Source organism: Chroicocephalus ridibundus, chromosome 1 (assembly GCF_963924245.1).
Source record: "Chroicocephalus ridibundus chromosome 1, bChrRid1.1, whole genome shotgun sequence".
Classification (NCBI taxonomy): Eukaryota; Metazoa; Chordata; class Aves; order Charadriiformes; family Laridae; genus Chroicocephalus; species Chroicocephalus ridibundus.
This window is the reverse complement of record NC_086284.1, coordinates 61,648,167-61,720,255: the sequence shown is the minus strand read 5'-3', so window position 1 is coordinate 61,720,255 and position 72,089 is coordinate 61,648,167. Positions and strand designations below refer to the sequence as shown.

The window sequence follows — 72,089 nt, the reverse complement described above, 5'->3', positions numbered from 1 at the left end:
CTACTAAACTAAAAGCTTAACAAGACAGAAGAAAAAATGGATGCAGTCCTAAGAATACAGTTACTGTGCAAGTAAGTGTTTTGCTTTGCTGCCCAGCCACAACCCTGTTCTGCTGTTACACCAACAAGCGCTATCCTGCTGCAGAAGATCTTCAGCTGGGTCTCACAATACAAATCCAATCCTCCAAAATCACGTTCTGAGAGCCACAAAACTTCCACTCTCTCACAATGAAGCAGCTTAAAATCTCTAACGTAAAATGCCAAAGTCACAAAAACTGCAGTGTACTATATGAATACAACAGAAAAGAACAGCAGCATGGCCAATGCTCAAAAATAACAATGAAGTTATCAGGAGATGGTTAAAAAGCTGCACTTATTCCCCTCCAAGCAGGTTTCCAGAGACATTTTCAGCAGTCATTACAGTCCCTCACTCCTATATACATATGTATATATAAATGTACGTGTCTGTGTATAAATATGTCTACACACATAAATACATTTACATACACTTCATCTGCTGTCACGTACTTTACCCATTTGGTACCTTGTTCTGCTGTAAATTACACACCTGAAGTACTGTCCCCCTCTAATAAACTATGCCTTCTCCCCTTCTTCTCAGCTTTGTGAAAGCACTACAGGTAGAGATTACTCTGTTTGTGTCATACATTAATAAAGCTCTACACCAATAAAATAATTGATTTTTTTCAGACTTATTTTTATGTATATAATCTTTGCTGATTTGGGTTTTTGCTCGACTAGCATGGGGCTGAACTCAGAACAATAAACCCAATGCAGAAAACAGCAAGCTGAATTCAGAAACAGGAACATTGTTTTCATGATCAGTTGCTTTTTCTTCCCTGTAGTCCTGAAAAATAAAATCCAAGAGGCTCTTTCAAACAACCCTTCCAGCAGTGAGTTTATGGGGAAAAAAAAAAAGTAATTGTCACCCTGCTGTATAGCACACTCCAAAGAGAAAGGTAATTAACTTTAGGGGATACAAGAATGCTGGTAAATCTGCATTTAAATGGCATTTTTAAATACTACTTAAATCTCCAAAATTTGAGCATGGATTCCTTATCCATCCTTATTCACACTGATAAGGATTTCTTCAAGTATTCCGATTGACCTTGGTAGTCTTTCTCCAGTGAGTACGCACCATCACCAGCTTAAGTGGCCCTTGGGGACCTCCTAAGAGAACACTTTTCTTGCCAAGATATAACTTGATTATTACTAGCAACACACACTGTCAAACAATACTGAATGCGTTCACAGTGATTAGGCTTTTGCATGTTTAAAAAACCCCAATAATATATAATTCACTGCAGTTTTTAGCAGGCAAGACAAGGTCTTCTACTTCCAAAACCTGAGGATCATCAATGGCAAAGCTGAAGCTGGTGTATGCGTTTAAAGCAGGCAATTTTGACGCTCTAAATCTCCCTTGAACCAAAACTTGTGTGAAGTGACAGCGACGCACCCTTGGGAAGAGCCTAGAATGCCTAAATGGAACATACATCTGCCTACAAGATCTAGAGTTACCTGCAGAAAGCAGCTTCTCAACTAGCTGTTTTTGTAACAAACTGTTGCTGTTGCTCCTGTGTTTAAAGATTTAGAAAATAACTTGGAACAATTTTATTCATATGTTTTAAATTGTTTTCTTTGCTGTTTGTAAGAGGTATAAGAGGTATAAGAACTATTAAAGTACAATTTATATGGTAGTTTGTGTATTTGGGTAGTTAAATTATCTAAGCCAAAGGTTAAAAAATTTTAAATTTCAGGGAAGACAAAAACAATCGGGTCTTGATAATTCCACAAATTATATAAATAGAAATATTTTTGCATAAACAGAACAACAACCAAATGGTCTGCACACTGAACTTACTCCAGGTTGGCCTGTCTTCGCTGAAATTTTTAGCATGAAAATTAGAGACAGGCTGGTGGAAATATTAAACTTTGCCAAATGAAACATGTCCATCCAAGCTCTTAGTCCTGTTTTTCTATCAGATTGAAGGTGAGTGCCAGGTCTTTCAAGAGATGAGTGCACGGAGAGCAACTTATCTAGCATCAGCGTATTTTGGCTGAGGGCTGTTACCTTGTTCCAAAATAAGCCATCCCACAATTTCAATATAGTAAGGAAACAAGAAAAAGGAGTAATATTATTACTACCAATGATATAATGCCATAGATGTGACAACACACAGAAAAGATCCTTTCTGTGAGAAACATATCTTTTGAATTAGATGGATGGTTTAATGTGAGATCTCAACATACCTTCAAGAGCAAAACAAACCAAAACAAAGGTGATGATAAAAGTGGATGGCCTAGAGGGGTGTTATTTGCGTGGGATTCAGAAAATGAGTTTTGATTTTTGTGGTGGAGTTCATAGAGGCCTAATAAGGTTTGTCTCATTAGTCTCTGCTTGTAGCCAGTGGAGCCACACAGGGGAATTTGGAGCAAGAGGAAAGTTAGCCACTGGGAAAACCTCCCTTCTCTGCCTGTTCCTTTTTCTTTCCTCATTAGACAATCAAGACCATAAGCAGGAAGGGGTAACGCTGCACTGATAAAAATCAAGCTGAAACTAGGGAGTTTATTGCTCATCTCTCAGCTTTAAGATGGATGCAATGATGTGTGAAGGTAGTGCACGTGATTGGTGCCAGCAGCTTCACTGTTCAGGAAGCTGAAATCCCTTTTCCAAAACTATTGATTGTAAAACAGTATGGGAAGCCACTGGTATAACTATACCAATATGTTTTGACCCTATACAATCTTAACAAATCCTTTTCTATCTACCATTCAGAAGAAGCCTGCAGCCTTTTAATAACTATTTCAGAAACTCTTTCTCAAAGTTGCTGGATTTTTTTATTTCCAAGATGGATAAATACTTAAAATAAATTTTATCATGTATGAACCAGCTTTACCTTACTACTTAAAGGATTTGATACAGATTACGATGTATCATTCCAGAATGAGACTTGGTGAACCTAAACATAAAATAATGATTCCTGAAGGAATTATAAAATCAATGGCATGAGGACAAGTGAGTTGCACAAAATTTTTTTGTTATTATTTCAGTCAACAGCTATTAATCTTTTGCCACATATTTAGGGGACCACAACTGCATGAAAGCAAATGTTTAAAAATTCATGTTATAGAACTTTCTGGGACAATATAATTGGAATTATTGCCTGCTATAATTATTGCCTGGGGTCTTCATTTTTTTCTCCTTACCTTCTTCTTTTTCCCTTCTCTCTCATTCTGCTACATAAAGGAGATATAAGTCTTATTCGTGTTTCAGTATACCATTTGTTGACTACTGCCCAGTATTTCAGCCAATGTGATATGTTAATAAAACACACAAAGTAACCTACTTTAAAATACATTTTCAGAGTATAGAGTTCCAGTATCAGTTCTCATGAAATCCAGAATTTAAGAGTAGTAATACAGCTAAACCCCTGTACTATCATTTTGCCTCAAATGGGTTTAGTGGTCTTGTATTAGGCTCTTTGTCTGCATTTATTTCTGTTGTTAGTGAGCACCATGATAGTCTTGCAGGAACAGACAACTTCTCCTTTTGGATTAATTTGCTCCTTCAGAAATGTTCCTTCATTAAAGCTACACAAGCATATTTTCTGACATCTCTCTATAGTGTTGTACCAAGAGATTATTTAGCCAAGTGAGTACAGGACTGCATCCTTGCGACACACCAGACTGTTGGCATTTGAGCTCAGGGACATGGCGTTACCAAGGCTTGATCCTGTGAAACAGAACAAACTTGCTCAGAGACAGCTGATATCTTGCAAAATGGTTTCCAAACTAATTGCATTCGGAAAATGAAGCTTTAGAAGATAATGTGAATGCCTGTAGATAGTAGCTAGGGCTACAGTTCTGCCTGGTTCCCATCTTCCTCACCGAAGTGCTGATCCGCTTTTATACAACTACTGCCACTGAAGTCAACACACACAAGAGCACCTGGCACTTTTCAGAACTGGGTCCTCAAGCAGATACAGAAAAAACATATAAATGCTTTAAATGCATGTGGGTTGTCGAGAGCTCTTTAAAGCCACAGATACCTTTCTTAAAAATAACCAATGCCTGGACTATGTTAGATCATTTCCTAGCATGCATTCCACTGCATCTGTGGAAGAATTTCTTGAAGTTTCTGGCTTGGAAGGGAATAAATGCAAAAGTAAGACACAAGAGTGGAAATGTCCTTCCACCAAGATGCAGTCAAGAAATGTCCTTCCACCAAGATGCAGTCAAGAAATCTCTTATGTCTTTGGATTCTGCCTGAAGGTTTCTACAGAAAGTTCAAAGAGACAAACTTGCTGAAAGTTCTCCATATATTTGCCTCAGGGAGTGGGACTGGAGTGCATTGTTAATATTTTTACTTCCAGCTTGCAGACTGGAGCCATTTCTTGTTCTTTTTGTCTTTTTTTGACATTAATTAACCTTTTTTTTATGTGTTAAAAAAAAGCCAGGAAAAAAGGCAGCAAGATTGTCTTTCTTTATCTGTCTCAGTAAATCAAACTGAGTAATTGCAAGAGATGTACTGAGCCATCTATCTTTTGCTGTGGGTACAAGACCAACCTGCTATGGGTAAGCCAACATATGATCCTGTGGGGCATCAACTCTTTTGCAGTCACTGCCTGCATACACGTTGCTACTCTGACATACCCTGGGGTAGATGCAAGCAAGTTTACCCTTCAGTGAAGTTATTTTTCCTTTATTATCCTGTTGCAGAATCTATCACAGCCCAACAATTCCACAATTGATTTGCTGGCAGCTGAGCCCTGGGGCTTGGAATGTAAATAAGACTCGGAATGAAAGTGATGTGCACTGCAGCAGCCGACACTGAGTGCAGGTACTTCATCAATTGACCTGATTTCTGGAAAATCCGCTTGCAACCTTGAAACTTGCTTGCAATTACAATCTTTGCAATAAAATATTAGTCTCCATGGTAATGAGAAGTGCTTTCCTAACTTATTTAGAATAAAAATGTGAGGAGATGACAATATCTCTGAGAAAATGAAATTTTCAGTATCATTTCACAGTTGGACAGCTTCCTGCAGACTTGTCAACAGATTAGTAGCATTCTGCCCATTTTATTCATGGAAAAACTGAGTAATTAATAGCCCTCAGGCCTTCCTTGCAAAAGGGAGATTTAATGAGCTCTGTAGCAGTATCAGAACAGAAGAGCACATAAATAGTCTGTCTGCCTGTGTCCATGCAAAAGAACACCACCAATGGAAGGACGCCCCTGCCTTACTCCTTACAAGAGCTACTAAATGTTATTAAACAAAAGCTGCTTTACCCATTTGAGTGTTGCAAAATTGTGGGGCACAAATGATCTCTTTGGGGCAGGAATTCTGTCTTTCCTCTGTTTCTGTATAGTATCCATCACAATGGGAGTCAGACCCATAGGCCCTAACTTACCAGGGGAAAAAAAAATTAATTAGGGCCTAGTAGTCAACAGAAAAATAAGAAAAATGCAACAGGCTCTGTACAAAGCCAGGTGTTCAACAGACAAAATATTATTCAGACCAACTTCTGAATAAGGGGCTGTTTTAGGAGCCACATGAACAGAGTTCTAAAGCTGGTTGTGAAATTTTTCTGAATAATTTCCTCACAGGAAACAATCAAAATGATGGACAAAAATCTTCAAGGCAGGGAACCACAGAGCTGAAGTCAGGGTGGGAAGAGAGAAAAGAACCACCTTTTCTCTCTCTAGTTAGAGAGCCAGAGTGTGCCACAGAATTCAAACTATGGCAGCCTGCCTAGCGGTGTGCTGTTAACTCTACTTTCCAGAGGACAAAAAGCCTTCCAGAAGACAAACAGTTAGCTGAAAAATTCAGTCTTGTTTCTCCTGAGATGGAGCTCTCTTGGATGGGCAGGAGAAGGAGAGGGCAGTTTGTGACCTATGAAAATGTTGGGGTTTTACCTTTCTTCTATCAGCTCAGCAACAGTTTTTCCAAAACCTCAGAATTCCTCATAGGAAGGAAAACGCCATGTTATAACCAGCTCTGTTGGGTTCTGTTTCTTGTTCTTGCCACTGAATTGTTGTGCAATCATGGATAAGCGACTTCATATTCCTTCAGGTTTTCCACTTCTAAAACAAGATGCTTTCCTTTGCCAAGCACTCTAGATGAAAAAAAAAAGATAAACTATTCCTTCTTAAATTTCTTATACAGCCATAATTACCCTTGAGCAAGAAGGGAAAGAAATATGTTATTTACAAATCACAGCTGGAAATTATCTAAAAGCAGCCATTCTAACTACATTCCACAGTAACTCACATGTCTTAAATTTCTCAGTGCTTTCTTGGGTAGACACTAAAATGCATGCAGCACTGTATGATCCCATGCTTACAGCCACACCTGTCTATGAAATAAAATTATTTTAGTAAGAATAACAATTTAATTTCACAAATACCAGTAACAAAAAAAGTTTAAAATAATTTCTGCATTTTATGGCAGTTTTACTGTCTGATGTCCTGGCCTGCAGTTGGATGTTGTCTAATGTCTACCTGACGCGTCACGCTGCTCACCAGCTTTGCCTCAAACACTGATACAGTTTTAAGATCTTTCAATAAAGATTTTCATCTATGAGGTATAAACTGGGTTCATATGAATCATGCACTACTAGCTTCTCTCTTTTTTTCATTATATTATAGAGTGTTTCATTGAATGTATTTCCCCGGAGTTCTCTTCTCTTATCGCTTTAGGGTTATCTTCAAAGACCCTTTTTTCCTCCTACTTTTAAATATAGGTCTTGGTCATGGAGTTTTTTACATGCGGATGAACTTTCAGGATTTCATGAAACCTGAAGCTATGTAAGTAGGTCTGTGAAAATGGAATAAAAGACAAGGTTAGACATGTAGCCGAAAAACTAAAAATAGCTGGAGAGGGAACCTTTATACAGAATAAGGCACAGGCCCCAATTCATTGTTTCTTGTACCTCACATCATCATTTTATATTACTCAGTACAAAATGACAACGTTTGACTGACTTACCATAGTCACAATTATATTTCACTTAGGCGAATGACTATGTGAGTGCAAAACGAAGGTCCAATTTGCTAACATTACATAATACAGGGAAAGGACAAATAATTTTTCTGGTTCTCTGACTCCTGTTGCAAATGCATTTCAAGAAAAGCTACTTTAGATGCTGTTGGATTTTCCAGTAAATTATAATTTCCCTAATCTTCCAACGTGTTGCCCAATACAATTTTATATAGTGTGCAATAAAGTTCCGACCAACTTAGCCCTAAAACAGATACAGCATCCTTTAAATGTGACTATTTATATTTATATTTGTATGTGTTTGTGTGTAGATAAAAGACTATTAAACTGGAGAACCAAAATAATGAATTACAAATTGATTCTGACAGCAGAGATGCTTGCATAGCCTTTTGATTAGGACAATACAACTTTTAAATGTACAACTCAAAAACAGTCTTAGATCATATAGTGTTAGCACATGCGATCAGTCTGACTATGTCTCCAATCTTTTCCTCATAGAGCTTGAAATAATTTTAGGACAGAAATTTGAGTATCTTTGAAAATGATTTAAGAGTTCCACTTTCCATTTAAATTTTCCGTTTTTATCTTCTGCTTCTTTGTGTCAAGCACAGGTAGTTATTTTCATTTCAATGTCTGGCAAAGGCAGGATGGAGTGGAAAAACCACAGTTAAGTGAAAACTTTGTATTTTCTCTAATGTAACAAAAGCTAGGGAGATGGCAGAGACTGAAGTAGTTCAGGTTTAATGCTGAACTTTTAATGAGCTGGCATAACTACTTTGGTACTTTCCCTGAAAGGCTTAGGTTGATTATTGATAGACAGTTCTCTATTTTCCCTAGAAAAGCTAAAGTATGTCTTGCACTATGTCTAAAGAACTCTAGTGAAGAGCAGTGATGATGATTCTTATGGTTCAGAGAACAACAGAATAGCAGAATCTTTGTTATTGTGTTTGACATGCTACAACATTTTCATTTTAGATTGACAAAAACACATTTCACAACCCCCTTAGAGCATAATTCTCATTTTCAGAATTAACTACTATTTTTAAAAAATATTTCTTAGCTACCTATTTGGGGAAAGGAGAGTGTATGATTAAATATATACTTTGACATCATTTAAGTCTATGAGCCATTATCATTCAAATCTACCCTAAACATTATACGGAGTATCAACAAGTTTTCAATGGATCTTTCTCAACCAGCGAGCAAGGAGATGCCTACAGTAGCAGGGCTGAAGGATCCAATACTTGACTGAAAGCCTTCATTATAAAGAAAATTAAAATTGTGGGGTCTGTCTGCCTAGTAAGTTATGTCCCACTTAATCCAGAGTTATCAAAGTACTGGGGCCTCAAGAATGTTCAATTCCTACACGTTTCATAAAAATCATAATGGCTGTGTAAATCACAGCAACCCTACGGGACACTTTCACAGAGAGCTCCAGCTATCGCTAATTCTCTGTGGTGGATAGCTAGCCAAGAAGCCTGGGCAGGCTTCACCAAAGGAACACACTCATAGCCCTGGTCAGTCATAGAAAAAAGTGAATCTGGAAGAGATGGCAAGACAAAAAGCAAAGTGAGGAATATAGAGGGATTTTAATGAAGATGATTTACGTGGGTCACGGGAGGAACTGCAGTTACTAAAGCAAGGAGATGTGGGAATATGAGACAGAAAAAAAATGGAAAAGAAGGCCCCATTCATCCCGCTCCTCTTGCAACAATCTTGTTTAACTTCTGTTTCATTTGTATTTTGTTTTTATGACTTATTGTTGATCAAGACTGCAACTGTAACAGGCATATCAGTTTGCTTTTGTAAACATACATATGTATGTGTACACATACACACACCTGTACAAAACAAACAAGCTACCTAAGACCTTCTGCTACTTAAAATACCTTGTACCAGAATAAATACTTGGGACACAAGTTATCTAGAGGAAGAGACCATCAAAGTACTATTAATAATAGCAGTGCAAATATGCATATTATATCTGCAAATATTTGCATATATAATGCTTGTGCATGCCCCAAGCGTGCAACAGGTAGTGCCCAGCTGATTACCTATAGTTGCAAGCAGTGGTGCTCTGTGGCCACATATACATTTATGGTGGCAAAATCTAGGCCATTGAGAAGATGCAGCTGTTTCAAAAACAATTACGGTAAAGACTGACAGTCTTTTTCAGCTTCTGAAAAATTTTGGTTGAATCCCTCATTACCATAGTCCCTGACATTTTATTCTCTTGTCTGCAAAGTCACCGCAATACTCAGAGATGCTGATGCCTTGACGTACGACGTCTTTTGCACACTCCTTTCTTACAAAAGAAAGATTGGCCTTTGTGCAGATCCGCAATGGCAGGCTGCTAAAAATAAGGATGCAATAGCCACTTAGATAGATCAATTTAGCATGCTGAGAAAACTACAGAGCAGGGAGATACTCACTTCATACACACACTCTCCAGGAAATTGCAGATTAAAAAAAAAAAAAAAAAAAAAGTGTTGCATTTAGGAACTGTTTTAAATTGAAGCGATATAATAACCCTCCGAAGAAGCAGACTGGAGATAAATTATGCAACTGTAGCTGATTTGCATCAGATTTTGAGCGAACCAGGGAACTCTCCAGAACAGGTATTTGCTCTGCAGTTCTTCAAATTAAAACAGAATAGAAGGTCATTGTAAAAGCTCCCATATTATAAAATGCAAAATAATAAAAATCTAAGAAATAGTCTTATTTCAAAAATGGAAAATAATGAGAAGGAGGAACTTCTGTATATGTTGTCTAGTTCATAAGGAAATGTTAATCAATATTGCTGTATTGACATAAGTGGTGATGAGGTGATTTATACCATCTGTGCATCTGGCTGTGTGGATATATATAAATTTGACCAGAACTGATGATATCAGCAGACTCACACTGAACAAATGAAATTCCGGTTATAAAACATAGATCAAGGATGTGCAGATGTGTAAGAACTGTGAGCAAAGGAGCTACCAAGACGACTATCTGATATGAATGGGCCATTAGTAGAAATAACTACATCAGCAAACGCAACGAAGTTAAACCCTCTACAGAACAAAATGTAACACAGAAATGTGAAATGAGTTAACTAGTGTAAGTCTGGCGATCGTCACAGTCTGGTGAGGCAAACCTCCACCTTGATTCACAGAACCTTACATATATTTACATGCACTTAAATTAAAATCAGTTCTTACATATGTACGAATTTAAGCATGAACTGGAATTTCTTTTACTTCGTTGGCATTTATAGAAGTTCACGTGACAGAGTGCCTTTCCTAACTAAGGAAATATTTTTTTCCTAAATTGGGCCCCTCTCTTCTGAATTGGGGCCCTTCTATTAGTAAACACAAATATGTAAAATGTCTATAAATATTGTGATCTCAGGAAGATTGTTGGATTTGGAAAGACTGCAAAGATCGTTTACAAGAATTTGACTTGATAATACTTACTTGGGGTAGTTTGGGGAGTTGTAAGTTGAAACAGTAAGGAAATGTCACAGCCAGTACTTCCTTATCGTGAACTAATGTGGCAAACCAGACATTTTTAGGAAGTGCTATAAATCTCAAGTGATATAAATCTCAAAGGAGTAGAAAACCTAGAAAGCGTGCTGTTACAGATTATCTCATATTTTACCTTGCATTTATAAGGCAGTGTGACCAGAAAGTCATAAAGACATCTTTCACCTCTACCATTTTATGATTGTAAATTGTAAGATACAAAGGTTACTGATTATGCCCACCTGTACCACTAAGTCAGAGACAAGGGCAGAACAGACAAGATCATTTTAAAGTACAAGGGACAATTTACTGGTTTGAAGGTCACAGTCTTCGTGTACTTATTTTATCTCGTGTAACACATGTAACCAGAAGTTTCCGAGCAGCGATTAGAGCTTTGCGTGCTTGGTGACAGCTGGCTGCCAGCTTTCTACTGCTTCCCAATCCAGAAGCGCCTCAGATGCTTTGTGGTAGCTGTTGAACAAGCCTAAGTTATAGACTAGCATCTTAAAAGCAGAAGCTTCATATATACTTGAATAATATACCAGCCTGGAAATTGTGCTGGTTCAGCTGCTGCCTCACAAACAGCTGAGCTGTCCATGTCGAAGCAGCAGATGCTTCAAAGCAGGTGTCAACTACACAATTAAGGGTAGCAACCACTGGAGCCCTCCCAAAGTAGCATTTCCACTTGAGAGTTAAAGCCTCGAAGGAGCTATAAAATAACCTTGTTAATTTGACACTTGGTAACGCAAACATCTCAAAAATCCCACTCCAAATTACACGTCTCTGCCTGGCTCACGGCCAGGATTTCTCATCCAATTTCAGTATATTAAGATTTTATTGTTTTCAGGGAAGCTTCTGCCGAACATTTGGTAGTACAGTTCTGCATTTAATCACGCCTTCTTACAAGAAAATGGCAATGACGAAACACGCAAACAAAGTACACCCGATAAAGCCCCTTTCTTGGTTCCTTACGGTATCTGTCCAACGGGGAGCACCCCGCCACAAGCCCGGCAGGACCAGGGCCTCCGTAGGAAAGGCAGCAGCGCTCTGCTACCGTGCCCTAGAGCTCGCCCCGGAAGGTAGCCCAAGGCGGCGAACTCCTCCCCTCGCCACCACCTCGCTGGCTTCGTAACATCTTTTTTTCAGGGGGAATCTTCCCTTCGCGTACGCCCGCCGCCGCAGGAACCTCGCCCCCGAGGGGAGAGCGGGGGGTGCTCAGGGCAGGGGAACACCCGCGCCCGCCAGGTTCCCCGGGGCCAGGCGAGCCCCCCGCGCTGGGGAGCCTCCCTCACGCGCAGCGTCAACCGCCGGTAACGGTCACGCTAACGGTCGCGACGGGGCGCGAGCCCCCTCCAGCCGCGCCGCGCCCCACCCCCCGCCCCCAGCCAGGTGCGCGGGACAACGATAGCCACGCAGGGGGCAGCGCCAGCCGGACAAACAGGAAGGCACCGCTCCGGGAACGCGGCGCAGGGGGCGGTGGGGGGAAAGCCGCCCGGCTCCCGCCTTTGTAGGAGGCAGAGGGCTGCGAAGTTCGGGGCAGCTGTAGAGAGAAGCGACCCGCACCGGCCGCCCTACCACCGCAAGTGATCTCCTCGCTCCGCTTACCTCGGCCCGGCCTGCCACGCGTCACCGCCGCCGCCGCCAATGGGCGCGCCGGGCTGTCCCGGGGGGGCGGGGAGAAGGAGGGGTGGGGCGGCTGGGCAGCCAATGGGCTTTGAGGATGTTTCCCGGAGGCGAAACCGCGGCCGCGGCCCCTCCGGCCGGGGGCTTGCCGGGCAGGAGAGTTTCGCAGCCGGGTGGGAGATGCCGCGCCGGCTCCTTCTCCTCGCAGGTAATGCTGCGCCGCGGCCCCCCCACCCCCGGCGCTGGGAGGGGGCCTTGCTCTTGTCCCGCGTGCTGGCAGGAGCGCTGGCGGAACTGGAGCGGGCGGCGGGGGGGTGCGGCGGCGGCGCTGAGGGCCGGGGAGGAACGGAACGGGACACACACACCCCCCCCGTCAGCGGGGCCGCTGCCGCCGCCAGGACAAAAGGGGAGCGGCGAGTGGGGCAGGGCCGCCGCGAAACTCCCGGCGAGGCTCGTCCGCCCGCCCGCCCCGCAGCCTCGCCCCTACCCGGCCGGCGCTGCCTTCCTGGGGCGGGCTCCTTCCCCGGGACAGGCCCCCGCCGGGCGCTCGGGACGGCCTGCAAGTTTGAGGGGCTCCGCCGGCGGCCGTTGGTGCCAGGCTCCACGCGGCGCCCGCTCTCTCCGTTGGGACGCGGGGCGCCGGAGCCGTGACTCCATTCCCCGCGGGGAGTCGGTGCGCTCCGCCGGATCGGGCCGGGGTGTGCTCGGGGTCGCCTTTCCCTGAGAGGGGAGTGCGGGGGTCGCGGTCCCTCGTGGGTGCTGAGCCCGCCTGGTCGATTAACGCGTTGGCCGGGTAAGGGAGCCCCCAGGGACCGGCCTGCCGGTCTGGAGCGCGGGGAGGGGGATGGCAGCAGATGTCCATCAGATAAATAGAACAGGCTTGATGCGGGGGGACGACACTTTCTGGGCAAAATTAGAGTAGGTTAAATATTTGGATTCGGTACTGGACACTAGTGCTGTGTCTGGGCTGTTACGAGCAATGCAGTGCGCTTCCCTCGGATTAACAGTCTTGCTTTTAGTCTTTTGTTTTCGTCAAACTCAGAGCACAAAGGTGAATTACCTTGAGAAAAGGTTTTGCTCTTCAAGTGGCTGATCTGCTTTGCTCTGCTAAGGAGCTCCATTCTCTCTGCACTGCTCCATGTTACCGACTTTACCTGAATTTGGGAGCGCTGCTATATAGTCCCCAAAGCAAGAAGGGACACTGCGTGTATAGAGATTGCAAATCTGTGGAGACTGGAATTTAGCGTTGCAAACAGAAAGCTACAAAACAATTGCCTTAGCAGCTCTAATGGTCAAGTCTGTTCAAGAAGCTGAATGACTAGAGCTTTTTCCTAGATTGCATAAAGACATTAAATGCAGTATTTTCAGGGTTGCAACAGTTGATTTAAAAAGCCAATAAATAAGAAGAAAGCATGAAGCTGGGCTACTATATGTGCCTATAATTCTTGAGGCATACAGATAAAAACTTTGCATTATGTCCTGCTTTTACTGTAGTTTTCCATTCATAACCTCCTCCCTCTGCGATTTATAGAAGCACTTGATAACAAGACCACTCACAATACTGTCAGAGCACCAGAGATGCAGAGGCAGAATAGCTGTGCAGCTGGAAGCATCAGAAGAGACCCTTCCAAGTGGAGGTGGCTCAGGAGTAAACCTCCAGCCTTAGTACCTCCACACTAATATATCACTCAGTGCTGTTGGATTGCATGGTCTTTTTCATCTACCTCAACAACCTCTTAAGTCCATGAATACAGCAGTGGAATCTAGCCTATACTGTACTTGCTGTGTGCAGAGTGATCTAGTGAGCATTGCTTTGGTGTTAACAGTACAGACGCGTCTTGTTTGAATTCTTGCGATTTAAGGCCTAGTCAATTAACTGCTATCTGTATCTGTCTACCTGTAATGTTTTTATGAGTTCCCTATATAAGCTATGTGTAAGATGAGATCCTTTTTAAGTCAATTAATGAGAGAGAGTTGAGCTTTTTGCAATTGATGATGTTTGTTTTTCACACTTGGAAGGAAATTCTAATGCTTATCATTCTCTTAAGAACTTTATAAATGCTCTATAATCCCCATGGTGCCTCTGTTTGTTGTACTTGAAAAGAATAGCAAGAAACAGAAAAAACAGTGATTTGCTCAAGGTTTTAGAATTTACCTGTGCCAAAGCTTTAACTTAGAATCTAAGAATTTCTTGGTTTTATCTCTGTGCTCTGACCATGAGAAACTGTGCCTTTCTTCCAGATTTGAACTACAAAATTATGTTTAGATATGTTCCAGTAATTATGAAATGCACCAAGAGGAAAATGTTACGTTGTATGAAGCTTCATTTTCCTCTCCCAACCCAGCTCTCCATTTTTAAATTATTTTTAGTGAAATGCAACTATAATTCTACATTTGTATGTGTTTCTTTCAGATTTGCAACCAACATAATGCTGAAGCACCCAACTTGGAACAAGTATTTCACAGAATGGCACAAACAGAACCTAACCTGGACCATGACGTATCATGGTTCCTTCTTCCATCATACTGGGCTAAAATGGTTGTGGCATTAATTTCCTTCCTCTGTTTTGCTAACAGCTATGATGGAGATTTTGTCTTTGATGATTCTGAAGCCATCATCAATAATAAGGTTTGTCTCTCTTTCCCCCTGCATCCTTTGACATAAATGGTAATAGGAAGAGAAATAATGACGACGGTTGATCTAAGTAGGCCCAAAATATTCATCCTAGTAAAGAGCTTCCTTCTGATATTCCTTTTTTTGAACTTCATTTGTCTGTTTTGTATTATTGAGGTTTTTTTAAGTATTATTTGACAAACAAGCTGTGCAGCACTGCTCTACCGAAAAGCTAGAAGCATAAGTACACTTAACAAAATCTTATTCCTAAAGCTATTTTAATAACATGACTTGGGTTCTAATGCATAAACAAAAGACTGAACAAATTAAACAGCTTTTTTTGTTTGTTTTCCTCAGAATGTGTCCCCTTTCATTCTTTTGCAAGTGCGATGCTCTGCTTAACAAGTGTCAATATCTGGTCAATGGGAACGGATCACTTTTTGCCGTACCAAATGGACTTTGCTTGTCATCTGAGAAAGCATCATCAAATTTGGATGTGATGTTTAGTAATGCTTATTCACAGGGTACCTGTACATCAAGACTGCCTATAGATCTAATTTTATGCTTGTTTCTAAGTCAGTGAGAGTATGCAGTAGACTTTTCTAATACCCGTTGATGTTAATAGGAGATTTTTTCATTATCTTCTCAGGGTGACAGATGAATAAGCCCAACGAATAAACTTACCCTGGTTCCAAGATACATAATGCATCGCTAAGCAATTGTAGGGTGCAGGGATTCTTCAGCTGTGATTTACACCATAAAAATGTTACAGGTGCAGAAAAGCTTCCTTTTCTTATGCTCCATCCCCACTTAAAGTTCTCAGTATTTTTTTTTTTAAATAGAGATAAAGTATTCTTGTGCTCTGTTTTAAAATTGATCATACATGCAAAGAACGATCCTTGAAATACTTAGAAATTAACGTGTGATTCAAACAAACCTCTATCTGAGATTCTTTTGACTTTGAGAAGTTGAGTGTCTATGTTTGCTGAGACGCTTCATACAATCACATGTAGCAGTGAGTGAGCCTGTGCTCATGGGTGCGTCTTTGTGTTACACCTCTTATCCTGTTCTGGAAGATCCTTGTTAAATGTTTGGAAAGACAAGCACAGGGTAAAAAGAATCACCCTCATCTGTTGGTTCTGTTTTCCTGAAGCCATGGGGATAGAGGGAGGACAATCCGGAGACTGATACGGCTAGAAGAACACAATTCATGGGTTTTCGCCTTGCAAAAGATTAGGAGGCAACTTATCACAATGTGTCTTTTAGAATCCCACTGAATTACTGTTTCCTTAGACAAATTTGTATTATGCTTGTGTAAGTCATCATACCTTGAGTTATAAATATGTGGGGGAAAAATACACCTGCCAAACTGGAAATAAATCTCAAAGCTTCTAAGAGAATACTATAGACAAATTAAGAACCTACAGTGACTTTTTTTTTTTTTTTTAAGAAACATATTTTAAATTGCACAGCTCCTGGCAATGTTTCATTCTGCAAAGTTTTATTTGGGTCACAATTATAATATTTTAATTTCCTGACAGAATGAACAAAAGACTGATGTGAAACAAGGCAGGTTGTTTTGTTCATGTGCAATTTCCACACTTGTAATCTTTCTCCATTTCTTTCAGTTTTTACTTTCAAAATGTTTCAATTTATCTATGCAACACAACAACCTGCACCAGGATCATAGCCATAGGCAATGCTGAGAAATTCAACCAACTGCTTAAATAGATTAATTCATACCTTGTCTGTATGTTTGAAAAACTGTGAGGCTTATTCTATTTTTCACATCAAAATCCTCTTATTATTCCCTAGAAATTAAATGAGATTTTTGTGACAGTATCATTTTAACACAGGGGTCAGATGAATATGTGGAAATATAATATCCACAGGAAAAATACAGAGATAATCAGTTTACCAGTTTAATGGGGAGGGAGACTATCTAGCAAAGGCACAGTTTTATTAAACAAGGTAGAGCATATTTTATTCCTATTCAACAAGAGAGACAGCAGGTGAAGTAATTTTGTAGATTTATTGAGCATTACTATACCAGTATTTTCTTGGGTACCACACAGTGACCTTTTTGTCAATTTACTAGCTACCACCACCACCACCCCAATCTTTCAGTTATTTTTGTTAGTGAAAGATGCACTGTTAGTTGACCCCACACCTACAGTATCATGGAACATTCTGTTATTAGATTTTGTTGGGGTTCAAGACTGTTTTCCAGATGCTTTCTTGTCACTTTAAGCAGCATTTTAACTGATGCACAGCAGTTGACTTTTGTCTTTATTTATTTACTAGCTTGGCAAGACAAACAGTTGGATTAGGAGGAGCTTCAGACACAATATGGCATTTCCATAAGCCTTTATATAGAAAAACTGACCTTTCTTTAAGTATTGAACTCTGCTGTCTGTAAGCTGCTGCTAATCAAATATTTAGAGATTCTTTGATACCTACTTTCAGTTCTTGTAGAGAAAAGTCATACATAACTTTGAAACAGCTGTGTCTCTTAGAGCAAACCATTCCTATTTTAGTGTAAATCCACTGAGTGGGAAAAATAATGTAAGTAACTTTCTCTCACAGAACTTGGATGCAAGAGCAAGACACATGACTGAAGATTTCTAGGTCATATGGAAGTGTAATCTAATCACTAAGTAATTACATGTATTCAGCTTTTCCTGCATTCTTCCTATGGAAGACAAAAGAAGACTGATTCTAGATGAAAGGGAAACCTAGCCTTGCACATCTCAAATCTATTTCCCATCTCATGTTATTGAAAACCATCTGTAACATAGAAGACATACTTTTAAAATTTCAATACTAAAAAAAAAAAAAATCTCTTCCATTGTCCCTTTCTTTGTCAAATGCACATAAGGAGTAGTGCCATTGGTTGGAAAAACAGTCTGAGGGCCACAACGCCCACTGACGGCTGTCCCCTGCAGAGTACAAAGACTTCAGCATATATTGGTGTACAATCCAGTCCCAACTTGCCCCTGGAAAAGCAGGCTATATTGATTGATTTAGTGGCCTGCTGGTTGAGTGCACTCCTGCTCTGAGAGTCAAATTATGACCTGGGTTTGTGCATACCAGTGAGGAATGGAACAGGAATTTAGGTGCCTAAGGCCAAAACTGCAGTCCTGGGAGAAGAAAGAAATTTGTAGCTATTGTTTGGCAGGAGAAACATCTGTGAGACTGTGAAGAAACTTTGCGCCTCAATGATTCTTAAGCCCAACAAGATCCCCTGTGAATCTTGATTTCTTAAGGTTTTTCCCTGAGGATGCCTTAATTCACAGCTGCAATAGAGGACTTTTCGAAGACTACGGTGTTAGCCCTGCTCTCTTTTCTGCGTATTGATTAGTAACCTATTAGAGAATGCTTCGTTTGACAGTGTGGTAGGATTTTTAGCCTACTTCCTAATTTATTTTTTTTAACAGGTTGTCTAATACTCAACGAACTTGATCAAGTGATAGAAATAAGGCTCTTCCTGGATTTTTTTTTAATTATTATTTTTGTATAGATGGAAGTCAGAATGTGTTAAGAGAGAAACAAGAAATACTGAGTTATTTTAAGTTCAGTTTAGCAGCAGATAGTCAGCATGGCCCAGACATTTGGCTGTACCTTGGGACTAGCAGTGGTATATGTTCTCTCTTGCCTTGTTGTCAGGCCACAAATGCTAGCTAAGAATGAGATGGAAGGTACTGGAGACCACAGAAGGCGCTCAAGATACTGTAGAAGCAAGTGAGATGGTATCAGCATTTGAGAGGAACTGGAGTTAGTGAACCAAGGGTATTGTAATGTGGGAATCCTGTAAGTAGATGGAGATGTAGGAGAACGTGGGAATCCTGTAAGTAGATGGAGATGTAGGAGGAATAAGACGTAGGACACCAGGCTTTGTAAGACATTTCATGGGTTCATCAGTCTGGTTTGTCTGCTTACTTGTGTTTGTATTGGTTTGTTGGTCTCTTGAACAATTTCAGAGGAGAAAGTGGGGGTAGAGTAACTTGTGATTGATTGCAGGTGTAATACCAGCACTCATACAAAAGCTATTCATTTGCTAGTACAATTTTGTTCTTAGGTTCTGTCTTTAACGTAGTGTATTTATCCTGCATGTTTGCCATGGCATAAATCGGTATGTAATTGCCTCAGGGAAGCAGGAGAAGAGGGACAAGTAGAAGAGTATGTTAGTTTGAGCTTCCCATCTTGTCCTCACAGGAAACTGAGGCAGATGCTACCAAGGTCCTTATTTTTTCCTCTCCAAAATGTATGTTTTCCATTCAATAGCCTATGTTATTTGGATTTTTTCATTATCAGCATGACTCTAAGATAAAAGCAAAGAGTAGACTCTTCCTTTGTAGTGGTTTTTTTTAATAGACCCCTACCCCACCCCAAATTAAAATAAATCATTACTTTTCTGTCTTCTGCTCTTAATCTTTTAGAGCAGTATGTAGAGATTTTGATTCTTGGTTTCATATATTAAGGATTAAAAAAAAAAGCTATTTGAATTGTGTCCTGTGCAAAGTAAGTCTTCAAAAAGAGCTTAGTTGTTGTTTTATATCTTTAGTGTTCTTGCTTTCATGTTTTCATTAGTAGTTGTGCTACTGACACTGGCAGAAAAATAGCTATTTGCAGCAATTTGTAGTTGGCCTCCCTCGCAAGATAACCTAGACCTAAAATCAAAGGCTTTTTACAAAACTGTAAGGTAAAGGGTGGGGTTTTTTTGTGTTTCATATCTCAGCTATTGACCAGATTATCAACTGATATGAATACTCATAGTTCTACTAAATTGCATGTACTTACGCCTACTTACAGAATCCGAGCATCTCGGCCTTTATGATGACAGACATCCAAAATGTGACCTTCATTGCAAACTTGGGTACCTTGTCAAATGTCAGTAGTGAGCCAACAAAACACCTGCTATTTCTGTGTTAGCATGACCTAACACAGAAATGACCTAATACAGACCTGTATTAGTTAGAACTTTTTTGTGTTTTAGCTGCTTTGAACAAAACAGAAATATTAAGAATCTGTTAATTTATGATCTTTCATTTCAGGACCTCAGGGCAGAAACCCCACTTGGTGACCTGTGGCATCATGACTTTTGGGGTAGCAAACTCAGCAGCAATACCAGTCATAAGTCATATCGACCACTAACTGTCCTAACTTTCAGGTGAGACTTGTCTTTTTGCTTGAGGTCTGATTTTTTTTTTTAACCTATATTGGCTCAATTGATTATAGGGAGGCAACAGAAGAAGAGAGAGACAAAGTGTCTGGAGGGATACCTTTCCTGAATTGATTTTCCCGTTCACTACCTTAATCTCAAATTGAGTTTTAATTTTCAAATTGTTTCTTTCCCAAAGTATACATTATTTTGACATTCTGTATTTCAATGTACCTTTCAGAGATTGCATCTTATGCTCTTATATACCTTGGTACTGGGGGCAGTGTGGTTCAGTATGTAGGTCACATCATCAAAGAACCAGGAGGTGTACGTTCCCTTCACTTAGCCATGCTGCCACTTATCCTGCTATTGTAGTTTCTGTTCTCTGCTTTCCTTGTGACCTGTCAAATGATTTTTTTATAAATAGCATCAATCTACTGTGGCCTTTTGCCACTAGGTCACTGAATAGTCTTTCCATCTCTTCCCCCCGATATTCTAACTTCAAATCAGTGTGTGAGAAGCCTAGTGAGAGAGATGTCTGCTTATACATGTAACTTGCTGGTTTTCTCAAATAACTAAAGTTTTATGAGGGTTAGCTCACGTTTTTTTGCCCAAAGATTTGAGCAAGCAGTAGACCATGTAGAAATTTGGCACACAAATGCAGAGAATCTTTGAGGACTCAGTCTTAAGTGGCTTTATTTTCCCCATGCAACTCGGTGTTGTGGATGGGGACCTGGCACTGGTTCTGCAGTTGTGTCTGGTCTAAGCCAGGGACTAAGTGGCTGCAGGAGTACTCCCACTCTTAGTCCTCATATTCGAGCAAAAACTTTGACTCTTGAGTGCAGTGTCAGTGTTTTAAGTACTTAGCACTGTGGATTTCACTGTCTGTTGGGGTTTCTTGACGTTTTCATCAAGGAAACTATGCAACTGAATAGAATGTGTCAGAGTCTTAAACCTATTAAATCTTTCAGTGCATTACGCAGCACGTGCTTTCCTTCCTTTTTAGGGTCTCTGTGGTATATTCCATCTGTAGTAACATCCTGATTAGTTTAAAGAGTGAACTGGGATATGGTCATTGCTATATCTGAAAATATAGATGAGCATGTGGAGATGGTCCATAAAATGCTATTTTCACAAGTAAGAAATTGGTTTTCTCAATTTCCCTAAGCTCCAACTTCTATGTGTTTCACATTTATAATAGGTTAGGCTTTTTAAATAGATTTCACTTAAGCCAGATGCAGGCTGACCAAATGAACTATATAAAATCCCCTATCCAAAGTAAGTTTCTGTATATCTTACCTACTGATAAAAGTACACAGATAATAACAAGGTATTTCTCCATTTTTTCTCCCTCTCCATTTTACCACAGAGTTCCTATCTTGAATAGGGTTTGAGACTGCATTTTCACTTACACTTCCTTCTGGTTCTACTACTTGCCTGAAACCTCTCTGTAACCAGTCTCAGAAATTAGTTACTAAGATGTGCTAACTGACTACTTTCTGGTTTGATACTGAATTGTACACAGATGATTTCCATATTATCAGTCCAAATGCTATGACATTTTTCAGCTAGAATGTCAGTGGAAATCATAGTCTCAGTGCATATTAGTTTCCTCACTGTGTGGATTTAATTAAAATTATTTCATCAGGTTGTTTTGGGACGTAGTTTCTCTTAAGACCAAGGGTATTCCCCCACTAGTCTGGGTTGGTTATCTGTAGGAAACTCCTGCGTTGAAACATTGAAGTTACATTGCTCACCAAAAGCCAGTTCTAAGTAGCCACAGGTATGATTAACATAATAGCATTAACATATGTCTTTGACGAGGATAGATATGCTGAATATGGTATCCCATATGAATACCTTTGAGTAAAGATCGGGACATTGTTTCTAGCCTACTGTGGTGGCTAAGTGGTAATACCATGCGTGCTGGGGTTTGCTGATATTTTTCAGCCTTTTTGTGTATGTGTATCTAATATGATCTTGCTGTGGGGTTGTTTAGGTTTTCTGTTTGCATATCTCAAACCACTGACGTAATTCCTAGCCTTAATGTTTTTGTTTTTATATAGAATTAATTACCTTTTTGCTGGAGGCTTCTACCCAGTTGGTTTCCATGTCATCAATATAATACTGCATTGTACCATCTCAGTGTTGATGGTTGATGTCTTCTCGATTTTATTGGGTGGACTGCAATTCAGTAATAAAGGAAGGCGGCTAAACCTGGCTCCAAAGACATCTCTTCTAGCTGCTTTGCTGTTTGCAGTGCATCCAGTGCACACGGAATGTGTAAGTACTGAATAATTAGCTCCAATGATTTATATCTTAGAAGTTCTTGTCTATCTTTACTAATTAATTCTGTCATAGCCCTACACCCTACGCATTGCCTTTATATATTCTTAACGCTTCTCTTGGCACGTGTCTTATGAGAGCAATCAAATATTATGGTTAGGACGTCCAAAAGCTTGTAATTCCATAGGGCTGGACCTTATTAAGGAAGATAAATTAAATCATTTAAGTACAATAACTAAAGAAGGATAGCCCTAAACTACAGAGTTTCCCTAATTACTGGATTAAGAATTCATTACTGGAAACATTAGCTCATGAGCAGCCAAGGAGAATGGAATATAAACTGGATGCAAATGCATAACCACTTTTCATTTCCCTTTGCTTTGATAAAAAAAACCAGGGAGATAGAAAATTGGAGTGGGGCATTATATGAACTCTGTATGTGACTTTACTAGAATACTGCATCCAGTTTTGAACCCATGCTGCAAGGAAGACACTGGGAAAAATGCAGAGGACCCAGAAGAGCCATGAAAATGATTAAAGGACTGGAAATCATCCCATGCCATGAGAGATCAAATTCCACGGGTTTATATTTTTAACATGAAGGAGAGGATTAAAGGATTTACTTTTTTTTATCACAGCCTGTAATTATGTACATGGGGAACGCAAATTTGATAGCAGTGCAGACAAAAGTGTAACAGTGGCTGGAAGCTGAAGCTGTAAAGATGCAGAATAGAAACATGGCACATGTGTAGCAACTGACTGAAATACCTGACCAAAGATCAAAGTCCTTGTGTAGAAATTCTAGTGAAGAGGAGACGGTTTTCTTAAAAAGCACTTTTTCACTCATAGCTAAGAAAATCTTATGGCCTTATACCAGTGGGCTTGCTGGATGTAGTCCCTGATTGCTTGATCTTGTAATAATGAATAAATAAAATATAAAATAATCACAATGCAGGCATCATTTTTTTTTGTTTGGAAGGACTGAGCTACTAAAAAAGTACTAATTTTAACTTTGATCTTTGTGCTAGTAATGAGCACTAAATCCTCTGTGCACATTATTCTATATTTGTGGCACTGATTTTTCGTTTATTCACAATATGCCATGGTTCTGGCTTTTTTTCATTTGCTTTGCACATGATTGATGGGGAAGAGGTTGTTATGGATAGCTATGCCTCTCAGCTGACTGGGGACCCTGCATGTATTGGAAACCTAGAGATGGTACAATGTTATGTATTAGTAATTTGGCACCTTTTTTGGCAGTGTGGCTAAACCATCCCGCCAGTCACTCTGTGGTGTTTGCTTGCCTGCAGAATAGCTTCTTAGTGAGAGCACATTGTCCTAGCGTCAGAAAGGCCCCTGGTATTTGTTTTCCAAAACCAGTTCTAGATGTCAAAGTGAAGTAAAACAAGTCTTCATTGCTTTTGATGTTCTGACATGTAACGAGAAATCTCACTTGTGTCTTAGCTTTGCAATAGACCTATTATTGACTCCTTTATCAATATCCATAATTTTATTCTTCATTCCATTTGACTCTAAAATTATATTTAAATCTGCAGGCAAATGTTAATAAGACCTTGGTCATTTCAAATAAATTACAACTAATGTGGTCTGCTTGCATATGCAAGGTTTGAAGACTTGCATATGCTTTAGGCAAACACTGGAAGAAGAGGAAGAAACTAGCATGCTTACATGCTGTGTCTTTTCTAAAATCCATGAGTGAACAAAGGCCTCTAATCATTTACACAGTGAATAATAAATCTTCCTGCACTGAAGTAGTCATGATATTGCTATGGTTCCAGCATGAGTGTCTGTCAGGCAGCATATCCTCAAAAAGCATTTCTCGTGATTTTAAAGCTGTGAGTTTTAAGTATCATGACATCCTGCTTTTGAAATGAGATGACATATTTTGACATAAAATTGTGACGAATCTGTCTGTTTGCTGCTTTGGATTTTGGTATATACAGCACAAAACAAACTGTCATGTAAAACAGATCTTGAAAAGTTAAATGCTTTCAGTACCTATGTAAGAAAAACATCTGTCATCATTTTTCTGCCTACAAGTAAACACTCTTGTGGTGTAGTTCTGTCTTCTGAAAGATGCTTATTCTTTGTAACACTTGAGTGATGAAATACTGAATGAAACGCAGACATAAGAATATACCTGATAATTTATAACTGTATTTTTTTTGTTTACCTTGTTACCAGAGTCTATGGGCCCGATCCTGCATTTGAGATTACACGGGAGCGTTGGAGTTATCTGAGGCCGTATATGTGTTATTAGCCCCTTAATCTCTTTGTTGTAACAAATTGGCATTTATTTTCAAAATTTTATCTTGTTAGTTGAAAGCAGCTCCTGACACAGAATGACACTTCATTATTTTAACCTTGCAAAGCACTCCACAGCTATTGAGTTAATTCTTGTAATTCCTTTATAAGATAAAGAAGCAGGGAAGTTAGGTGCATGGCTTTGAATAAATCGAGAAGTTTTTCTGAACTGAATTTAGGAGTCCAACTGTTTCTCCTTTTACAGTGCTCAAGTGAACCAGAGGATAAAGTGGGATAGAGTCTCTTCAGTGGATTCAGTCCTACTCTCATGCCTCTACACTTCTTTTTCTCTCTCTGATGTTATTTAGAAATAGGTGTTCTATCATGTCAGACCAACACCAAAAAAAATTCCTTTTTCCTAAGAGAGGGTTAGCAGGTGCCTTTAAACAAAATGAAGATACAATTTATCTTTTTCCTCTTTCTGTTCCACTCACAAAATGGGACAACTGGTGTACTACACAAGAACCAAGGTTTTCTGCTTTTGTCCTTGAACCATCAGCTCAAAAAAATGGATTAAAAAACCCAAACCTGTAGCTGTTCTGCCCTGCTTCAGAAAGACTTCTGTGGACATCTTCTCCTGGAAACATGGAACCCAGCACTCCAGAAAGTAGAGCCAGGCTGAAAACAAAGGGGTGTTTCCATGATCCTTGCTCCGTGTGTATGTTCTAGTGAGGTCCCAACATCAGGGCCTGTACAGTCCCCTGCCACCTCCCTGTGTCATGATTTCCACAAAAAATTCACGTTGTATCCTGACACTTGTGTAATCGAGGAATGAAGATCCAAGAATATGTCAATCTATGTCTCAGCAAGTTATTGTAAATACAGTTTAAGGGCTTGAACCAAAGCTTGTTGGTGGCCCTGAGGGTGCTCTTCATTTAAATAGGTTGTCACAGATCCGGGGTACAGAGGTCCCAGAATGTGCTTCTCGTCTTTTTTTGAATTAGTAGAGCTTCTGTTACAAGATACAGTTAGAGGTAGCTCTAATACAATCAATTAATACTACACAAAAAACTGCCAGAGGGGGAATTATTTTTCTGATTCTGCAGGCTGGAAGCGATTTGTCCATTCTGAGTGTTCAGACTGCAGTTTGAAGGCTGTCTTGACTCTGAAAGTGGACAGTCTGGAGCAGAGCTGCCAATTTTATTGGAGTTCAGGATGTTTGCTAAGAGTTCTACTCAAAGGCAGCCGCATTCAAAAAACAGATGGAATGGGGCAGAGTCTGCATTTTCTTCAGCGAGGTCCTTCTTCACGCCTAAAACCAGCATTTTTTTCATAAGTTAAAGCCAAATTGTTTACCTAGCTCATAGTAAGCAAAACCAAATCAAAATTAGGGTGCACCTTAGAAAACTGTGTATCACTAATCCAGTAAACCAGGTAAAAAAAAAAAAAAGGGTGATACAGCAATATTCTTTTATACATCATTTCACTTTGTATATGTGTCTGTAACTTTATCTCCTGTTTTTTAAGAATAAAATCTGTTAATCTGAAACTTTTTTTTTTTAAGGTTGCTGGGATTGTTGGCAGAGCAGACCTACTGTGTGCCCTGTTCTTTTTGTTGTCATTCCTTGGCTACTGTAAAGCATTTAAAGAAAGTAAGCATTCTGTTTGCCCCTTTAATTTTATATTGTGTATATTTTCTGCATTCATGCTAAAAATGTCAGCTTGATGTGGTTTTAATTTATTAATGTTTATACCCTCCTAAAATATTTTTTAAAAATCTGCTTTAGCAGGTATTTATTGTTAGAAGGGTTGGGACAGCTGGAAGGGTTGCTGTCCCTAATTCCCATTAAACACCAAGAATTTATTTTAAGAAAAGTCTTATTTTGTAATAGGCTTATTTGTTAAATGTTTTATTGTTTATAAGCATAAAGAAACATTTAATTAAGTATTTTAGAAAGAAAACAAACCTACAAATGTATATTCTTAAATATTTTAGTATACTTTATGCCATTATGTTGGGATAGCTTAAATGGGAACGAACTTTAGGAACCTTACTTGTATTTTTAATGAATTGTAAATAATTATTCATATGAGTAACCCCTCTAAATTCCTGCAATATGCAAGTGCTGGCATTTACATGATGAGTATAGTGATATTTATGGTTTTTGTAAGACAGCTGTATTTAACATAAGCAGTTCCTTCGTAGATGTTTTTTCAAGTGAGCTTTTAGATCTTGTGTGTGAATGCAAGTTGGCAGTTCAAATACAGTTTTGGAGAAATTATCTTGGGGCTCCATTAAATAAAAACACAAGAATACATCAATTCACGATTATGAAAAACTATACAGGACATGCAGTCTGGTATCTGTCCCACCAAAGGAAATACAGGAATCATTTGGTGAACTCTTGAAGAGCTGTCTCGTGAAAAGCTTGTATAGTATCAGCTCAATAGGCATGGCCTGTAATGTTTAACCAGAGTTGACAGTGTATTACAGAGGTAGCTGAGCTGGCTTTGAATGATCTAGCTTAACAACATAGTCATAGATGGCATCACAGAGCTTAGTGTACGCTGGGGCGGGTAAGTTAGTCCACAGTGAGCTCTAAGACGCTGTGAATAGTGTTAAGATTGAACTATTTTGCATGGTTCCACAGCTGATATCATAAGTTTAACTTAATCTTCGCCACTTCAAATGATACTTATGGTGATTACTGTTCACTTTGAGACTTTTTTCTCCCCTTTGAGTAGGTTTCATTTCTTTCAACTGAACTAGTAATTTCTTGATGAAAATTGTCCTTGGGATCTTGGTTGCTCATTTATTTTTTCTCACCTATTTTACCGTGTATAATTGTGTTTTAATGTTTCTTTTTTTAGTGCTTTCCAGTTTGTTGGTACAGGTAGACCTATATGTCAGGGTAATATACTTTGCTTGAAGAACTCAAGAGCCAAATTCTTAGGATGACTATTGGAGTCTTTTATATAGGACACTGTAATTTTTTTATTATGGGGCTCATCTTAGGAATGGATAAGAATGGGATGTGTACTCTGGTTAGGGGTTTTCTGAGTGCTTGTACAACTTGCCAAGGCCAGTTTGATAGCTTTTAGAAGTCAGTGTAATTTTAATAGTATTCTTGTACTGAAATTCTTGTCATTGATACAGAAGGAGGGAAATGTTGTGAAGACAAGATACTAAGCAGCACTACGTATTTTTTATTGGACATTGCATCATAATAGTGTCAGCTGTGCCTCGTAATCAGATTTGCCAAGGAAAGCTACGATCTGCCAGCACAGTGGTGCCTTTTGTCTTTCAGATCAATTTTCAATGTTTACTATCACCTTCACTGCCTGCTTTTCCCTTAGTGACTTCTTCAAGAAATTTAGACTTTCTTTGTACTCAAGAATTTGTACCTAAGTTACATGCTTGAGTCCCTCCCAACAGTTTCCTCATTTTAGGTAGCTTGGTGACAGTTTCAGGTTCTTGTAGACACTCTCTGGCATGTCCTAAATGAGAGAATGAAAAGTTATTTCCAGCACTGTGAAGAGCACTAATAAGTTCTTTAGAAGGTCTTGCATGAAGCTTGAAGGGACAAGCCCAAGCTTCAGAGTATTTCTTTCCTCTGAACCTTACATGATTTGTTGCAGGCTGATGAGCAATGTGCCAAAACCCAGACATTTCAGAGTCAAGGTTTCAGGTCAGAATGGTTCTGGTCTGAAAACTGGTTTTGAAAAGCCTAGGTGGGATTCGTTGGTCATTTTGGATGTGTCTTGCTGTGAAAATCATTCATTTGTAGATAGAAAGGTGGGTGAGATAGAACAGAACAGACTATTTCATTTGGAAGGGACCTACAATGATAATTTGGTCAAACAGTCTAGTCCTGACCATCCATCAGGGATGACCAAAAGTTAAAGCATGTTATATTAAGGGCCTTGTCTAAATGCCTCTCAAACACTGACAGGCTTGGGGCTTCAACCACCTCTCTAGGAAGCCTGTTCCAGTGTTACCCTCTCGGTAAAGAAATGCTTCCTAATGTCCAGTCTGAACCTCCCCTGGTGCAGCTTTGAACCATTCCCACATGTCCTATTACTGGATCCCAGTGAGAGGAGATCAGCATCTCCCTCTCCGCTTCCCCTCCTCAGGAAGCTGTAGAGAGCAATGAGGTTGCCCCTCAGCCTCCTGTTCTCCAAACTGGAGAAGTCTTATGAGGTCCTCAGCCTCATAGTACATTCCTTCCAGCCCTTTCACCAGCTTTATTGCCCTCCTCTGGATGCGTTCAGGGACCTTCACATCTTTCTTAAATTGTGGGGCCCAGAACTGCACACAGTACTCAAAGTGAGGTTGCAGCCATGCTGAATACAGCAGGATAATCACCTCTTTTGACTGGCTGGTGATGCTGTGCGTGATGCACCCCAGGATGCGGTTTGCCCTCTTGGCTGCCAGGGCACGCTGCTGGCTCCTTTTGAGACTGCTGTCGCCCAGCACCCCCAGATCCCTTTCTGCAGGGTTGCTCTCCAGCCACTCTTCTCCCAATTTATACTTGTGTCTGGCGCTATTCCATCCTAGGTGCAGAATATGGCATTTCAACTTGTGAAATTTTATCGCATTAATCATAGCCTAATGCTCCAATCTATCTAGACCCCTCTGTAAGGCCTCCTGTCCCTCGAGAGAGTGAACAGCACCTCCCGGTTTGGTATCATCAGCAAACTTCCTAATGATGCATTCAACTCCTGCATCCAGACCATTGATAAAATATGTTGAACAGAACTGGCCCTAGAATCGGACCCTGAGGAACACCACTGGTGACCGGTCACCAGCCAGATGTAGCCCCATTCACTACAACCCTTTGAGCTTTGCCCTTTAGCCAGTTGTTTACTCGGTGCACTATGAACCCCCTCATCCCACAGTTGGACAATTTGTCCTGAAGGATGCCGTGAGGGACAGTATCAAAAGCCTTACTAAAATCCAGAAAAAACTACACCCACCACTTTTCCTTTATCCACTAGATGGGTGACCTTGTCATAGAAGGATATCAAATTAGTTAAACAGGACTTGCCCTTTGTGAATCTGTGTTGACTGTGCCTGATTGCATTGTTCTTTAAATGCCTTGTAACAGTACTCAGTATAATCTTCTCCATAATTTTTCCACGAACTGAGGTTAGACCAATGGGTCTGTAGTTCTCTGGGTCTTCCCTCACACGCTTTTTGTAAATTAGAGTAACATTGACTAGCTTCCAGTCAGCAGGGACCTCCCCAGACTCCCAAGACCTTCAGTGGATGATCAAGAAGGGTCCTACCATGATATCCTCTAGCTCCTTCAGTACTCTGGGATGAATCTCAGGTTGTCTCCACCGCTAGTATCGCTACAAACTTGACCACCAGCCTCATAAGCCAGCTGTGTTTCACATTGTGTCCATTATGTATGTAGTATTCTCAGGCTTTACTGGCTGAACCTTCAGGAGGTTTCCCTACTTTGTCACCTTAAGCATATAACTTGGGCATGCAACTTGAAAACCTCTTCTCCCTGCTCCTTCTGTGTGGGGAAAGAGACAGACTCCTTTTGATAGCCAGTCAGAATAGCTGATCTTAGGCATTTGCAGTCATCTTCTTAGAGGTATCAGAATCTCTTGGTTATGTAGGAGCTTAGGAAGACTAGGCTTGTAACTTAGGGTGCAATTCCATTGTCACTTCAGTTGGGCTGAACTGCAGGTGGCTGCTAAAATGGAGCAATCTAGATTCCTTTTGTCATAGATTATAGAGTGAATTAGGTCAGAAGAAAACTCTGGATATCGTCTCTAGTCCAACAGCTTAAAGCGGAGTTAACTTCATAGATCAGATTGCGTGGGGCTTTAGGCAGGTGAGTTGTGAAAATCTTCAAGGATGCTGGGGGAAGGGGTGCCAAATGACCAGTTCGCCTCAGCCTCTTTTCCTGTCCTATATTCTTCAGCCTCCTAACCATCTTAGTGGTTCTTTACTGGCCTTCCAGGTTGTTGATGTGTTTCTTGTGTTGGACACCACACTGAACACGGTACTCCTGATGTGGCCTCACAAGAGGAACAGTACTCCTGATGTGGCCTTATAAGAGGAACGACCTCTTTCCCTGATCTGCTGAATATGTTGTAGCTACTACAGCCCTGTGTGCATTTAACCTTCTTCATTGCTGCAAAGGCACATTACTGACTTGTCTTCTACTTGTCAACCAGGAACTCCGGATCCTTTTCTGCAGAGCAGCTGTCTAGGCAGTCCCCAGCCTGGACTGTTGCATGGTGCTGTCTTTGATTTTCATGAGGCTTCTGTCAGCCCATTCCTCCAGCTTGCCATTGTCCCTCCAAACAGCAGTCTTGTTCTCCACTGTACTCAGGTATCTTCTAGCTGAACCCCACCAACCACCACAACCAGTTTTACCTTCTGCCTTTGCTGTATTTTTTTTCCTTTTGGGAGTAGAGGTTGGTCCAACCCATCAGGCAGCTATTTGAACATTATTGTCTGTATAGGAAAGGGTAGTGTCCATATTGTAAAGGGCAGCTATAAAGAGAACAGAGGCTCTCTCTTCACAAGGAGCCACAGAGAGAAGACAAGGGGCAATGGGTACTTATTGCAGTGGGAGAGGTTTCACCTTGCTATAAGAAAGAAATTTTTTACAGTGAGAACAATCAGTCACTGGAACAACCTCTCCAAAGACATGTCCCCGTCACTGTAGGTTTTTAAGACGCAATTGGAAAGGGTACTAGGTAATCTCTTGTAGGCTTCCTTTCCCACAAAAGGTTGGACCAGATGATCTTTGGAGGACCCTTCCAACCTTGGCTGTTCTGTGATTCTATGTACGAAAGGCTTTAGGAAAGGGTAACCAGATATGGGGAGGTGGCTGTAGTAGAGTATGACTTTTCAGTGATTTTGTTGTATTAAAGTAAATATGAAGTTTTACCCTTGGATGCCTCCATTTTGGTGGTATGAATTTCCTTTGCTTGTGAGCAGTTCTTCTAGCCATTCACAAATAATAGGATAAGTAAGGAGTAAAGACCTTTTTATCTGAATTTGGCTGAGTTTGATTCTGCACAGATTGAGGGAGTCAAAGACAGCAAAACAGCAAAAACTGTCTTAGTCTGAAATGTAAACTAATACCATTCTGAATATAGGTAAAGAACAAGCATTTTAAAAATATGCACACATAGTTTAAAGAATAGACTTAAACAATGTCTCCTAAGCAGCAAAGAAGAAATACCCTTTCTTCTCGCAGAACGTTTTTCTTCTGCTGGCAAATCCACAAGATCCAGAAGGTCTGCAATACTGCCAGTGCACATCGGTGGTTCCAGTCCAAGTTAAGAGTTGGTATTGTGTCACTTTCTAGGTCAGACCAAGATGGTAATTTATCTTTGTGGAATACTCTTTGTTAGTAAGAGAGAGGGGGAGAAAACAACCAAAAAACCCTCTGTGCATTCCATTGCATCAGGCTTATGTTTCTAGTCAAATATAGCTGCTTTATGATGATCCTGCAGAAAAGTGGGATCTACCAGTATGTTCTAAGATACTATTTCCTTTTGTTCTGATAGGTTTTTATGTATTAAAGGCCGGCATGACCCTAAACCCTAGGTCAACTGCATGCGTTCTTGTTTCTGGATTTGGCTGTCACATGTATATAGCACTTAGGTCACCAGCTTTTTAGAAGTAGCAGGAGAAGAGCTATCAAAGGTGGATTTTTAAAAATTGTTATTAATAGATGCACGGTAGTGTGTTTCTTTTGGAGTATTGAAAAGAGGTACAACTCTAAGCCCTTCAGGATTTGTGGACTGTATTTGTATTGTCTTTCAAATACAGTTACCAAAACATGTTTGATTCTAGTTTGCTTTTAATGATGAACTTTGGGCATCAGCGTAAAACAAATATTGAAAAGCCTGAGTTCATGCTACTGATCTGGTTGTGTCCTTAGTAGCATATACTGTTTTATCACCAGGAGCATCCCAATGCTACTATTGGACACATAGGTTATCTAAGTCTTTCATAAGGAACCTGACTATTGCAGCAAGGCAATGTGAGATTTGTGCGCAGTTGAGTTCCAGAAATCTCTTTTTTTTTCACGAGAGCCAACATAGTTGTTGAACTCTTGTTCTTGAAGTCTTCTCTAACAGAGACAGAAGTCAGAGAAGAGAGACTGGCTAGTGCTTGTTTTCACTTGATGTCTATGTGAATGAATGTAAGAATTGTTTTTTGCTTGGGAGTAAGGACTCATAAAATGTCTGTATAGGATTTGGGGGTACTGTGGGCAACTATATATAATACTGAAAACAGTCAGGAGATCAGAAAAATATCAGTGTCAGACTGGAAAACTTCCAAAGGAAAATGGTGTTTTTTGTAAAGCTCAAGATATACTGCAGCTTGTTTGTCTGATGTGGTTTATTTGTGGTTTTGGTGGATTTTTGTGTAGACAGTTTCTTTTAGCCAGAATCTGTAGCATTAATTTTTTTTAAAAAGTATCAGCATTTAACACGCTGTGTGGGCTATAATGATGTCTTACTGAAGTTCTAAAATTCTGTTACTTTTTCCCAATATACAGTTTTCGATGTTACCATCTTTGATAGGATAACATTTATATTTGCAAGGAACTAATCTGTTGTTCTCATTCTGTCCTGCTGTTTTAAAACACAACTGTGGGAACAAATCCACTGCATAGGCTTTGGAGACAGCAAGAGCTGACAACTGTTTAGGTATGTTCTGAAGGGAATTGTGGGTTATTAACTTTGTTGAATTGCAATGCAGCTTCTGTGGGAATTCATAAGGCATTTTAAAACTGCTATAGTATTCATTTTGCCTTCGTCTTCAGCCTTGACAGTGATCCAGTTGCATGTATTTGCCATCTGCATTGGCAGTCTCTGAGCGATGTAGAATTATGAGTTCATGATATTTGCTTCATGTGAATAATATTGGCCTGGATATTAAATAGGGGATCAACTATTTGCTCATATGCTATGTCTTCTAAAACTGACTTTGTTCTGGTTGTGTTTCTGTTTTGTTCTGTTCTGGGTAGTCGCCCGTTAATCATCTACTAGTTCATTGCTAATTTAATAAAACATGCAAAATAGACCGTAGTGATGAGTTTTGTGACTATTGGAGGTTTATGTTACGGAGGCTTTCCTATAGATTGAAAATGTTTAAGTCTCCTGTGCGAAAGAGATCATTGTTAAGATATGGGGAATTTGTTCACTATTTTGCAATTGGTCAAGAGGTATTTACTATTATTAAACATGCGGGCTCTGATTTTTCAACTATGTGCCCTACTGTTCATATTTGAACATATTGTGAGGGAATAGTTGTATGTGGAAAAATTAACAATTTTATTATTTTAATGGGTAGAGAAGAAACTATAACCTTTTTTTGTAGAATTAGTGCTAAATTTGACTTGTACAAGATGGTATTATTCACGCATAGATGATCCCTTTACTGTAGTGATATATAACGAGTTTGAGATGTTTGGATATGTTTAGGAACGGCATTTGCTATTGTAATTTCATTATTAAGTGAAACACTGAGCTGAGCTGCAGTAGTATGTACATTTGGAGACACACAAGGAGATCTCAGGCTTAAGTTAATTCTAACAGTGGATTCTTATGTGATCCTTTAAGACTAGTTAATTCTCCCTTTGCTTAGCAATTCACAAACAGGGAAATCTTAGAGCTTGGCTAGATAGGTATTTGTACTAGTTTAGTTGGAAGACACCATCCCCACAGGCAGGGCACGTCAATGGAGTATATGAGCGTTTGTGATCTATTTCTGTTAAAAATTAAAACTTCCTGCAGGAGCTCAACATGACTGACTTTGCTTAGACTTTTGAAGGAGTAGGTGCTTTCACAGAATCAATTACTAGGTTTCATCTGAAGATGGTGACTTCTTAAACTGCTCCAGGCTGTCACCTGGCTGAGCCCTAAGTTGCTCAATTAGCTTTGAAGAAGGAGATGCTGAATGTGTAATGTCTGAATTGGTAGTAATTGTTTGGGATATTGTTAGTTTAACTTTAAAGCTTGGTACTCTAGATGTAGTATTTTCTTCGTATCCTTAACTTGTAAGGAATTTGTCTTCATTGACTTGTGGACTTAGGACACTGCAATATAAGGTCTCTTGAAATAGGATTAGTGTTTAGGAAGACAGAGTTGAGGTGCATCGTCAGTGTGCTGCTCATAAATTTAGGATCAGTCAATTCCACACTGTAAAACACTTTGTATATGCATCCTAGCTCTAGGAATGCTTATACTTAAGTCTAGCAATCTAAATGGAGGAGTCCTCATGGCTCGTTTATGGTTTGTATAGTTATTTCAACTTTCAGACTTAACGTACTCCTAAAGAGGGACCATCTGAGCAACGCTTTTTGATTTTGTATAGAAACGCTATATTTTTCTAGCTTAAAAAAAAAAAAGAAGCAAGTACTCTGTTTCTTTGGCATGGTTACAATTTTGTCCATCTGTTAGAGTGGCACAATGCCCACTCACAATATGGTGTACCAGTTTCAACCAGGCACAGGTGCCAACGAAAGATTGGTTTCGTTTTCTGACACACGATTTTTCTGGTGGGAAGCAGTGCTGTATTAGGGGAATGTGCTTCGTTAGTCTGATTACTTCTGTTGGCATGTGTGTATCTCATAATAATAATTAGCACTTATGCAGTGCTTTACATTTTCAAATCACTATTAAAAAAAAAAAAGATTGAAGGCATTGCTGAATGACGGTCTTTTGTATCTATTTTTCCGACCTAGTTTACTGAGATTTCTGCAGTTGGGGGGGCGGGAGGTGTTGTGCATATTGACCCAGGAACAAGCACAAGATAAAATGTTTCTTAATTGAAATCCTTTCTCTTTGAAGTTTAATCACTGATGAGTTTTCATAATATTACAATTCTGTTTATGACTGTACTGATCTTTTGAGGCTGCAAAAGAAAACAAAGGAACAGAGATTATGGTTTTCAGGAGGAGATCTTGAATCACAGAATCACAGAATGGTTGAAGTTAGAAGGGGCCTCTGGATGTCACCCGAGCTGACCTGCTCGAGCAGGGTCACCTAGAGCCACTTGTCCAGGACCATGTCCAGATGACTTTCTATTATCTCCAAGGATGGACGCTTCAGAACCTCTCTGGGCAACCTGTGCCAATGCTCAGTCACCCTCTCAGTAAAAAAGTATTTCCTGATGTTCAGACAGCATCTCCTGTGTTTCAGTCTGTGCTCATTTTCTCTGGTCTTGTCACTGGGCACAACTGAAAAAAGCCTGGCTCTCTCACGTTGGCAGTCTTCCTTCAGGTATTTATGTACATTGATGAGATCCCCTTGAGCCTTCTCTTCTCCAGGCTGAACAGACCCAGCTCTCTCAGTCTTTCCTCACAGGAGACACGCTCCAATCCCTTCACCCTTTTACTGGCCCTTTGCTGGACTCACTCCAGTATGTCCATGGCTCTCAGGTACTGAGCCCAGAACTGGACACAGTACTGCAGGTGTGGCCTCATCAGTGCAGAGTAGAGAGGGATATTCTTCCTTGGCCTGCTGTCAATATCTTGTCTAATGCAGCCCAGGATACTATTAGCTCTCCTTCCTGCAAGGGCACATTGCTGGCTCATGTTCAACTTGGTGTCCAAAAGGACCCTCAGGTGCTTTTCTGCCAAGCTGCCTGCCAGCTGGATGGCACCCAGCATATACTGTGCCTGAGCTTGTTCCTCTCCAGGTGCAGGATTTTGCAGTTCTCCTTGTTGAACTTGATGAGGTTCCTACCAGCCCATTTCTCCAGCCTGTTGAGGTCCCTATGGATGGCATCGTGACCCTCTGGCATATAAGCCACTCCTCCCAGTTTGTTGTCATCTGCAAACTTGCTGAGGGTACACTCTGCCTCATCATCCAGGTCATTAATGAAGATGTTGAACAGGATTAGACCCAGTATTGATGCCTGGGGTACACCGCTAGTTTGTGGTCTCCAGCACAGCTTTGTGCCACTTGATCACCACCCTCTGGGCCTGGCCATTCAGCCAGCTTTCAGTTCACCTCACTGCACATCAGCCTGTACATCAACAGCTTCCCTATAAGGACCTTATGGGAGACTGTCTCCCTTAAGATCCTCATTATGGGACCCCTCACTGTGGGATTAAGATCCTCATTATTTCTCTCTTGCTGTGTGATTTTACCATCTTTGAGAGTCCATCCTTAAGCTTGGCAACACTTGAAATGCTGAGACATTCCTGGCATCCGAGACTTGAGATGTTCACAAGAAGACAAGTTTGTTTCTGCAAAACTTTGAATGTGTGCCTATTGAATGGCATTCGATTATCAGGTTTTTTCGCTAGACTATTTCTTCAGTTTGTCAATGGAATTCTGACTTCTCCTTAATATGCTTCCTGGCCATTGCAGCCTGGCAGCACATCTGGACTTAACCAGGATATTCTTTCTTCCATCATCCGCATTTTTTAAGTTATCTATTAGAGCCAGACAAAGGAAAGACCCAATCCAGAATGTATCTTTACATTTTTCACAATGACCTACACTCTTAGTGTAGTTTTCCAGCTGTTATTGTACACATTCTATAATAATTACATGCAGCCCATATTTTTTTCTGGCATATTTCACACTGTCTCCAGTGGTATTCTCATACCTTTGTGAATTCAAGGTATAGGATGTTTACAGAAAGGCCCTTTATTTTCCTGTCCAAGCCAGAAATTATACTTAGTTTGATATAAACGGTTAAAATATGGCAAACAGTTAATCATATTCCTTTATGTTTTAGAGGGTCACTTAGAAAATATTTTGTTTTAAGTTGGTTTTTTTCTCTGGGTAATTTTCACCAGTCAGTTTAGCTTTGTTTCTATAGTTAATTCTTTCATATCTCTTTTCCTCTTTGAAAGTAGGCATGTAGGTATTCTTTTGTTTTGTTTTAAGCTTCTGGATTCTCATGTGTTTTTCATGATTTCTCAGAGGTAACATTTGAGATTACTTTGGGTTCTATAGGACTTGGTGAAGTAAATTTAATCAATTGTAATTTAAACCAGATTATTTTCTCTAAATTCTGTGTCTTGTAGTTCACTATTTTTCCTTTTGTTCTTGCTGCCTTTCTGCTGGTGTTGTGCTTGCCATCTGATTGCAGCTGACCTCTTTGTGAAAAAAATGACGCAAAAAGGCACAGAACACTTCTGTTTTCCAGGCATTGTCCATTTTCTTTCCCACTGAGTATTGGAATAACTCCGTCCTTGCTGCTTTTCTTATCTATGGCATTGTGGGGTTTGTTCTTTACATACATACCCTTTCTCATTTTGTGATGTGACCTTTCTGAGTTTGTTTCTGTATGACTGTGCTACTGTCGTCCTTGATAATTTGACCTAGTTCCTTTTTTCCTATTACTTCTTATGTTTTGAATCATCAAAGCATTTGTGAATTGCCAGCTGGTCTCGTACTATATATACTTCCCTCTTCCATGTTGAGTTAGTTTGTATTTGCGTACTGAATACTGCTTCTCTGAGAAGTGCTTAGTTGTCCTGATTTCTTTCTGCCAGAGTTTGATTCTGGGAAGAAGAAATCTCTCAGTTGAAGAAAGTATAGTATACTTCAGTAAACTCAATGAAGTCCCTTGGCTTTGTGCGCTGTTCTCCCTTTTTATACTTCCTAAGGATGACTGATTGTCATTTTGTGAACACAGTCAATTACTTTGCCTTCCAACTTTGCATTCTCTCAGCTAGTTTGTTTCTACATTAAAAACAAAAAACAAAACAAACCAAAACCAAATTTCAAGAACTGGCTGAACGGTCTGTTGTAGTGCAGAGTCTGAAGAGTGGAAGAACTTCTTCAAGGGATGCATTTAAGACAGATGCCTTTTATTCTTAGCAATATTCTGAAAACAAATTTTGAAGCCTCCTCCTCCATGAGTTGCAACCCTCCGTTGTTCTTCTGTATGATTGATGTGAGTTGGAATTTCCTTATTGCTTTTTTTTTTTTTACTTGCAATGTTTCTTTAGTTTAGTCATTATGTATTTTGTATTTCTATGTTTTGTTTTGGTATTGTTGAGATGTGTATGACCTCTTTCCTTCAGAAGGCTTTCTTTTAACTTTATAACATCTGCACCTCTGATGTTAAGTCTTACCTCACCTGTGAAGACGTAATTTGGAGTGGAGGGAGAAGAAGCAAATGCTTGTTAGGTATTGCAATGATGAATCTCAAACATCTTAATATTCACTCTGTTGAACATTTAAGTCTTTGGTAAGAAAGGAGTGGTAGAAGCAACTTCAAAACCTGTTCTTCCACATATTTTTATGAAAACTTCTGCTCTCTGCCACAAAAGAAGGAGTCTGCTTCAAAATGAGAAAGGAGGCCGATGCCAGCAGATCTTTTCATACTTGTTATGGTTTGTATCTGTCCCAACAGTATCTGAGCTAGTATACTGGTTTGCCTTCAGTGAAGAGAACAAGCTACTTCTCTAAAAGGTGGACAACTGCATTTAATTAGGTAACTTAATCCCGAAAGGTGTCCCCTTCTCAACCAGTTAGAAAGGAAGCCTGTTATACTAGCATAGGTGTAGGTGCCTACTTCTGGTGAAATTAATCTTAATTCTGCCATTTACCCTTTCCATAGACCATTACTGCAGTTCTGTTTAAGTACTAAGGGTCAAACCTGCATTAACAGTAGGGAAGAACTGCTCTAGAGATGAAGGAAAGTAAGAAAGGGATTCAGTCAATGAACGTAGAGTTCAACTTTGTTTTTTCACGTGCCAAGTCAAAGATTGATTCTTGTGATGCCTGTAGAACCCACGTTGCTTGAATCAAGAAACTGCCTCTGAACAAGCTGAGTGCTTCCCTCTGTTGTTTGCGCCTGTGGAGTAGAGGTTGTGACAGATATGTTTTTATGTGAAGTACCCATCTACTGTGTGTGTGATAGTACCTTGGCTGAAGTAGGGCTTATTGTTACATTAATCTCAGAAATACCTGCTTGTAGTACCCAAAATCAGCTACATGGTGCAGTCTTTAAAGACTCTTTCTTTGAGTAGAAGCTGTAGTTACTCTTGATCTCTTAACCCCAGAGTTCCTCACCCTGCTGTAAAACTGCTTCCTGAGTGCAAGAACTAACTGCTTCTCTGCTGAGATGCTGAAATTTTTGAGCTCCGTGGCATTCCATTGCAGTGCTAATGAAATGACATGAGGTACTTGCTAAATGCAGCAGCCCCGGAGAAGCAGCTCATTGTGCCTTTGTAGATTAGACTACAGTTAAAACAGTTTGTGTGTGTGACACTTCATGTGTAACCATTAGAAAGAATTTCTTGTGCTTGTGATAGCTTGGAAGAGAATGGCCCGTAATGATAGAGCTCTAGCTAAAGATGATAAATGTGTCTAACTATTGGAAATTAACCTTTCCAGATGATGAATTGTGGAAACTATGTGAAGCTTCTGCCATTCTAATTAGTCTGGCTAAAACGTCTAGCAAACAGGGAGGTTTCTAATGTCTCTGAGAACAGAAAATGACTGCAATAAAGGGACAAATGCCAGCATGTTGCAGGAGGTCCCCTATGCTTTTTAAGTCTGTGTATCCAGATCTTGACTGATAGAAAAGATAGTGAGATTAAATGCTGTATGTTTTTAAAATTCTAATTTTAACTTAGATTTACAACTTTACCTTTAAATGTATAAACCCAATGTTATGATGTGCTTTATTTTGACAGATAAGGAAGGACATAATTTTTCTATATTCTGGGTGCTGGTGAGTGTCATCCTAGGTGCGGTAGCCATGCTATGCAAAGAACAAGGAATTACAATATTGGTAAGAATCCTCTGAATTTTGACTTCAGCATCTGTCAGGTGCAGTTGTAAAGCCTCCAGAGATGAATCTTCTCCACAGCTAATCGCACGCACACCTTTTTGTTCTGTTCAGAAAACTAGTTAATGTTGACAAAAAACAGTATTCTAGTAGATCTGTCTTGATTGTATCCCTGCCAGTCTGTTGGAATTCTTCATTTTATCTTTTGTATCTTTGCAAAATTTAAAAGATTTACAGTGTTAGTTTCAGTGCGTATTGTGTTCATTGGCCTTGTTTTTCAATGTAATTGTCGAGATAGAGGGGCCTTCAGACCTCTCATTGAAGGCGTATGAACAAAGACATAACTGGAGGAGAGCATTTTTAAAAGCTCTACCCTCTTGTGAAAAGTGTAATTAGAAGTAGGGTCATTGTTTATGCATTTCTAATACTGAATCTCTTCCTTCTGTCCCTTATGTAAGGATCTGTCTATACAAACAGATATACTATTCATGTTCATTGTGCTCTTGCTTTTTATTACTTCAGTGAAGACTTTCTGTTTTGGGTGACCAAATCGGCCACCTGAAATGCTACATCTGTGATTTTTACCTTTTATATAGCCATATATCTTATAAATAAATCCCATTTGTAGCTTTAACTGAAATAGATAAAGCAACAGAATCAGAAGAATTATTTGCAGCAAGGACCCTCTTGTCATTGCTAGAAAAAAAGGGAGAAGAAATTACAGGAAACTTGTTGCTTTAGGACATTATTTTTGGATGGATGTTTGTAAAGTGATGTATTTTTCAAAGGTGTCTGTAAGGAAAACATAAGGAATTCTCTTAAAACATGGTGTGATTATTTCCTTTAGTGATATGAGTAATAATTTGAGCTAGCAGACACAGAATTGTTATTGGATCTGGGGGTTTTATTTATTTCCGGTTGCATTGATAGTATGATTTTTTTTTTTATTTTTTTTTTTTGTGCTGAGGGGGACAGGTCAGAGGGATTAAAGGATAAATCACACATTAAAAAGATTGCCTATTGGCTGAATGTATTTTTCAGCAGGAGTCATGCCTTCCTATCTCCATGCAAGTGAGCCAAAAGCCTTTTAACTTCCAGGTGGCCTTTCTATGTGGAACCACGCCACTCTCTAACCTATCTCCTGTCTTCTCCCTTTGACTGTCAGAAAGAGACTTGTGGCCTCCCAGTGTCCTAACTTTGGCTCACCTGGAACCATTTTTACTGTCTTTTTTTCCATTCAGTCTTTAGAACATTGAGGTAATTTCCAAAGTTATTAGAATATAGGCTAAATGTTCAAGGATTGTCGTGGCTGGTGATTGCTGAAACATTGACAGGAAAATGTTAAAGTTGGATTTTGCTGGTCACCTTAACAGAATTACCCCTGGACGTATTTTGGTTGCTTGCTTGGGCATAGGATGTACAAGTATAGTGCTGCAAAGCACTGAATATGCTCTAGTTTTATGTGTAATGGCTGATGTCACATAAAACATTGTCACATACGGCTGATGTCACATAGAACTTTGCTTTTTTTCAGCGACTTCCACTATGTATATACCTCTGTTAAATCTTTCTGAGCCTTTGTTGTGACAATTTATGTACCCTTTAAAAATAGTATTTCTGAAACCTGACAGTCAAAAGATAACCATGCTGCACAGCAAAAAAAATAAGTAGAAGGCTTAAATAAACTCCACCTTACTGACAGAAGCCTTAGCTTTTGACTGCAGTGTTTACGCTGTGGAACATTTGGGAAAGAAGACAGAGCAGAATACCATTGTGACCATGCATATGGGGTTTAGCTTGCTGATTTTTGATATTCCCTGAAGGGTTATTCCATGTAGCAGGAGAATCCCCATTACAGTAACATGATATTCTACTCATCCGAGCTCAGGTTCTTAATCTGCCATCATCACTACCAGTGTATCTCTCTACTTGTTTGGAATCAGAATTAACATGTACAGTAACTCATAGAAGAAGAGGAATTTAAGATATATTTAAAAAATATTTGTGGTTAGCTGCTCTATCTTATGCTCTTATTTTTCTCTTGGTTGCTTAGGGTTTGAATGCAGTGTTTGACGCACTGGTGATTAACAAGCTAAATGTTTTGGAACTTATTCAAAAGTTACTACATAAGGACAAGTCATTGGAGGTGAGTCCTCAGAGTTTTTTTCATTCTGGCCATTCAGATAGTCATGTACTAAAAGACAAAGATACAACTTCTGACAATTTCATTGTTGTTGAGAATTAAAAAAAATAGAGGTATTTTCAGGCAGCCTGGTAAGACAATGCACTATGACATCTTTACAGCGACATGAGTAGTAATGGGATAGCATTAGAATTGCATTATCTCATAAAATCCATTCCACACTTCCCTCAACAGTATGTTAAAAATATAGTGTGGAAGAGCTGATTGCTTGATGCAACAGGTTCTCCAGGGTCAGTAGCTACACACTTGAAACCGTTGTTTAACACAGTTTGGTCAGAGTAAAGAGAGAGAGAGAGATGTATTGAGATGTATTCAGATTCTCGAATGAGATAGCTAGATATTTGAAAAAGTACATTAAAAAAATATTATGTCTAATTTGGCCAGTACCACTAAAGTATTACACTGGGTTGTTTTTTTCAGATTACAAATTACCAAACAGGAGAGAGTTCCTATTAGCTTTGGAGTTTAAAAGAAAAAATATGTAAGCCCTGATAGTCGCTAAGGATCGAATTTCTGACTTTTGTTGATATCACTTTATCTGGTATTGGGTCAAGTGGAATCTGGCACCTAGTATTTGCCCTAGCAAGCAAATCACAGAAACAATCAGCCTCAGGTGAATGACTGATAGCAGCCAAATAGAACAACAGCCTTCTTGAACATCACTACTGTTCAACAGCTAAATCGTTTGTTTCTCCCATCCCAGGTTCAGCAAGGCAAAGGAATGTTCATTGTACTTTGCATCAATCAGTGGTTTCACTGCAGAGAAGTCTTGCTCATATTTGAGTAGCACAAGTCCTGTGGAGCTTTTAAATTACTTTGCAAAGAGTCAAGTGAGAGCTTCAGAGGGAAATCAGTGAAAGTGGAATCTCTAGAACTGAAACAGTATATTTGACCAAGAACAGCTAAGTGAGGGGTGCAGGAGTATTTCAGGCAGCACATAGGAATGCTGGAGAATTTTGCTGTATAATGAGAGTAATGTCAACTAGCATATGACAAGGAAAGAGTCTAGAGCTGTAGGTCACTAAAGCAGAGCCAGTTCAGAATTAAAGTGATGGAAATAAAAGGTAACAAGGAGGACCCTAGGAATAAGTGGCCAGTCAGCCTCACATCAGTGCCTGGTAAGATCATGGAACAGATCATCCTGGAAGTTATGTCAAAATATATGAAAGACAGGGACGTGATTAGAGACAGCCAACATGGCTTCGCTAAGGGCAGATCATGCCTGACTAATCTAGTGGCCTTCTATGATGGAGTGACTGCATCAATGTACAAGAGAAAAGCTGCTGGTGTCATCTACCTGGATTTCTGTAAGGCCTTTGATATGGACCCCCACAACATTTTTGCTGCTCAAATGGAGGGATATGGGTTTGACTGATGGACTGTTAGATAGATAAGGAATTGACTGGATGTCCTCATCCAAAGAATTACAGTCAGTGACTCAATGTCCAAGTGGAAACTGTAATGAGCAGTGTTCTCAAGGGTCCATACTCAGACCAATACTATTTAACATCTTCATCAATGTCGTGGTTTAACCCCAGCCAGCGGCTAAACACCATGCAGCCACTCACTCACTCTCCCTGCCCCCAGTGAGAAAGGGAGAAGAGAGAGAAAAAAACCCACAACTAGTGGGTTGAGATAAAGGCAGTTTAATAGAACAGTAACAGAAAAGAAAATAATAATAATAATCATGGTAATGATTACAAAGAATGTACAAAATGCGTGATGCACTGCAATTGCTCACCACCTGGTGATTGATTGCCCAGCCTGTCCCAAGCAGTGATTGCAGATCCCTGCCCCCCAACCAACGCCCATTTATATACTGAGCATGACGTCTATGGTATGGAATATTCCTTTGGCCATCTTGGGTCAGTTATCCCGTCTATGCTCCCTCTCAACTTCTATTAGAAGCAGAAAAAGTCCTTGAATGCTTAGCAACAACTAAAAACATTCATGTGTTATCAACATTATTCTCATTGTAAATCCAAAACATAGCACTATACAAGCTGCTAGTAAGAAAATTAACTCTATCCTAGCCAAAACAAGGACAATCAATGACATAGATAGTGGAATTGAGTGCACCCACTGTAAGTTTGCAGATGACACCAAACTGAGTGGTGCAGTTGAGGGAAAGGATGCCATCCAGAGGGACCTTGTCAAGCTTGAGAAGTGGGCCCATGTGAACCTCATGAAGTTTAACAAGGCCAAGTGCAAGGTCCTGCACCTGGGTAGGGGCAATCTCCAATATCAGTACAGACCGGGGGATGAATTGATTGGGAGCAGCCCTGTGGAAAAGAACTTGGAGATACTGGTGGATGAAAAATTGGATATGAGCTGGCAACGTGTGCTTGCAGCCCAGAAAGCCAACCGTATCCTGGGCTGCATAAGAGAAAGCATGGCCAGTGGGTCAAGGGAAGTGATTCTGCCCCTCTGCTCCGCTCACATGAGACCCCAGCCAGAGCTGCATCAAGCTCTGAGCAGGCATGGAAGACATGGACCTGTTAGAGGAGGGTGACAAAATGGTCAGAGGGCTGGAGCACCTCTTGTATGAAGACAGGCTGAGAGAGTTGGGCTTGTTCAGCCTGGAGAAGAGACGGCTCCATGGAGACCTCATTGTTGCCTTTCAATATATAAAAAGGGCTTCTAAGAAAGCTGGAGAGAGACTTTTTACCAGGGACTGTAGTGACAGGATAAGAGGCAATGGTTTTAAACTGAAAGAGAGTAGATTTAGATTGAATAGAATGGAATATTTTCAGTTGGAAGGGACCTACAATGATCACCTAGTCCAACTGCCTGACCACTTCAGGGCCGACTTAAAGCATGTTATTAAGGGCATTTTCCAAATGCCTCTTAAACACTGACAGGCTTGATATTTTTTTCTTCTCAATTGAGACAGGTTTCAGTTTCATGCCAGATTCCAGCTAACTTTAAATCAAAGATGATACGTTTACACTTCTTCCAGTTTTAAAATTCTGCCTACTAAGAGATTTTGTGGCAATTTGTGAAATCTGGCCTTTAAGAAGCTGCATGTACTGTTACATGAAATGAAGTCTGGGAGAAGAGGTTTTATGTAGTTAATCTGTCATAAGGTAGTTATAAATTTTCACTATATGGTTTTCCTTTGTAGCACAATGCTTTTCCAAAACCAGTTTTTAGGAGCGGTTTTCCTACAATCCTCATTGTGGTGACTTTGGTTGCTGAGATGTGTAAGTTGGGAGTAACCATTTGAGCACAAAGGCTAACTTACGTAAAATCAGCATTACAAACGTCTTTATCCTTAGGCATTCAGCTAAATATTTTATGATGGCTCTGTTATCAACTACAAATATTAAAAAGCCATCTGAATATTGCTTTTAAACTTAACTTTTATCTTCAGCCAGGCCGCTGTCGGATGTCTGTGTACTTTTTTTTTTTTTTTTAGTCTTCAGATATAACTAATACTGATCTAAATAATTATGGTGGTACTTTCTAATCAGCATATTGCAATAAAAGGTAATAATAATCAGTGTGCCAGCTCCCACGGAGGAATAGAGATGATCATGTATACCTATCAGGTAGGTTTTTAAAGGTAATAGAAGCATATCAGACTAAGGGAGGAAGGTAGGAATAAGGAAAGCTAATACTGGAGATTACACAACCATATTTTTTTTAAGATCAACTCTTCTTTTAAGTCAACTCTTCCATGGAAAAATCCATTGTGTACTGACGCTTTCATCTTCAGATGTGTAAGAATGGAAAGAGAAGTAGCCCAAATGATCTCTCATCTCAGAGAAACTCCCGTCTTCCATCTTCTGCTTCTCTAATGACTTGTTGAAGCTGCGTAGAACAATTTCAGCCATCAGGTTTCCGAAAGCTCTAAGGCAGCCCCACAGCACTGTAATACAGGTGGTCAGAGAGAAGCTATGTCCTTCATTTCCTATCTGAGTTACCGTTTGCTAGCTGGGTAGGGTTTGGAAGCTTGGATTTGCATCTCAAAGCTGTGACAGGGATGTCGTTATAGTTACTGATGATTCTGTTTCCAGTCTCTACTGGTGAAGCTTGAAGAACATCTACAGTATACAGTGGTTTTCTTTTCATTTATGAAACTGATGTGTGCTTGGAGAAAATGTGTTCTACTTCGCGGAGGGAAAAATTGAAAAGTCTGTCAAATCTAGCTTCTATGACATCACTTCTCTATGTTTTATGTGAATTGTCTTATTTAGACCCTAGAGTGTATGTTATAAAATGTCATGTAAATCAACTGCGTTAATGTAGATTAAACACAATTTTTTTTTAGATCTTGGGTAATTTTAGCCTGACCAAAATGATTTGGGTGCCTGTCTGTCACTAGCTTTTTAATCACGTTAGTGATTGTGAAAATTTTAATTCAGTTTCTAATTCCTCCCAGTTTCTAACTATGCAGTTTTCTTGTTGTATGCGTGTAATTTTACCTCTGAAGAAACCTAAGTGGACAAAAACTTTCCATGATAAGCAGTCAACTGTATATGGCTATTTAAAACAAAGTTCACAAAGTAACATCCTCCATTTTAAAAAGAAAACACGCCGTATACTAAAGGCTGTATTCTGCTCAAATTCCCTATCAGAAATCGCTGTGTAAAATTACATCAGCTGTAGAGTTACTGAGGATTTGTAGAAGAGAGATTTCTTGAACTAAAAATTTTTCTAATTGAGAAGGAAATGAAAATGTTTACAAAAAATATTTTGCAATTAGTCAATGAAAACATAATAAAGTTTGAGAGCTTTCTAGTAACTGCAAAAATAATAAAAATGTCAACTCTAATAGCAAAAATGCACAGGAATAGCCTCTTCTTTCTAAGATAGTGGTGAAAAGGATGTGAATGTATCTGTGAAGAGAACAAAATAATGTTTTTTATATGAGCAGGTTTTTTTCTGTCTTTCCTGTAGAATGCTGGGCTGTTAAGAAAGGGGCTGCTTTTCAGGATAACTCTTCTGATGTCTGGAGGGGCCAGTATACTTTATATACGCTGGAGGATTATGGGCACAGGGCCACCAGCTTTCACTGAAGTAGACAACCCGGCTTCATTTGCAGACAGTCTGTTTGTGAGAGTAAGTTATGAAGTTGCTTTTTTCTGGACAACTCAGAACATTTGTCTTTGTCATCAAATTGAATTTCGTGTGCTTCAAAGAAACAATGAAGTGGGCGATCTTTACGTTTCAGGATATCTGATGAGTCACGTTCCCTTGTGCTGCTGTCGTGATTTTCTGTAATTTTTTAAAAATAGTATACCTTGTATATTCTTTGTAGTCAATTTAGCATGCACTGCACATGTTGAAGTACATTTCCATTTACTCGCTATTTTTCCCATGCATGCAAGAATTTAGCTTTTGCTGGGTTTCATCCCTTTTCCACATACTGTGCTTGGCTTTTCATCTGTTCTTTCACAATTGAAGAAAATAGCCTAAAGTTCTGGTCTGGTACATTTAGAGTATGTCTTGGCTTTGTATCTCTGACTGCATTAAAGCTCCTTCTGGAGATGGAGAATGAAGGGCGAAGACAGTGGGCAATGTCTTTTGTACTGTCTCCGATTGTAGGAGATTATTCTTTTTACATGTGGATATTGGTTAGAAAGCACAGAATTTAATTTCCCTGTTCTGAATAGGAGAGCCACCTAGCTATGTTTAAGAAAAATTTAAAAATTAATTCCACAGCTGTATAGGATATGTAACTAGTTGTAGTCTACCAGTATTTAAGGCCTCTTTATTGTAGAAAATATGTTTTGTGGTAAGGCAAACAATAGCAGAGAGAAGAACTAAAGTTAACCCCCCCCCGCCCTTAAGTTTAGTATCAAATAAATGTTTGTTTTCTTTTTGACTGACAGGCTATAAACTATAATTACTACTATTCGTTGAATGCATGGTTGCTGTTGTGTCCCTGGTGGCTGTGTTTTGATTGGTCAATGGGCTGCATACCCCTCATTAAATCCGTCAGCGACTGGAGGATAATTGCACTAGCAGCACTTTGGTTCTGCCTAATTGGTCTGATAGGCCAAGCTCTGTGCTCAGAAGACAGCCATAAGAGAAGGTAAGAGACAGTGATGAATTTTAGATGCCCAGCCAACGTGAGTACAGTATTATTTGGTTAAATCCACTACTGATAATTTTAACAATTCATTGGAACCAATGTCTAGCAAATGCAGTTCAAATAAATATTTATAGCTGTCATTACAGTTTTATCCCAATTTGGGCCCATCGCTGTACATTGACTACTGGGAAACGGAGGAGGAGGTATGGATGGCTGCTCTATTTTATCCCTGAAATGGCATTTTGAGATCCTTAACACTGTAGGTGGTAAAAAGTAATCTGTGCTCACAACAGAGTAGGAATTGATGTATGTTGTTGCCCCTGCTACTTACATTAATCGTCTCCTAATAATGAAAGAAAGAGGAGATGTGCCTTGAAAGGAGGTATAAATGCTGGCCGTGGCCAGACGATTAAAAAATCAAATGGTGACTCATAGTATCTATTGAGGAAACATCTTGTACTTTACCCAAACAACTAAAAAAAATAATTTTTAACTCTTCTGCCTCACTAAGGGCTTCATTTTAACTTTTCAGGGTCTGTTCCCATGGATTTAATGAATAATTCCTTTCTCAATTCTTTAAAATTTTTCAAAAGCTCAATCACAACAAGGTCATTCTGTTGTTCAGAGTGCTGAATATTTTCTTTTTCTTTTCCGTAGTATTCTGTAATTTCATCTCTTCCCCCTCATCCCCTCCAATGTTAACATCCCACCTGCCTTCCTTTCCACTGCTCCTATGCTCATTTGCATAGATAAAGTCATTTTGGAGAGCGGTGGAATTCTTGCTACAAGTGATGTCATACTTTCTACAAAAATAACCACATTAAGCCTATATTGCTGAACAGTTTTTTTAGTCAAAAGTAAAGACAAAAAGTATAGTGAAGATCTAAGACTCTTGGGGATGAGAAAAGAATAAGAGGACAGATCTTCATTACAGTATAGAAATGTATTTGTAATATATTAGAGTAGAAAACTATCATGCCTGTGGCCTTTATAACAAACACCTGACACAGACCTGGGATTCATATTGCCTTACGTCAGTTCTGTAAAAGCAGGGTACCTAGTCTCGGTTGTCTAAGCTCTGTATAGTCCAGTTACCTGCTGAGGATTACTCATCCTAACACAGATACCTAAACCAAAGAAGGTCTCTCTCTGAACTATAGAAGGAGCTTAGATGACTGACTTTCAGGTGGTTAAGCACAGTGGATTCTACTATTGATGTATTTGTTAGGAAAGAAAACGCTCTCTCAGTAGGACATGTACCTAAGTTTCCTCTATAGCAGTGACCTATATTTTTTCCCCTGTTACTGACTTACTAGTTCCAAAAATAGGTGCTTTTAGACAGTTCTAAAAATAAACAGTACCATTACTTTTCCTGCCTGTTTATTTTAAATGGGAATTATGTCATTAATGTCTAATGGGGCTATTTTCTGGCTTGGAAGCATGAACATTGCTTTTCTGGGAATCGCAGCTAGGATTTTAGAATTTAGTGCCTGATGGAGTGAAGTGTCAAAACCTCACTGAAACTTAATTTGATTTTGTTATGTAATACCCAAAGGCTGCTTTTGAATGCACATTTCCATATGCACATCCTCTACAATGTTTAAATAAAGTTTATAAGTGGAAAAGGTACTTCTGTTAAGATTTGCGGTTGATTTGAGAATCTTTCTTGTTTGCAGAATTCTTACACTGGGACTTGGATTTCTTATTATCCCTTTTCTTCCTGCAAGTAACCTGTTCTTCCGAGTAGGATTTGTTATTGCAGAGAGAGTCATCTACCTCCCCAGTATTGGATATTGTATACTGTTTACATATGGATTTAGTCTCTTGAGTAAGCAAGCCAAGAAAAAGGTACCGTCAAAACAATCAGTAAAGTTGATGATGAAGCGCTTCAATTGAATGGTTTGTTTCTTAACTTGTCTCTCGTTCCTTTAGAAAATTCTTGCTGTGGCAGTATTTGGAATCTTATTGATAAATGTTATGCGCTGTGCACTCCGCAGCAGTCAGTGGAGGTCAGAAGAACAGCTTTTTAGGAGTGCACTGTCTGTGTGCCCTCTGAATGCAAAAGTAAGTCATTCATGTGGACTTTTAATCTATCTTTGTTTTTTAAAAAAGTGGTTTGCAATTTGGGATAGAGGAGGTGTTACGCATAGTTAATATATTGTTGTTCTGTGTTATTCACAGTCTTGCTTGGTGCAAGAATATGAGATTGACATGTCAGCCACCTAAATTACAGTGGTAGCATCGTCAAAATACCAGACAGTGCGAATTACAATATTGTAATTCAGAACTTGAGGGTGAGAGTGGAGGGGGGAGGCAGAAGGGGGAATACACTTCAGGAAAGGCATCCAGCCAAATTGGATATACCGCTAATAAAATGTTCCAAAACAATTGTGTGTATAATTGCAAGTTATTACAACAAAATATTGAAAAGAAAGTAAGTAGGTTTTAGCAATGTATTCACCTGAATAATGCCTATGCTATCATTTTAGAGTCCTTTTTGCGTACTTTCCAGTGGTGTATATATTTATACAGCTAAGGGACAAAGCAGCCTATCATCAGTGTAATTGCAGGACATGGGGGCCAGATCTTTGCACCCACTTCTGCTCTTTCACGGCGGCTGAATGGGCTAGAGTCTTCCAGACACGGACACTGAGGAAAACTGCAGTATTCCTTGCAAGGCTTAATGAGGGAACAAGTAAGAGGGTGGGACTGGATAGCATGTTTCACTGAGCTGAACACCAGTGTTTGGCACGGCAGGCTGAATCTAGCCTGCCAATAGAGGTGACCTCCGCAGCAGTCCTTTGATAGCTGAGAGTGTGATCTGTTGGAGCATACCGCAGAGCCCTCGTGTTGTCTGAATTTTAGCAGAGACTCTCTTTGAAGGCCTAGGACTAGGAAGCAGCTTGTCAATAAAAATACATCGACGTTTTAAAAAACTGGATTTCTGTAATCTAGAGGGGTATCTAGACAATACAGATCAAGACACAGACTTTAAAAAGGAACCTGTGGATGCTCAACTTTGCAAAGAGAATGATGAACTTAGTATCTACTGGAATACAAATATGCAGTAGTGAGCTGTAAAAAGCATTTAGCGCCAATATTTACAACATGGTAGTATTTTTCAATAATCTCAGATTTCAATACGTAGGAAAAGAGGGGTTGTATTTTATTGTGTGGCAGCAGTAGGCAACCATCTTCTTTTTAATGATGACCTCAGTATATCTTGTCTTCCGCATGACAAGTGCATACTATAAATGGAGCAAATGCAATCTGTTTCTTTGTGTGTAGCTCCATCCATCTGCCATGGTAAGAGTGCTTTAGACAGATCCACACTCTCTTTGCCTGTGCTCCAAGCTCCTTGGACACAAGCCACGTCTGGCTGGGAAGCTGTGTAGCCGCGTTCGCACAGTTCCGTGCGTGAGCCGATAAGCTGTGTGCAAGCTACTGAACTAATGCGGCTGGTTCAAAGCCAATGAGTGTATAGGGAAAATGAGCTTGTGTTTGTCAACATTGGGTCCTGTAGACATGCCTGAGCTGTGTTACTGCTAGTGACAGCTTGGGCAAATGGTAAGCGTGGGGATGTGAACAGGGAGGGTTTTGTAGGCTCACATTCCAATTTTGTTGAAGGAGTAATCACAGTAATAGGGAAGCCAGTCTCTTTTTTCTTTACAGACTCAGCTATATTTTTTTTCAGTTTTGCCAAAGGTAAATGTAAAAATTGGAACTAAGTTCTGTTCTGATCTTCTGTTGTCTTGAAATTGCAGACTTCCTTTAAAAATGACTCCATGGGACTTTCAGTGGTCCATTTATTTCAGTGGGAGGCTGATGAAGACCAAAAGATGGAATGCAGATAATAGCTTTTTCTTCTTGTTCTTGGAACATCTTTAATGTGTGTAATGCAGTCATGCTTTACTTCCCTTATGTAGCAGGGTCCCAGAATTTCTAGGTGTCTCCCAAATAGCAACAAAAGCTGCAGCTTCTAATTCATGTTTTGTGGTACATCTCTCTTTAATTCCAAATCGTCTGTATGTGAGCAGTGTAGAGTAAACTTACCTTAATTCTAAGTAAGAAGCAGTTACAGCAGTGCCTTCTCTAATTTCACGACTCATCTTCTTTAAACATGTCTTTAGATAAAAGTGTGGAAACTGCATTAAATCAGATCGTCTGTGATAATAGTTAATCTACCCCCTTGAGTGCTGGATGCATCTGGCTCAAGAGGGTGAAATTTAGGGTCAACTTTGATAAATGTGGCCCAGTGATTTTAAAATTTATTGGAAATAATCAGGTACCATAATGAAGTTACAAAGATTTTGACTTTTTTTTTTTAAGTTCACAATACAGATTTTTAAATGTTTTAAATATTTTATATTTTATTTTAAATGTTATTTCTTTAAAATAGTTAAAATATTTTAAGTATATGTGTTTTATTTATTTATTTATTTAAAGAGAGAGAAAGCAGTATGTTACGGATCTTGGTTAAATATGTCCAGGGGTATATGTCCAGGGGTGACCTTCTGAGGTCATTGCACATTGTTTCTTTTAATTTTAAAGATTATTCCTCAAAATGCTCATCTTACTGCCTTTTTTTCCATTTGATATTTACTATTGGAAGTGCCAAATTTTTCTCAGCTTTTAGCAAATACATGGCAGATTTTAAGAATCTGGAGATGGTTTTTATTGCTGGATGACTTCCTCTAATTGATTATCTAAATAAAATTTGCAATTGCATTGTTAAATACGTGGGAAATAGCTGCCATTTTTCTTTTCCTAGATTTGAAATAACTGAATTTAAATGATTGTAAATTGATAATATTATGTATGTAATCTGTACATTCTTCTTGCTGCTGGCTTTTCTTTAAAGGATAGAACTTAAAAACATAATTTTTAAAAAGCCATTTCAGTAGCAACTTTTCTGTAATAATAAGCAAGGAAGTTATGATACTCCCCAACAGAATGTGTTACTAACCAGTGTGCCTTGACATACTAAGGGTAGTCACTTTGTACTTAATGCTTTTTGCAAACTGTAATTATTTGTCAAAGGCAAGTTACACTAATACTGAAAGTGTACAATAGTTTGTGAGATTACTTTCTATACTTTCTTAAAAGGTCTTGTAAAACCTCTTTGTGACAGAACAAGATTTACTGCTGTTTAAGAATTTATGAAACTGATCTAGAGAGCATTTGCTTTAGATATTGAGAATTCTTTTCTACGTTATATATTAAAAAGGGATTATCTTCTGCAGAATTTACCTTAAGTGCTGTGGGCTATGTTGATAGGGGCTACCTGCAGTGTTTTGCTGCACAGATACCACTTTAGATGTCAATTTTTTTTGTATACAAGCACAGTCATGCAGAAGAACCTTTCGACAACGTTAGCTGCACAAAACAAAATGTGAAGGGCTTTTTTTTGTTATTATTTAGAAAATGGAATTTCAGTAGTAGAGGAAAGAATGTTTGATGAAAGAAGCTGGCGTCGAACAGAAGCATTTGCATGTTTCTGTGGAAATTTTGACATCTGTGCTTTGCTTCCATCCTTCTCAGCAAATGTTCATATTTGCTGAAAAGGTGATTATAAGCAGCTAGAAAGAGAGAATGAAATAGTTGATAATAGTCGTGCTCCAACTGAGGGGGTGTACCTCCTAGAAGATGATACTACATTTCAATTTCTTCCTACACTCCTCTGAGGAAAAAAGCCCCAAAAATCAGTTTGACAGTAATTTTGGTTTTGTACAGGAAAATTTACATTTTTTTCTCTCTTCCTCATTTAAATGTGTGCACTTTTAAGCAAATAAGAGTTCAAGCACTGTGGGTGTCTAACATAGAATAATGTACAGTGATTTTGCTTTTTTATACTGGATTCTTAGGCCAATTGAAGTATTGCGAACACAGAACCAATCCTTTGGCCAGGCTATGGTGCCATGGTTATGTCAGCTTGAAACAACCTATGCCTGTTGAGATCTACTAGGTTCTATCTTAGGGTATTTGTACCTGATTGCGGAGAACACTGTGTTGTTATGCATCCCTGAGAAATGCTCCTTTTAGAGCTATTACTGTAAAGTAATTGCCTGTTGAAGATTGATAAAGGAGCATGTGGGCATAATGTAACACGTCATTTCCAGTTAATATGTATCTTTAATCATTTAATAATGAAATGCTATGTGTGCTCTTAAATGTTTAATCAGGAAAGGAAAATCCTCTCTCCCAGGTTGGCATGCACAATATCTGTCAAAGGCAGAAGAACCACGTCTCTAGAGATGAAATTTAAAATGTTAAAATTTTTAAAGGCCAGATTCTTCCCACCCATTGGTATATAGAAAGTACTTGTGTCCCCATGTTGTGCAGGTGGGGGTCACAGGAGAAGTCGAGGAGCGTTACAGCCTTGTGCTTAGCGGAGGGCAGATAGTTCTTGTAGGCCTGGTTTGGAGGAGTAGGGCTAAAGGCTGACCTTTGCATCTCTCTGTCATGGCCAGTGAAGTGAAGAGACATGGCTCTATGGCAGAAGCCACCTTCACCTCTCAAATGACTGTGTCTGCCTGGAAGCCCTTTGCTGACTCTTTTCTTAAGAGCAGGATGTTACTGTGTATTATAATCCAGTGTAGAGATGGTTTTGTCATTAGATATTTATGGTAGGCTGAGGGGTTCTTTTGGTATCTTTGTTTTAGTTATAGCATCTTTGCTGTCTGTAAAACCAGCGAAACTACTTTTTCACTCATTCTAGAAAGCATGGAAAACGTTCTTAACTTTACTTGTTTGACTTTATTTGACTGCATAGTCATAGTCATATAGAGGTGGAATTCAATAATTAAATACCATAACAATTAGGTTCAAATATAATTGTTTGTGCTGGATCAATAAGTCCCAGGTATTGTGCCAAACACAATTAGGATTTTTCCTTTGATGGACACATGGGAGAAAATCCTTTTCTGAATGTCGAAGGTGAATTAGAGTTATCTAAATGCATTACAAACCTATCTTTTTGTACTTTAATCTGAAGTAATTACTGCATAGCATTTTTGAAAAGATTTAAATTAGATTTTCAAAGTATGGAAGAAATTACAATGTGTGTTTGTTTTAGATGAAGTATATACAATTTGATTTCAAATACTAAGGTAATTTAAATAATGAGTTCTGATATAGTTGCTGAGAAGTCTGTTTTCAGGAGTCAGTACTCACAGTACGTTTCTAAACTTAAGTCTTCCCTTTGACCCAGGTAATGTAGTCTTCTGAGATTTGTCTTAAAGTAGGATTTAAGGTGTCTTCCAAGTCAGATTTTTCCTGAAATATATTTATTCCTAGCTAGTCCTTTCCATTAGTTCAGATGATGCGTCTTCTTCCCTGTAACTGTACCTCAGAGCTCTAGATCCTTCCTTAATTCTCCACTTTTTAACAAGCAGGGTCTCCAACATGTTGCCGTACACGTTATTTTTATTTCAGAAATGCTGTTTGATGTATTTTTATCCCAAGACAATACTAGTGTGTGCTTGTTATTTTTTGGTTGGTTTTGAAATATGGAGCTTAGTTTTTCTGTTAATGTTGAGTTTCTTCTAGTTTATGCTATGGCGAAAGCAAAGTTTAATCATCATTTACATTGCTGTAGTGTTTCTTCTGCTGTGGTGGATTTGATCGAGTCAGACTTTCTCTTACTGACAAATAAGTAAAGAGCAGGAGGTCTCAATAGAGAGAGTCTTGTGGAAAGTGTGATGACCTCATTTATAAAATCAGGAAGTGAACAGTCTTTCTTAAGTAGCTGGAACAGGTAAGCTGATTCATTAATTTATTCCTCAAATTTTGTTTTGCTGTCTTCATTGTATATATTGTCCGATCTTAAGTATCCACCTACAACAAAAGCCAGCAGTGAATGACATAAGCACTGACTGTATCTATTTGGAATAAGAATTTATAGCAACTTGTCTCCAGGAAATACCTGACTGTATAGCACCTGGTAGAATGTTCATCTCTGTTTTCAGGTGCACTACAATGTTGGCAAAAACCTGGCTGACAAAGGAAATCAAAGTGCTGCAATCAAATACTACAGAGAAGCTGTAAGGTATTAGTAATTTTACTGCTTTAATGAACTAGCCTAAAATTGCTTTCATGTTTAACATGAAGAAAATGCTTAGGTATTCATTTTCATGGTCTGCAGCATTGCAGAGCTAGCAATTTGCATATAGTAATACATGTCCCATACATAATAACCATCCTTTAAATTTTGAATTTTAGGTTGAATCCTAAATATGTACATGCCATGAACAACCTTGGGAATATTCTGAAAGAAAGAAATGAGCTCCAAGAAGCGGAGGAGTTGCTGTCCTTAGCTGTACAAATACAGTATGTTTAGAACAATGCTAAGCAGTGTTCTGCACCAACTGAGCAGAAATAATACAATAGGATCTTGTGTTCCAAATGCTCAATTGTCCTCTCTTGCTCCCCCTCCCCCCCCCCCCCCCCCCCCCAATTTGCCCAGGCCTGATTTTGCTGCTGCCTGGATGAATCTAGGAATAGTACAGAACAGTTTAAGAAGGTTTGAAGAGGCAGAGCAAAGCTACTGGACAGCAATTAAACATAGGAAAAAATATCCAGATTGTTACTACAATTTAGGGCGGTTGGTAAGTGCTTTTGAATAAACGATAGCTATCACAGTAATCTCTGTGTGTGTGTCTGTATGTAATTCTGCTGTACTGTTAAATGCTGATAGTTATTCTAGTTTGCTTGATGTGTAGTTCAGGGTGACTTAATATTTTCAGTAGTTTTCCTGTTGCTTTCCCGGTATACTTCGTTCCATACCACCTTTAGTAGTCCTACCTTTTCATATAAAGATATATAAACAAAAATACAGATTGTGTTCTTTTGTTCGAGAGATATTATTAACCATTTCTCAATATTAGACTGTTTTGCAGTCATTAGTATTGTTAGGTAGTAGAACTCTGCCAAAAGTCTATTTAGATTACTGGAAATATTTCTATTAAATATTTACTTATCCTCTTGTGTAGATTTCTAAATTGCATGCTGGATTTCCTCCCCATCCTGCTGGTACACGCATATTTGAAAACAAGCTTGGCTCCCAGAGAAAAGTGTAAAAGTGTAAAATTAGTATCCAGCAGTCTATCTTCCATACTACCCTAGTATTCTTTTTACATTTCTTATTTTTGTCTATAGACAAAAACATCTATTTTTGTTCTACTAGAATGGAATGAGACATTAACAACTCTGTGGTGTCTTTAGTGCATGATAAGAAAGTAAAACAAATCAGGGTGAAATTACTGGGGTTCTCTTTCTTTTTAGTATGCAGATTTGAATCGCCATATAGATGCATTGAATGCGTGGAGGAATGCTACAGTTCTGAAACCAGAGCATAGTTTGGCTTGGAACAATATGATTATATTGCTTGATAACACAGGTATAAGCCCATTTGAATGTTTTAATGAATAATTCGGCATCTTGCAAAACTTAAATCTTTACCTGTATTTATCTAAAAGAAGTTCTGCCTCTTACTTGGCTACCAACGCACCCTGTATAAATATAAGAATACCTTCTGACTCAGTAGTTTAGAGCATCACTTGAAATCGTTTGAAATTTATTCAAGCAAGCATGAATTTCTGATGCTTGTTTGAAATGCCACCATTGTGCAAGCATGTCTGTATTATAGACCAAACTTGAGAACATTTGAATCTGTGCTTTGTTGTTCTTCTGAAAGTGTTATCTGTTGAAAACAAAATGGAGGTTTTCTATTTTCTTATTCTGCAGGGCTTTACTTTTGTATGTGTGTGATACCTGGTTTTCTTTAAAAATGCATGTAATCAGCTATTCATAAAATATGCGTGCTTGCAGCATGAGAAGTAACTAATAAGACTGTGTTAAAAGATGCTTTCTCTTTTTCCTCTACCTGGGCTCCCAGGCAATCTAGCTCAAGCAGAAGCAGTTGGAAGAGAGGCCCTGGGATTAATACCTAATGATCATTCCCTTATGTTTTCATTGGCAAACGTACTGGGGAAATCGCAAAAATATAAGGTAGGTAACTAGAGCTTTCCAAGTGTTTGGTTTGGCTTTTATTTTCCTGTTTATACTATGTGTAAGTTTTTCGTAGAAACTGTTCGAGGAGGCCATTGTGAACTATGACTTAGATAATAAGGTTTCAATGTCCATTTCTGTACTGCCCACAGTACTGCTGTGTGATTCTGGCCTAAATTCATCCCACCTTATTTTAGATGCCTGTGTTAGGAATATTGCTGCCCTAAACTATGTCGGTGGTCAGTGGAGAGAAATAGGCTCTTAAGCACACTAGAGGGCGGTTAGGGTCTTGTATTGCTTCACTGCCGATAGAGAGAGCCTGCTCTGATTTAGAGGCCTGGGTTCAGGAAGAAAAATTAGATGTGATATGCTAGTCCTTGTCCTTTTCGTATGTAAAGGAAGCAAGGTTTACCATTACCCAATATGAATTCTAGCCTCTTTGCCTCAGATGCTATCTAAAATAGAGATATTACAGATTTGCTATCACAGATTGAGGATATGATACCTGGGTAATCCCAGAATATTATGAGGAAAAAGTCCATACATTGAGCGATGTATCGAACTTTGTCTTGGATGCATTGGACCAGCCTGCGAGTGGTACCTCAGCATTAGCTACTTACATTGACAAGTAGTAAATGTGATGGAACCAATGAGAATGAGTTATTTTCCAAAAGGAATTGTATGACCTGATAGAGAATAAATCATACACAGTTAATATATTTAGTTGTTTTAATTGACTCCATAGTCACTGATGTATGTATATGATAGGGACAAATTAATAATCAAGGAAGTTTTTGGTATTCCTCAGAAAAACATGATTTACTGAACTATGGCTTTTGAAGGTTTTGATGACTTTTTGATAATGATAATGTTAGCAGCGCTGGAGGAACATCCTTCAGTATATGCAAAGTAAGAAGATTTTATGATGCTAAACTTCTCAGAATAGATACATTTTTCCACCAGTTACTCTGTCCACTTAAATTTCTACAGTCCTGTTCAGCTGTAGAGTCATGACCTGTCCACATGTGAAACCAGGGCCTGTGACAACCCAGCACTTGCTTTTTCTGTTAGTGATGCTGCTAGACACCTGCCCTGTTACTGTTTTGCTAGACTGTCTGGAGTTTTTTTCTGTACACTCTCTTTCTCTCTCCACCTGACACTGTTATAAAATATACTTTAGGTGACACTAACAAAGCTCCAGAAGGATACAAATTAACATCCAGAATGTATAAGGGATGAGATTATGGAGGAGGTGATTGCTAGGGTTATTTTGGTGAGTCATGACTGTGAAAGAATAGATTGTATAGCTATTCATCAAGAGTATGCAGCATGACAGAGCATTTACAGTGAAATAAGTAGAAAAAAATAAGTTGAAAACAAGCTAGAAAACTTTTCCAGGTGTAGGAGAAACAAGTCTATCTTAGTGGATTTAAAAAATAAAAAAAGGAAGTACTGATTTTGATTGCTAGCCCTGAAAGGTCATTATGCTGCAGGGGAATGTGTTGGAAACAAAGTAGAAATGATAGTAGTGGAAAATGAAGCTGACTTGAAGTCAGCATCCTGAATAAAGCAAAAGGAGCAGTGGAGTCCAGAGAAGAAAGAATGGGAGCCGGTGAGTGTTTTACTATTTCAATACGGAGTAGTAGGTTTGTGTAGAGCAAAAAACTTTAGTAGTAACTTGAAATTGATGGGTTATAACAGGAAAAGCAAATCAAGGGGATTGGAAAGTAGGCTTACTTAGAAAAGGTTATCATCTCAGCAGCTGTATTTTGCTTTGCCTGGAAAGAGGAGATACAGGTTTTTTAGGTGGGAGCATGCCAAAAGACAGTAAAAAGCATGGAAAATATAGATTTCTTGTCTACCCCCTCACCAAGTAAAAACAGAGATGGCTCTTTAAGTGTTTTTATTGAGTGTTCAGGAAGGGAGGGTGGGGGGATGGAGACTGTCAGGGTGACGGAGGTAATTTTTAGAGGGCTGCCTGGCTGTATCTGATGTGTTGTATAACCTCCGGCATTTCATTTATTAGGTTACTTGTTATGTGTCTGTATAAAAGTTGTTACTGTATTGGCTCTGTTGCCATAAAGTAAGATTTGTTCTGGGTTTTTTTTGTTATCTCTTATGTTAAAAGGTATTGAGTCAAAAAGGTTTGACTATGTTAGAAGAGATTTCCTTCCAATAAGCACACAATATTCTCCTTCAGTTTCAAATGCACTTTGATTTTCAGCAGAAGATGGGTTTCCTAAGTGACCAAAAAAACCCCAACCCTTTATGATTTCTGTTTGTATCTACTCATGAACGATTTATTGTTCCAGAAACAAAAGCACATCAAGGATGAGCTGTTTTGGTGGTTTTGTTTTGTTTTTCAATTAACATGTTACACCAAGTTAGAGTTCTCCTTTAAATTTTCATTCTTGTTGCAATAGATGAAGAACCAAGCTATCTTTAGTTATTTGAAAATATCTGTGCTGCATTTTTGTTACATATACATCTATGCTTTTTCAGTAAAAAGTACAATAAATCAAAACCATTCAGCATTTTTTGTATTTGAAATAAAGCCAGCCTACAATTTTGTGCTGTGGCCTTGGCAGCAGATGGAATGCAGTGTGCTTACCCAAAGCCTTTGCTATATGCAGTGTGCAAGTTTCTTGGCAACAAGAGATTTGGCAAGACAGAGCAATTTGAAATATCACCGGATGTACTGCAATGTATATTTACTCCATATATCTACAGTAATATGAATATGATGCACCTTAAATAGCCTTTAATCAGCCAGTACACTTCTACTAGCTGCTGAGCAAAGCAGTGGTGATAAAAATGTTTTCAGCATGTAGCTGAAGATGTATGGTAATGGCAGCTAACTCTGAGAATCTTATTTCATTCAATTTTCTGGGAATGCATTGCACATGTTGTCCCATCGTGCTTCAGCAGTGAAAGGATGAGTCCATACATTAGGTGCTTCTCCTTTGTGTAGGTGGCAACTTTTAGGCATAAAACTGAATTAATTTGGACAGCACATCTTTCACTTTGATTGCTGTTAACTTGCCCAGTGAAGAAAGCAGAGATTTACTTATTAGACCAAAATACTAAAATTTGCAGTGGAAAAAAAATACAATTTTGTGGGACTTTCGACTACTACATGCTTTCAAATGCCACTTCACTGTTGATTTTGAGGCTTGGATGGTTGTACGAAAAGAGGAGGTTATCTTCCACCACCACTACACTTGCCAAGTGTTTGAGTCTTAGTATGTTTCTCAGGTGACTGAGTTAGAATCATAGAGTAATTTTCACTGGAAGGAACATCCAGAGGTCATCAAGTTCAACTCCTGACCCAAATCAGGGTCATCTCCAGTTGAATCTTGAACATTTCTACAGATGGAGAATCTAAAACCTCTCTGGACAGCGTCTTCCAGTGCTTGACCACCCTTATGGTAAAAAAAAAAATTTCCCTTTATCTAATTGGAATTCCCTGTATGCCCGTTTCCATTCATTGTGTCTCATCCTGTCTCACTGACTTTTAAGAGTCTGTCTCAGTCTTCTCTGTATCATCTGATCAGGTACTTGTAGATAGCAATAAGGCCTCTGCTTCATCTCCTCTTCTGAAAGCTGAAGAGATCCAGTTCTTTCAGCTGCTCATTGTATGTCTTGTCCTCCAGCCCCCAGTCATCTTGGTGGTTCTCTGCTGGACTTGCTAAAGTATGCCCATGTCTGTCTTGCAATGGGGATCCCCAGCCTGAACACATACTTAGATGTGGTCTTGCAAGTGCTAAATAGAGGAGAAGGACTACTTCACTTGGACCTGCTGGCTGTACTTCTACTTAATACAGCCCAGGATGTGGTTGATCATCTTTGCTGTGAGGGTACGCTGATGACTTTTATTCAATTTGCTGTCTACCAGGCTCACCAGATACATTTCTGTAGAGCTATTTCCTAGACAGTTGCCCCCCCAGCCTGTACTTTTGCGTGGGGTTATCCCATTCCAGATACAGGGCTTTGCATGTACTCTTGTTGAACTTCGTGAGATTCCTGCAGTCCAATCCTGTTCCACATCTTCATTATTAATCTGGCTGATGGGGCAGAGTGCACCCTCAGCAAGTTTGCAGATGACAGCAAACTAGGAGGAGTAGCAGAGGGTCATGCCACTATCCAGAAGGACCTAAACAGGCTGGAGAGATGGGCTGGTAGGAAACTCATTCAGTTCAACAAGGGAAAGTGCAAAGCCTTGCAGTTGGAGAGGAACAAGCCCAGCAGAGTATACGCTTGGAGCTACCCAGCTGGAAAGCAGCTTGGCAGAAAAGCACCTGAGGGTCCTGGTGGACACCAAAATATTGAAAATGAGCCAGCAATGTGTCCTTGCGGCAAAGAAGGCTAACGATATCCTTGTTGCATTCGGAGTGTTGCCAGCAAGTTGAAGGAGGTGATCCTTCCTCTTTGCTGGTGAGGCCACACCTGGGGTCCTGTGTCCAGTTCCCATAGAGCCATGGACATACTGGAAAGAGTCTAGCGAAGAGCCATGAAGATGATGAAGGGACTGGAGCATCTTTCTTATGGGGAAAGGTTGAGAGAGATGGGAATGTTTTGCCTGGAGGAGTCTCAGGGGGAGGATCTCAACGTATGTAAGTACCTGAAGGTGCAAAATGGATGGAGTCAGTGGTGCTGTGTGACAGTACAAGAAGCAATGGGCCCAAACCAAAACATGGGATGTTACCTCCAAACATCAGGAAATGCTCTTTTACTGGGACTCTGTCTAAGCACTGGCACAGGTTGCTTGGACAAGTGGTGGAGTCTCTATCCTTGGAGATGCTGCCTGGACATGGTCCTTGGCAGCTGTCCCTGCTTGAGCAGGGAGGCTGGACCAGATGACCTCCAGAGGTCCATTCCAACCTCAGCCATTCTGTGATACCTACTAGTCCATTTCTCTGTCCTGTCCAGGTCCCTCTGAATAGCAGCTCTCCCCTCCAGTGTATTGATCACTCCCTCCTCTTAGGTGCTGTCTGTAAAGTTTTTGAAAGTGCATTCAGTCCCATCATCCAAAACATTAATGAAAACACTAAATAGCATGGGTTTCGAAGAGACCAGTGCACCCAGGAACATCAATAGTCTGGGTATGAAAATGCTGGAGCTGCCGCTTATGCCAGGAAAAAGCAATGCTAAAACTTGCACTATGGAGTTATATACTCCCTAAATTTCCAGACATGTGGTTCCCTTGCTCACTTCTATCCATGTAGTCCTTCTCCTGAAACAGAATGTCCTGCAAAAGGATTTGTCAAGAACCCTAGGGTTTGTAATTTCCTTGACCCGAGAAGATGAAGGCACTTTCTGCATCACGCTCTTTTGGCTTCAGAGCGGCAGCATCAGCTGTGCTAAGGAATGCTTTGAAAGGAGCATGTAGTTTAGGTTTGAAGTTGGACATACTGGGAAGCCCTTAAGTCACTCAGAGTTGAGTGACTCAATCTTGACATCAGAAGTTTCTTGTCCCCTGAGGAGGGACCCTTACAGAGACTTCTTTCACGCTTCACATGAGAAGATGTTGGAACCAAAAATCTGGCTGACAGGTTTTCTTTTTCAGTGGAGCCTGTGTTGTGCTTTGTGGATATAAGTAATAAAAGCTTAGCACAATGGAAAGGGCTTTTCCCCAGGTTATTGTTCTCACATACCTCAGATAACAAGTATGTGCATTCACATGGAAGCCTACCACACTGAGGTAATTTTATCTTCAGGTCATTTGCATTGAAACTCAGTGCGCAACTTTCCCTAAAACACGGCACAGCATAGAAATCTATGTAAAATTTGCTCTCTAAAACATCTAAGCTGGCACACAAGCAAGTAAATACGCTCCATTTGGATTGGGGGGTGTATCTTTCTTAATTTCTTCAGGAAATATGCTCTGGAACAAAAGTATCTATATTAGCAGCTAGTTTGGGAAAATAAAAATGTTTGAATTACAGAATAAATTTAGTGGTAAATTGTTCTTTGAATATTTCGTGAGGGAGCTCAGCTTTTCTAAGAAGGACTCAGCTATCAACAGTCTTTAAAGTACACACTGCAAGTGGGAATAAGGAAAAGATAACATACAAGGACATGTGAGGAATATTTCAATTGGCTTGATTTTTTAAGTAGCGGGCACTCAGCTACTCTTCATTGAGAACCATGTTGAAAGATCTGTTTGAAAGGAGTTTACTGGAATGCCCCCATTTTAAATGCTAAAAACTATTTTAAAGGGAAAGGTGTCTAAAAGCAGTTTGCTCAGATAGTGAATTATATTATCCTTAGCTTGGTTGAATAAATAGGGAAAACTTCAGTAGATAATGTTTGAAAATATTATAACTAGGCAAAAAAAAATTAAGTAAACTACTTCACAAACTTCACCAATGCTTAATAGCTCTCTGCTAAAATAACAGCAGCCTGTGGAAGCATGACACTTGTAGCATTATTGCTGTTTTCTAGAGGCTGTAGTCACCTGAGCTACAGGAGCACACAGGTTTAGAATATACATATAGTGGTATCATATAGATATGGCATAGATTGGGAGGGTTTTTAATTACAATTGTGGGTAAATTTTGCATTACTTTATATACTACAAGAGTAGACCGTCCTGTTGACTTGTTCTTCTAAATTATTCAGGAATCTGAAGCTTTGTTCCTCAAGGCAATTAAAGCCAATCCAAATGCTGCCAGTTATCACGGTAATTTGGGTAAGAGCCTTTCTAACTCTTATCAGCTGTATTGTTTGTTTGCTTCATATTCATTGTGTTTAAAAAGAAAAAGCAATCTTTTGAGCCTTCTTCCTGCTGGGCAGATTTCCATTTTACTTCCTAGAAAAACTGCTAGCCAGAAGAATAGGGCACTAAACCAGAAAAGCTGTCACACGATATGACAGATCAAGAGGGCTGCACAATCCAGCCCAGAGGTAGCCGCACTTCAGTGTCTGCAAATTGGTTCATTTATGCTATGCTTGTAACCCTCAATGAGCTCACCAGATAAGAGCTGCCATTTATGGCTGCAGTGTAATTCATTCCTTCATCATTCCCATGCCAGTTTTGCTCCCAGGCTTTGCTCCTGCATTTGGCAACAGAACAAGCAGCTACTGTGCCACCAGCCAGCGAGAGACCCTCACTGAAAACAAATGCTTTAATGTTGTTTTCCAAGTGATTGGCAAGATTGCACGTTATTCAACAATATTGCTAATGAAATTCCTCATTGATGTTCCAGCTGTGCTTTACCATCGCTGGGGAAATCTTGACTTGGCAAAGAAACACTATGAAGTCTCTCTGAAGCTCGATCCTATGGCACCCGGGACGAAGGAAAACTACAACCTCTTAAGAAGAAAACTGGAGCAATTGCAAAAGAAAGGCGGTGCCTGATATTTCTTTTCAGGTTGTCCGTGCATGCTGTTTACGATTAATGTTACATGGGTACTTCTGACCATGTAAAGGATTCGGTCATTATTTCTCAAAAACAGTAACACCACCAGCACCGCACACTTGAATGTCCAATTATGCCCTCCTACAGATCCTAACATTTCAGCTTGAGGGATCATTTTATTTTTACTATTGAACTGCTTTTAAAGTCCCTTAGAACGTTTTTATAGGTATACGAAAGCAATGCAGATGGAATTTCGCGGCTTTCACTTGTAATTTGATATCATCATCTGACTTTTTAGTAGCAGGATGAATATCAGAAGGCAGTTTTACTTCTGAAAGTGATTCTTTAAAAAGTGCAATTTCCTGTTTAAATCCTGATCTTTTTAAGTATGAAGAATATCTGTCCACTTCAGTTTTATTACTGCCTTTTACTGCCAGTCCTGCAGAGCCAGTGGAAGAATGGATTCTCTCCAGCATGTCAGTCTACTTGTGTTATTTGGGTTATGCCCTGGTTCCTGTTTCTGATTCCACTCTGTAAAGTGTTGGATTTGTACAGGAGTAAATGAGGACAAGGATTTGACCATAAACGTTTGTCAGACAGTGTACTGCTGAGGTATGCTTGAGTGGAGAAAATACTCTTCGATTAGACGGAGATTTTAGCTAGCAGCAAAGGGAAAAGAAGTGTTAGGCGAGAGAGGAGTCAGCTGGAGTTTCTGTTCTTGCAGGCAGCCTCATCTAGCGCAGACAACTTGGGCAACAAGTCAGAATTGCTTTAGCTCCTGCAGCAGGTCTGTGGTCTAAATACAGTATAGCATCTACAGGAGCCAATTCTTGTGTCCTCAGGCATTTCAGTCCTTTCTGGTTAAGGACATTACACCTTTCAGCTCCTATATTGTTGGTAAATAAGGAGAGAATTTCTGTGAGAAAGTAACTGGGCAGAGGAACTGACCTTGACTGTTGATGTATTAACTGGAAGGAACTCGGCTTCACCTTTGTCTCCCGTGGCTCATGTGTTTGCTGAAGTGGCAGTTAAATAAGCACAGCTGTTAACGCATAAGCTGATCACATTGAGGTGGCATGATTCAGAGGTAGTATACATTGATACGATGTCACTTTTCAAACTGCTATGCTTTAATACACGTTTAAACTCTGCCTGTCCAGAGTTGTTTGTCTTGTGCTAATATTTACATTCCCGCTTCAGGAAGTAGTCACGTCTATTTATTTGTGGGGTTTTGTTTTGTTTTTAAGATTGGAAGATTGCTATTGGATGCAAAAACTTTACCTCTCTTTTCATATTCCTTTATTCTTGCCGACCATCTCCCCCAGGCAGAAATTGATCAGTGCAGTATTTGCAAGTTTCCTAATTTGTCTGATGATTTTTGCCTAGGAGGTTGTGTAATGTTCTCCATACACAAGTCATCTGTGTGTGGAACCATTTAAAGTGTCAGGGGAATGCCTGCCCTAGGACAGGATGTCATGTGACCTTGCCATCTGACCACCGTGTAACTATTCTACATCTATACCATATTTTGAACCTACAATGGGCTGCTTTTACATTATAAATTTGCTTGGAAACGACAGTTGTTTCAAGAATCATGTGTGTCTACAGAGCACATTGCAATACTCAGAGCTACCAAAGCATCCTCTGACAAAGCTAGTTTGGGTACTACCAGTAGTGCAGCTACCGTAATGTAATAGTCTTGCCAGACTAACTGTAAATCTGGCCAGCAAGGCTGTGGCAGCGTGGTGCTGTCCGCGAATTTGGCTTTGAATTAATTAATGTGCCTGCATTATATGGTATGTTGCCATACTGGTTTTAGTTGAGGTACCAGAGGTGTGCATTTGTGCTAGTGCAGTGCTCCTCTCCTGCAAATATAGCCTGTTTCTCAGCAGGGCTAATTAGTTCATATAGGGTACCAAGTTGATGCAATTGTTTCCATTTCTTCAGGTTTCTGGGACAAAATTTTCAGAAACTAGTTTCTGAATATATTTGCAGGATATAAACACGCTTTTTGATAAGTCTCTGTACTGCTCCATCAGAACGCTGCACCAGTATGGCTAGTCATCTTCTGGTAACCAGCATAGTTTAGTCACACCAACTTTTGTATCTAAAACATGCTGAAACAGATACACCCTTTACAATCAGCAACCTTTTAAGGCTTTCCAGACATAGCCTATTATTCATCAGATGCAGAGAACACTTAGCTACTTCAGTCACGAGGTATTAAAGAGTTGGGATCTGGCTGGATGAGCTAGTTTATAGCAGAAGATAAATGTGTTTAATATAACCAGGTCTTTTCTGTATATTTGGATTATGACATACCAAGTTTAAATTATTATTCTCATCATGAAGTTCAAATGTATAGTTTTGCCTGTTGCCTGGCATATTAGCTTTACAGAAATCCACTAGATCAATATTATGTAAGGGGTATTAATTCTCTCTAGGTCATTATAAACCAAAGTTGTTGTAGGAATTCCTCTGTGGAAGTTAGTTTGTCCTTCTACTCAAGAGTCTTAGATGGAAGAGACGTGCCAACAAATTGGATGTTTTGTTGGTATTTGGAAACGGTGTTTACTCTTCAATACAGACAACATAATTCCTCCTTGCTTGGTTTTCTGGCTACTTGTATATATTTTTGTGAGGGTTTATTTGTTTTATATCATTTTCAGTGCTACAGAAATTCATTGTGATTACTTGTATGATGGTAATAGGAAGGATACCCTTATGTCTGAGTGTAATGTTGAGGCAGAATAGGGTTCAAAAGAAGCAACAAACAAGACTGCTTTTTTAATAAAAAATTCCGTAAGACTTTCAAGAATGCTAAATATTTTTTTACTTTATTTTCAGAAATATTTTGAGAGTGCAAATAATACAGTGAGTTTTATTAAAATGGTTATAATGTTAACTTTTTGCTTGTTTTTTCATACCTCATAATACCTGGAATAGTACAGAACACACAACCTGGAAGAGAGAAAGGTGAAGAAAAAGTGGTTTTGTACGTAAATGTTGTTACAAACGTTGTCTGTCTTTCCAGCCTGGTGGATTTTTTTCCCCACGTTACATTTCCACCATTGCTAATTACAGAAGATTAAAGTTTCCTGCTTATCAGCTGGCCTGCTTGATTCTGTAGTGAAATTAAGAAACCCAGATACATTTTTTTCTTTCAAAGATTGATTGTTCAAATACAGTTCTGAGGAGAGAAATACAGAATGATTTCATGTACAGAATGGAGTCAGAAAAATATTCACAATGACTGCTATGGGTGACAGTCTTTTTTCATTAAAAACTTCCAAGGGAGTTCCCTAATTGTATGTTTCTCTCATGTTTAGACCAATGCCATGTACATGTATTTTCCTCTTAGGATTTAAACTTTAGAGATGTGGGTTGTGTGTGTGTTTATGAGCACTCAGAAATAAAAATCTTCAATACTTTTGAATGGTTTGTTAAAAATATTGGGCCTATTCACTGGGAACTCATTTCCTTCATATTTGAGATACCTGCATCTGTATAGTCACTGGGGAGAAAAACAAGGTAATCTGAAACATGATTCGTCTCCTAAAGAAAGCATCTTTAGGACATGAGGCATCATGTCCTTGAAGCAGGTATTCCTCTTCACTAACTTCAAAGGGTAACTAAGGTGATCAGCTCATATATACGAAGAAAATCTCACTGCTGCTTTTAGTTGAAGTAATCCAGTCCCACCCGCCTCTCGTACATTATCTGCACCAAGAATATTAGAAGACTGGCATTGAAGCAAATTGGCAGGTACCTGCCTTGAGAGTCAGAGTGTTATAGTAGCTGGATGAGGGAATGGGATGAGACAAATTAAAAGAGCTTTGGTTTCTGCAGACAGTTAAATTTATACGGCTGATAAAGCATCCGAATGTCAAATCGCTGCCTACAGAAACAGAACATTCAGGCCCATTGTTAGCTTTTCTATGATCACAATAAATGGTAACAACTTCTTATTAAATTGACTCTTGCTGTCCTTCACTTTGTTTTAAAAGCAATCTAAAGCAACTGTAAATTTGCAAAGGTGAGATTTTTTTCATAAATTGAAGTTGCTGTTTCAAGCTGTAGCTGTTAGAATGTTAAACGTGATAGTATAGCCCGTTCCTATGTGGTGGGGTTTTTTTTAGTTTAAATATCTTTATATTTATTTGCTGGTTCCTGCTTATGTTCGACATTTCATGTGAGCATAGGTGCATTTACATACCTACCGTTACATGTAGGCTCCTGCGGGATTCTTGATTTGCCCTTTCACTGAATGGTGCTTCTTTCCACGGCTCTTGATGTGTCTCTATCAAATACGTGTTTATGAGGGCATGGTAAACTAGAAAAGACTAAAATCCGCTAGAAACAAAAGCAAGACCCCATGGTTGAATTTCAGTGACCTAAACACCGAGGGCGCCAAACATCTGTCACGTACCACCATAAGCAGCAGGTGCCACCAGTAACAGATGCTTTAAACTGGGTGCTGGACCCACAATAATGTGAAGTGGTTGTACATAGGTGTAATGTTATAAGCGCGGCAGCTTGGAGCCTGTGCTTTAGGGGAAAAGGACCACATAGCCACTGGGAAGAAGAGGATGTGCCTGTAGCTGCACGGGCTTTTGAGCACCGGAGGACGGATTACCTGCACTGCGGTGTTCTGGCGTGGGTGTTCAGCAGCGATACATGTCAAGTGGTTCAGGGCTTTTTAAAAATAAGTATTTTTGTTAGGAAAAAAAAATGCCCACAGATACTGAAATTGGTAGCTCGTGATTGCTGAGTTGAACTGTTTTTTTAATGTAGTGTTAATCATGTAGATTGCCAATGGTGCGTTCCAATTTATTTTCAGCTGAGCAAGAATTAAATACATTTGTAGTGAAGCCATGTAATAAATCTGCATTTTGCTATCTTTTTGCATAGATTTTAATTGTGACAATGTTGTTTATTTGTGTAAAGTTTTTTATTCAGGGTTCTGCTAGAAGATAGGAAGAAAAATGTAATGGGCATGGTAGGCTGGTAGTGTGACACAGAGGAAGATGTTCTTCCCCTTAGAGCAACAGTTCAAAATCCTGATTCTGCACAAGTGTATTGATGTTGAATGCAAATGTCTATAAAAAAAAAAACAAAACAGCACTTGAGAAAGTGATGGAATACCTGACTAATTAATTCAACCTCTGAAACAATAAACTATAGAAAGAAAAGCAGGACATACTGTCTCAAACTCTGAGCGATCTTACCCTGCTTTAGAGCTGGAATGGAATCACTGAATGCTCATTGTGTAAGAAAGGGAATAGTCTGTAACGGGTGTAACCCCACTTTAAACTGACCGACTGCTGGAGGAGGAAGGAACCGATGCCGGAACATCACTCACTGTCCCAGGAACTGGGCTGCAGAATGGCGTTCCCATGCTCCAGGCAAACCAGTACGAAATGCTTCAGCATCAAACAGAGCATTAAGGCATCGTAACTCCTTGTCCTCCTGACCACCTGTTTGTTTCCTTACGGTGATTTTACTGCGTGGAGCCTTAGGATGCTTTGCTAAAAAGCAGCCTGGTTCCCCGCGGAGCCAGCGTGAGGGGTGCCCGAGAAGGAGGTCAAGAGAAAGCCGCTCTCTTGGCCAAGTTTAAAAACTTCTGCTTCGTCAGGCTCAAAATCAACCTGTGGCTACAGCCAGCAGCCCTTCTGTAGAGTAGTCGATATATTTTAAAATAATACCGTGGTGGTTTTAAAAGTTCTCTACAAGCCACGTTTGCTGCCTGGGGCTGTGCTGCTGGATGCGGGTTGGTGATGGCTCCGGGGCCGCCAGTGCGGATCCTTCTGCCGTTGCCGGTTTTTGGGGCGGCCCTTCCCGGGGACGGCCGGGCGCTGTCCCCCACCCCCAGCTACGGCTCTCGCAGCCGGCCCAGGCCGCCCGGCCCTCTGCCTCCCTCCGGGGCGGCCCGGGCCAACGACCCCGCTTCACCCCCTCACTCTACCCCCGCCTGCCCCGGCCAGCCCGCCGGGAGGCTCCGCCCCCGCCCGCCCCGCGGCCGGCGCCGCCCCGCCCCGCCGCCTACTCCCTCGGGAGGCTCCCCGGGCCGGGCAGAAGGCGGCGGCGGCAGACGGCACCGGGAAGGCGCGGGAGGCACCGAGGGCACCGGCAGCGCTGGCGAGTGAGTGGCCGCCGCCTCCGCGGGGGGCGCGCGCGCTCGGTCGGGCGGGAGGCGGGGCAGGCCGGCCCTCCCTCCCTCCGCCGCCGCCACCAACGCCACGTGACGCGGTGT

General features: G+C 39.7%; 2 protein-coding genes across 2 annotated transcripts in view; both read left to right on the top strand.

Moving 5' to 3' along the window:
- The first annotated feature begins 12,225 nt into the window (after positions 1 to 12,225).
- Positions 12,226 to 69,272, top strand: TMTC4 (transmembrane O-mannosyltransferase targeting cadherins 4). The gene is made up of 18 exons (XM_063337086.1): positions 12,226 to 12,355; positions 14,561 to 14,776; positions 19,816 to 19,931; positions 21,989 to 22,205; positions 26,038 to 26,125; positions 40,130 to 40,227; positions 42,278 to 42,370; positions 47,330 to 47,491; positions 48,265 to 48,467; positions 50,144 to 50,315; positions 50,400 to 50,531; positions 56,435 to 56,514; positions 56,688 to 56,795; positions 56,932 to 57,073; positions 57,750 to 57,864; positions 58,363 to 58,475; positions 65,097 to 65,166; positions 65,684 to 69,272. The coding sequence occupies exons 1-18, from the start codon at positions 12,245 to 12,247 to the stop codon at positions 65,833 to 65,835; spliced, it is 2,388 nt and encodes a 795-aa protein (XP_063193156.1). The 5' UTR covers positions 12,226 to 12,244; the 3' UTR covers positions 65,836 to 69,272.
- A 2,583-nt stretch (positions 69,273 to 71,855) lies between these two features.
- GGACT (gamma-glutamylamine cyclotransferase) overlaps positions 71,856 to 72,089 on the top strand; it is a 31,395-nt gene continuing 31,161 nt past the window's right edge. The window contains exon 1 of the mRNA XM_063337037.1: positions 71,856 to 71,978. The gene's annotated coding sequence lies outside the window, so the exon portion shown is untranslated. The remainder of the gene's footprint in view (positions 71,979 to 72,089) is intronic.

What these genes read in the sequence shown, in the direction of transcription:
- TMTC4 (XM_063337086.1), top strand. Translation starts at nt 12,245, where the DNA reads ATGTTTCCCGGAGGCGAAACCGCGGCCGCGGCCCCTCCGGCCGGGGGC. An exon ending in ATCCAGTGCACACGGAATGT is followed by an intron (nt 22,206 to 26,037) that starts GTAAGTACTGAA and finishes TTTTTTTTTAAG; the next exon opens with GTTGCTGGGATTGTTGGCAG. An exon ending in CAGTTATCACGGTAATTTGG is followed by an intron (nt 65,167 to 65,683) that starts GTAAGAGCCTTT and finishes TTGATGTTCCAG; the next exon opens with CTGTGCTTTACCATCGCTGG.